The 71,656-nt window shown below is 36.3% G+C and overlaps 5 protein-coding genes across 5 annotated transcripts; 1 reads left to right on the top strand and 4 right to left on the bottom strand.

Moving 5' to 3' along the window:
- Window positions 1-16,445: 16,445 nt before the first annotated feature.
- LOC112056698 (alpha-tocopherol transfer protein-like) lies at window positions 16,446-23,033 on the top strand. The gene is made up of 6 exons (XM_024097167.2): window positions 16,446-16,643; window positions 19,279-19,435; window positions 20,212-20,323; window positions 20,717-20,851; window positions 21,933-22,146; window positions 22,822-23,033. The coding sequence occupies exons 1-6, from the start codon at window positions 16,481-16,483 to the stop codon at window positions 22,974-22,976; spliced, it is 936 nt and encodes a 311-aa protein (XP_023952935.2). The 5' UTR covers window positions 16,446-16,480; the 3' UTR covers window positions 22,977-23,033.
- A 1,825-nt stretch (window positions 23,034-24,858) lies between these two features.
- On the bottom strand, window positions 24,859-29,930 carry LOC112056699 (alpha-tocopherol transfer protein-like). The gene is made up of 6 exons (XM_024097169.2): window positions 29,768-29,930; window positions 28,892-29,054; window positions 28,118-28,229; window positions 27,733-27,867; window positions 26,732-26,945; window positions 24,859-25,049 (listed from the first exon to the last, which is right to left on the bottom strand). The coding sequence occupies exons 1-6, from the start codon at window positions 29,928-29,930 to the stop codon at window positions 24,895-24,897; spliced, it is 942 nt and encodes a 313-aa protein (XP_023952937.2). The 3' UTR covers window positions 24,859-24,894.
- A 4,231-nt stretch (window positions 29,931-34,161) lies between these two features.
- LOC112056696 (alpha-tocopherol transfer protein-like) lies at window positions 34,162-39,921 on the bottom strand. The gene is made up of 6 exons (XM_024097165.2): window positions 39,725-39,921; window positions 39,029-39,185; window positions 37,902-38,019; window positions 36,473-36,607; window positions 35,311-35,524; window positions 34,162-34,384 (listed from the first exon to the last, which is right to left on the bottom strand). The coding sequence occupies exons 1-6, from the start codon at window positions 39,885-39,887 to the stop codon at window positions 34,230-34,232; spliced, it is 942 nt and encodes a 313-aa protein (XP_023952933.1). The 5' UTR covers window positions 39,888-39,921; the 3' UTR covers window positions 34,162-34,229.
- Window positions 39,922-42,432: 2,511 nt separating this feature from the next.
- Window positions 42,433-51,002, bottom strand: LOC112045020 (alpha-tocopherol transfer protein-like). Its single transcript, XM_052882953.1, has 6 exons — window positions 50,786-51,002; window positions 48,518-48,674; window positions 46,889-47,006; window positions 45,796-45,930; window positions 43,871-44,084; window positions 42,433-43,130 (listed from the first exon to the last, which is right to left on the bottom strand). Exons 1-6 carry the CDS (start codon window positions 50,946-50,948, stop codon window positions 42,976-42,978), a joined length of 942 nt encoding a protein of 313 aa, XP_052738913.1. The 5' UTR covers window positions 50,949-51,002; the 3' UTR covers window positions 42,433-42,975.
- Window positions 51,003-65,924: 14,922 nt separating this feature from the next.
- On the bottom strand, window positions 65,925-69,059 carry LOC112045014 (alpha-tocopherol transfer protein-like). Its single transcript, XM_052883149.1, has 5 exons — window positions 68,906-69,059; window positions 68,005-68,122; window positions 67,784-67,918; window positions 67,074-67,287; window positions 65,925-66,236 (listed from the first exon to the last, which is right to left on the bottom strand). Exons 1-5 carry the CDS (start codon window positions 68,986-68,988, stop codon window positions 66,082-66,084), a joined length of 705 nt encoding a protein of 234 aa, XP_052739109.1. The 5' UTR covers window positions 68,989-69,059; the 3' UTR covers window positions 65,925-66,081.
- Window positions 69,060-71,656: the final 2,597 nt, after the last annotated feature.

Raw genomic sequence — 71,656 nt, 5'->3', positions numbered from 1 at the left:
AGCGGGCTAACTTTTTAGGACGAGTATGAAATCCACACCACTTTCGGTTTCTACACGACATCGTACCGGAACGCTAAATTGCTTGACGGTACACGCCACTGGGTATGAGGTATCATAAATTCACAGAATGAGTCATTCCTAGCTCTCGATGTACCTACAAGCATGAACCTACATAGTAAAAATGGCTAATAAACAATAAGAAAATCCAAAAAATGTAAGTTTTACGACAAAAATGTGAAAGAGAAGAGTAAGATTTTATAAGTAGTTCAAAGATAAAAATGGAAACCTTTCGTAAAATCAACACGTCGAGAACCGAGTCATATCATGACAGCTGCAAAACAAGAGCCTCTTGGTAACGTCGGCCGGAAAAATCATTTTTCTTATTTTTTTGTTATACCGCGATGGAGATGCTGCAATATTTCTTTTAAATGTATTTAATATTATATAATGGTAACGTTTGTGGTTTTGTGGGGGTTGAGATCTCAAATAATGCCGAGTTTCTTTTAAATTCATTTAGTAGTTTCAGCGCGATGCCCGGTTAGCATTAAATACAGACAGACAGTACAGATTGACTTGACTTCAGTATCGATTAATTAGTGCCCACCAACTAAATTTTCAAAATATCTTCCATGTACAAAATTTGACCTGTTACAGTTTTATTATAAATATCGATAGATAGCAGCGGCGAAAAGTTCACGCAAGCCGATTCCCGCAGGGTTTAGGGACCTTTAAAAATCCACACATATTCATTGTCGTGCTGTATCTAGATATAATTATGACAAAACCGGAGTTTACATCACGCTGTATGATGAATTTGCACGTTGGGATCCAAAAGTGCTGGAATGGCGACCCCGCACTAGAAAGCGCAGTGTTAGTCAACCCCCAACCAGGTAGACTGACTCAGTATCGTGATGTTTGGAAGTCCCTTCAAAAGGCCGTATATCCTGCAGTGGACGTCCATCGGCTGATATGATGATGATGATGATGATGTATAGATGTAGAGATCCGTGATAGCCCAGTGGATATGATCTCGGTCTCCCTCCATTCCGGAGGGTGTGGGTTCGAATCCGGTCCGAGGCATGCACCTCCAATTTTTCAGTTGTGTGCATTTTAAGAAATTAAATATCACGTATCTCAAGCGGTGAAGGAAAAACATCGTAAGGAAACCTTCATACCATTTTTTTAATTCTCTGCGTGAGTGAAGTCTACCAATCCGCATTGGGCCTGCTGGCCTTTTGGGCTAAGCTCTCTCGCTCTAGGAGGAGTCTCGAGCTCAGCAGTGAGCCGAATATGGGTTGATAATGATGATGATGATGTATAAATTTGCTTTTCTTTGGGATGGCTTACCTTCGTCTAAATTCCATCCTATGCCACTGATAGATAGATTTCGCTTTGATTTACTAGAGGCAATGAATCAACATAATGATATGTTATGTGCCAATAGGTTTATTATGTGAGGGTTGACACGACAGGTGTGTTTCATCGCTTAATTATCGACAAGATTATGTAACACGTTGATCAATCTCGTACAGAGATTATGATTTCAGCAGTCAGCTCATGTCAATATAAACCTACCTAATGAATTCGTTGTAAGGGCCCATTATTAATCTGTGGTTAACGGTGTAGGTTAACGATTTAGTTTTAATGTCAGTATTTTTTTTTTGAATTGTAATCTTATCGTTAACTGTTTGTTAACCCAAATAAATAAAAAAAAAAAATCATCGTAACCCTCAATTATTTGCACGTATAAAATATAAGTACACGCAGTCACAGAAACCCCAAATAGTAGGAATAATAATGTACTTGTATGGTTATGTCGCCGTAAAATTGTAAATAGCGTTAGATTGTAATCTATCTCGCGAGATTGTGAACTGTCGATAGATTGTGAACCGCACAAAATTTTTAATTATTTTTTTTATTTGTACGTTCATAATTAAAAAAATAAAAAGTGCCTAACCTAACCCTAACTTTGGTTTCTGAGCCACTCATGTTCCGATTCATAAGAGTATGTATAGTTTTTACAATCTATCGACAGTTCATAATCTCGCGAGATAGATTATAAACTAAAAGTACCTATTAAGAATTTTACGGTGACATACCTATGACATATAATTAATGTGGTAATTAAAACTATTTCCTTGCCAAAGCACTTTATTTTAAACTAGCTGACGCCGCGCGGTTTTACCCGCGTGGTTCCTGTTCCCGTAAGAATACGGGGACAAAATAGCCTATAGCCTTCCTCGATAAATGGGCTATCTAACACTGAAAGAATTTTTCAAATCGGACCATTAGTTCCTGAGATTAGCGCGTTCAATCAATCAAACAAACAAACAAACAAACAAACAAACAAACAAAACAAACTCTTCGCTTTATAATATTAGTATAGACTAGCTGACATCAGCGTCTCCGCCCGCGAAATTAAATGGGGTAATTCGAGACATTACACGTTATTATGGTCAATGCACACTCTTTTGTTGTTTGACTTCGTCCGCTCTTAGACCTCTTTAGGTAAATGTGGAGTAACTTCTCCCGTTTTCCCAACATTTCCCTTCACTGCTATGCTCCTACTGATTGTAGCGTAATGAAAAGTACACTATAACCTGCCCAGGAGTATGAAGAATAATGGTACCAAGTTTCGTTAAAATCCGTCGAGTTGTTTTTGTTTTTATAACGAACATACAGACAGCCAGAAAAAAAAAATACTGAATGCATTTTTGTTATCAGTATCGATCATTACCCACTGATAGTTATTTTAGAAATATATTTCATTTACAGAATTGACCTCTCTACACATTTATTATAAGTATAGACAGAGAACTTCACAATCAAACATTAACTTGGCGTCGTTTCATAAGTTGAAAGCGAAACTACCTACTCAATACATGTGTTTACTATGTCGTGATAGCGAATTATAATAATCCGTGTGTTATTCAGAGGATGTTGGTATTAGTGGGAGAGTGTGTTTACTTTGTTCCCGTGAGACTAGTGGGATAAAATATGGCCTATTACACTCACAATCGTGGCTTTTTGCTATATATACCTATATTTATTATTATTTCGTATGGAAAATAGAATGATGTTTCCCTATTCTCTGTCCTACATGATAAGCCCACAAAATCTTAGCATTCCATGGATTCACCGTGCAGGTGCCGGGTCCATCGCGTGGTAGTCAGAAAAACACCAAGCAAAGTCCAGGACTTGTGACTACTAGATGTAGGGTTAAGGAATTCCTTGACGATCGATCAACACTCCCCTTCTAATTCAAGGTTCTTCTAGTTATTAATTTACGTGATTTTTGACTTAATTCTCTCAAAAAATCACGTAAAATTAATAACATCGTTCTGGAAGTTGTTTGATTACTATTAAGAGTCAACTATACGCTGAAGTTACTCTTCTAATTTTATAAAGTAAATATTAATTAAAACTTCGAACTCATTTTCCAACTTCCTAACAGTTTTGCTGTAAAATAACTGCGGTAGTTGAACCAGTTTTAAGTATCTAATTAGCATCATATTTAACTATGCAATTCAATAAGGTTGTATGAATTTTAGATAATTTTCGATCTCGTACTCCTTTATCAATTTTACCGTCGTAAGTACTACTTAAAATCGTTGGTCCCAGTAAAACCCTTCTTTGACGGCCTCCGTAGCGCAGTAGTATGCGCGGTGGATTTAGAAAACGGAGGTCCTGGGTTTGATCCCCGGCTGGGCAGATTAAGATTTTCTTAATTTGTCCAGGTCTGGATGGTGGGAGGCTTCGGCCGTGGCTAGTTACCACCCTACCGGCAAAGACGTACCGCCAAGCGATTTAGCGTTCCGGTACGATGCCGTGTAGAAACCGAGAGGGGTGTGGATTTTCATCCTCCTCCAAACAAGTTAGCCCGCTAAAATCTTAGATTGCATCATCATTTACCATCAGGTGAGATTGTAATCAAGGGCTAACTTGTAAAGAATAAAAAAAAAGTTGCAGAAGTTGCAAAAAGAAGTTCTTTTGTTTTTTGTACTATTTAATTAGGCTAGGTAAGTAGTAGGGTGGTGTAGGTGAGCCGTGATAGCAGTGGATATGACCTCTGCCTCTGATTCCGGAGGGTGTGGGTTGAGATCCGGCCCTAAGCATGTACCTCCAATTTTTCAGTTGTGTGTATTTTAAGAAATTAAATATCACGTGTCTCAAACGATGAAGGAAAAACATCGTGAAGAAACCTGCACACCAAAAAATTTTCCTAATTCTCTGCGTGTGTGAAGTCTCTAATTTGAAAACTTAAACATTATGGGAACGATATGTTTTCTCTACGATTAGGTATATTTGTTTTCTTCTAACAATAATATATTATTTTCTTTATTTTATCGATAGGGCGTGTCTGTTTGTGAGTTACGGCTTTCGGGAAAGCCCCGTCGCGGCTTACCCATTGACCGCAGAAGTCCTTTTTTTTGTTGACGATTTAGTACTTTTATTTCCCCACAGTAAAAATATTCATCTAACGGCACAAGACCGATTACAAGGGAAGCAGAAAAGGGCATCTGCCTCCCTTGACATTAAATAACAATTGCTGTATACAAAGCGACACAAATCCTTAAGGCTCCCACACACGGGCCACCGGCCACAACCACAAAACGCCGTTACCGTCATATTACATACATTTCATATGGACTCGCCGCATACAGTTGACGCTGGTGACCGCCACACGCTATAATCGTCGCTGCTGGCTTCTTGTGGCCGGCTCCGGCCACTAAACGACGCCACACGCCACTTGCGCGATTCTGCATCCCTCTCCCTCCCTCTCTCTCAGTCTCAGTAAACCTGTTAGAATTGAAAAGTAGCAGCCACCGACCGCAAGTTTCGACCACCGGCCACAAGCTGTAGCGCGCTTATGCTACTTTTGTGGCCCCTTCTTGCTATTTGTGGCGGCGGTTGTGACTGTCGCGAGTGGCCCATGTGCGGCGACACGAATGTCTTTCAGTTGAGTTGCTTTACTAGAATTGCAGAGTTTCAAAAAACATATTTTCAATGCTCTCAGCCAAAATAGTATTTAAGCATTAAATTACTTTTGAATTAAAATTATTTTCATTACTTTAGAATTATTTTACTATTGGTATTATAGTTGTGGTGATTTTACTGTATGTCACTTTATTTTCAATCAAATCAACATGTTACATATATAATAATTAGAACATTTATAATGTATTACATGATTTAAAAAAATTCACGCCTAATTTGCGGCAAAACATGTTTGGGTCATTAATTGTGAATTGTATTTATTGTATCTGCTAAAACCCATGTTTTAGCAAATAAATTATAATTATTATTTTATTAATATAGAGGCGAAAGTTTATGTGTGCCGCGACTCGGCTTAATTTGGGATGGAAATAGAGTTTACGCTGGATTAATACATTACAGGGCTGTCATTCATGCACCTTGAGAGCACAATGTCCGTCGGCACTTTGAACTTATCTAGGTATATATGATAGTGATCTATAAGGTCTAAAATATTCAAAATCATCCTTAGCCCACTAATTCACATTTTCGCACAGTAGCCATTGTACAAAATGTAATCATTTTAGATTAGTAACATTGTAGAGCCGTGATAGCCGAGTGGTTATGACCTTCGCCTTCTATTCGGAGGGTATAGGTTCAAATCCTGAATGCCCTACATGCACCTTTAACTTTTCAGTTACGTGCATTTTAAGAAATTAATTATCACGTGTCTCAAAGAGTGAAGGAAAAACATCGCGAGGAAACCTGCATACCTGAGAATTTTCTTATTTCTTTATGTATGTGAAGTCTACTTACTAATCCGCATTGACCAGCGTGGTGGATTATTGGCCTAACTCCTCTCATTCTGAGAGGAGACTCGTGCTCAATAGTGAGCCCGAACATGGGCTGTCAATGATGATGATGATGAAACTTAATTTACACTAACATTGTAACAGTTTTCAAGAATTCTTGGCCACGCTTACTTCAATTACTAAACAAAGGAAAATGGCGAGATTGCATGTATTTTAGGACTAGCTGATAGAATTAGCCTGCATAATGAAAACCTGTTAATAGTTGTTTATCGTGATTAAACTAAGAAAAAAATTAATGGCAAGCAGTCTTAAAAAGCAGGGAATAAAGATATACATTAAATTAGTAGGTACCTCATTTATACATAAATGTGAAAACCACCACCGCTGACATACAACTGCGTGATTGCTTCATAATTACGACAAGGCGTTTTTGCAAACAACTTTTTTTGTTAATAAAATGCACTTTTTTTCTTTTGAATCCCGTTCTGTTAAATCTCAATATATTTTTTTCAAGCATCTTACAAAATAATAGTTTTAATCAATACAAATGTATGAATGTACGACAATTCAGTGTGACTCCCACTTTCGCCAACCTCCTTTTATAATATTTTGTTAAAATTCAATATTATATGGAGATATTGGACGATAATTTCTTTATGAAACCACTCCGTTGTATTTGTTTCGTGAACTACACATTCTACGGCGAATTCTAAACATGATATCCAATTACTTACGTTACTTCTAACGTCTTGTTTCAAAGAATAGAGCTCTCGTTTCAGCATGCAACGCAATACTGTCTCATGTTTTCTGTCATATCATTTTAAAATACAGAATTTCTGTTTGTTTTCTAAAAGCAAATATAATAAGCAAAGCTTCTCCTTGATGAAAAGTGAAGCAAGAATTTATTCAAATACTATCTTTTACTCTTCTTCTGACTTCTCGGTTTTCTCTTACATAAATACTGGACAGTGTTTCTTTATGGTAGACGTCCACTGATCGACCGTACGTATCGGATGCATCGCGTGACCCTGGTAGCTCAATTGGAAGTGACGCATAAATAACGGATAAATGCAAACTGAAATAAGTTCCTGGTTCAAATCCTTCGCCTTTTTTGTCCCCGATATCTGACGTCACCCAGACGTGGGCTTTTTAACTCACGATCTCGGGGGCTTCCGGACTGATACACTTAGGCCGAAACACCCTTCCCGAACGGTCCTAAGCCGAGGTCCGAGTCTCAGAGGAGACGCCCTCAGAAAGTCGTTCCGCCCATCTGCTCTACTTCTGCCTTCGGGCCCCATCAGACGAAGGTTCTGCGCTCGCCCAAACTCACAAACAGACACCCTGTGACGCCGCTGAAGCCTACACAATCAGAAAAAAGGATGCATCACACCAAACGGATATTTAAATATTACGGTAGGTGAAATCAGTTCGATGCGATTTGTGGACCCACTTGTACGATTTTCTATGCAAAGAATACTAAAATTCATTTGATGCGATACGTCCGATGCGTACGATGAGGATCTGAGGACACCTGCCGTTAAAGTTTGTTGACGAGCGTTGAGAAAATTTATCGTTATCAACCCATATTTGGCTCACTGCTCTGCCGTGTAAACCCAAAACACTGTATCTCAGAAAACCCAGTTTTGAGAAATCGGCGTTTAAAAGTTTTTTTGCATTTTGGTTGATTTAAGCTACATTATTCTTATAAAATGTGTAGTATTAGGTATCAATCGAAAGATATTTTTGTAACCTATATAGCCATGTAAGTTTTAGGGCAATCCTGTAAATACATTTGCAATAATCTTTATAAACTTGTATTGTCATAGCAAAGGCGTAACAAATTAAGCTTACTTGTCAAACCAAAACACTCTATTTATAGTTACAGTTTCTTGGCTTTATAAGTAGCTCTTCAATATGTTTAACTGAAATACTGTATTTTTTGTGTTATTGTTCATAGGCATATAGTGAACGGGCTAACATGGCAGCAGGGCTTTTCTGTTCTGAGTTTTTGAATGTGTTTGCTAACTTCCATGTTCAACCACAGGTTCATCACATAATATGTCTGGAGGGCTTCCTATTGAATCTTTGGTTCTAGAACAAGAGATTGTGTTTGATGTATTATTATTTAAGTGTATGTAGAAATCTGTAGCGAAGTTCATGATATCTTGTCTGGTTTTAGTTTCAGTTTCAAGTTTTGGATCCAGGTTTTGTGTGTGGTCACTTCTTTTTTTTTGAGGCTTTTTTCGTGCTTCTGTAGTCTTTTATGTTCTCTATTGTTTTGTTAGTGTTTGTAGTCATTATTGATTGATTTTCTTGAAGCTTCAAATAATTGTCTCAATTCTTCTGCCATTTCTTTAGATTTTTGTTTTGTTTTCATAAGTTCAGTTCGTCTTGTAAGAAGAATTCGCATAGTTTCACTGAGTATTTTGTCTATAGTATTTAGTTCTGTATTATTATATCTACGTGGTAGGCTGGTGATGATAGTGTCAGCTAGTTTGTTGTAAGAAAATTGGATATCTTCTTCTACATGTTGCATTTCCGGTTGGTATATTTTAAAACCCAGTACTCTAGGTTGGTAGGGCCATAGCACCTCTACGTTTCTTACCTTCGATCGGTGATTAGACAAAATAAAATCGATTTCGTTTCTTACTTTGCCGTATGGCGAGAGTCAGATCCATTTTCGATTTGCTCGAGCTTTAAAGAGTTCATAATTGACATTCTATGTTCCAATGAGTATATCTCCTCCTTCGTTTCTCTTTCCATATCCGAATATTCCCATTACAAGGTTTTCTATTTTGGACTGGCCAACTTTTGCGTCAAAATCACCGATAACGACGATGTTTTCTTCTGCCTGGCTTTGAGCAACCCGAAGCATTTCGTAGAATGAGTTGATTTCTTCATTTGCAGAGTTTTCAGTTTGTGCGTATATTTGTATTTCAATTTTAGTAGCGCAACTCGATTTGAATGTGCTAAAAAGCTTGTAATTTAACATTTAAGTTCTTTTTTTATTAAAAAACCAACTCCATTCTGGCCGATTGTTTCACCTTTGTAGCATAATATGTATTTTTGATTGTGCAGCCCTTCATAAATATATTGCATGTTAGTTCTAAAATTTTTTCTGTATTTTTACAGATTTTACGTTAAATGTTCCAATTTTGATAGTCTGTTGGGGCTGTTTAATTTTTTTGGTTGTTTTTTCATCGCTTGCTTGATTTTTCTGGGGTATGGCTTGGGGGAGGGCTTAGTGATATTAAAGGACTTATATCATAGCGACATTCGAAAATAAACTCTGAATTCTTATAGTAGTTGTCAACCTCTGGTCTGTTTGACCGTATCTCCTTATCGTATGGCCTGTTAGGTTCAGAACATTCTTTGTTATTAATATTTTCCTATTCAATCAAAACATGGTTTAATGTTGACGCCATCGTGGAGTAATTATAATGTTGTATATTTCTTTGTAATCATTTTTGCAAAAGTAAATTACCCGATGCACTAATATCTTTTATAACCTAACTGTAGCGTTCACTTACACGCATTGCCAAACGGCCACTGAATGTAGGAACCTCCCGCAGGCTAAAATGCTCTACTTGATGGCTCAAAAACTATTGGCTAGGGAGAACACTGTAACTTTTGTTTCGCGAAAAAAGTAAAGCCAAAATACTGTAACTCAAATTACAGTTTTATGCTTTTATAAACTATGACTTTTTTCGAATTACAGTCTTGTTGGTATACTCATATCTCCATAAATATTTAAAAAAAATCATTTTTTTTTTATTGGGGTATAAAGCTCATCAAAATTAGTCAAATGAGCGCTATAAACCCAAACACTGTAACTCAAGTTACAGTGTTTTGGGTTTACACGGCAGAGCAGCTGCTGAGCTAAATGATGATAATAAAATGAAACCGCATAAGTAAGCAACCAATAATGGTTAAGATATTTTGCTGGCAGATTTCAACGCTTAGACACTAACAATTATCAAGGATTTCATTCTAACCTTTACCGACATAATTATATAACTCAATTAAAAAAATAATAATAGAAGCAAGCGAAATCAACCTATAATGGCTTAAGATATATTGCACGTAGTTTACTAAAAATTAGCGTGGTAGATACATTGTTACATAAAAAGGTGGTGAAACTGCAACGAACATGAATAAATAATTACCTTCCTTTTGTGAACACAGAAAGACCGCCGACGTTGGTTAAAATCCAAATTGATAGCCTCGCATTGCATCGTTTCAGCGGGTAATCGGAATATTGAAATGAATTTTCACTTTAAACCTGTAAGTTGCATTTTCATCTGCGCTGCGAATGTCGTTTTATTTGTAGACTCGACGTACAAATTACATTTGCTTTTCAATTTAACCTTTACCACATTACGTGAATGTTTTCCGTTGCCTATATTTTGGGATGTTATAATACAGATTATTACTATGGTAGATATTTTTTAGGGGCAGGCAAGTAAATGAAGACAGGAATCTTCGAACAGTGCGTGTTGCTGCGTGACCGAATCAGAAATGAAGAGTTCCGCAGAAGAACCAACGTCACAGACATAGCTCAAGCGCGAAGTTGAAAATGCAAAGGACGAGGCACATAGTTAGAAGAGCCGATGGACGTTGGAGTTCCAAAGTGCTGGAATAGCGAACCCGCACTAGTAAGCGCAGTGTTGGTCGACCCCCCACCAGGTGGACTGACGATATCAAGCGAGTCGAAGGTATTCGCTGGATGCAGGCGGCTCAGTATCGTGATGTTTGGAAGTCCCTACAAAATGCCTACGTAAGGCTGGTCAAAGTATAACACCAACTAAATAATTAATCTTTATAACTCCGGGCTACTAACAATTTCTTTTATGGAAGAATAGTCCAATATTGTATAACCTTCAATATTAGGCCTTAAAACATAGAAGGTTGTCATGGATATATCATGTTTGGAAATACATTTTTTTACTTCCATTTTATTACTATTTTAAAAAAATAATAAATGACTGTTAGCTAAAAAAATATTCTGAAGTCGCTGATTCTTTGGCTATAGCAATTAAGAATATAATTACATATTAAGAGATTTTTAAACAAGGCGTTCGCTGAAAGAATTGGGTTGCGGTTAATGATGAATATTACCGATGGATATTAATATTTATTATTTTTTATTCATTATTCTTTATAATATCATTATCAGCCTATATATTTTTATCGGCCTACTACAAGGTCAAGGCTTGCTCCTTTTAAGAGAGATATGGAGCATAGGCCATGCTACTCCAATGCAGGTTAATATATCAGATGTAGATGAATATATCACTCAATATAATATAATCGTGCACAAGGTTTTAACCAGAGTAGGCACTAAACTTTCAAATTGTAAGAAAGGGAAAATTCCTTCGTCATTACAGGTCAAGACTAAATCCTCAGTGTAGTGTGTTTGTGTGCAGTGCGTTTAAGTACGTATTGTCAAAAAAATTGATATTTTTTATCTATCTAGTAGAAAGACAAAAAATATGATATTTTTTGTCTATCTAGTAGAAAGATAATAAGCAATCTAAGACATTTTAAAAAGTATCAAGTAGTTACTACTACTAAAAATGTTTTGAAGAGAGTTGTATTAACTTTCGTTTTCAATTTGAGAGGAAAATATAATACGGAAACCTCAACACTAATAAACTGCCAATATATTTTCGAAGGAGGAGAAAAAAGGAGGTTGGCATCCATCAAGATGGTGATAAGAACGGTTTTCAGGAATCCAGGGCAAAACAAGTCATAAAAGAAATTTTCGGCGTTTTTCAACCTTTCATACCAAAAGTGACGTACAATCTAGGGTTACTGTGCAAACAGAAAAGCCGTCCTTGTAAAATATTTACACGTCTTTAGCCCTTTCTGTCTCCCCATAATATATTCAAAGCGGGTACGCGTCGAAAATTGTTTGTATAAAAAATGTTTACAAAATTTGTGTCCTCTTTTTTGGCGCGCTTTATTTTCAGGTATTCCTGGAGTAATACTTGTTTGTTTGCTACGCGGTGCCGGAATTATATTGCTTGTATAATTTTATGCCAGAATTAACTTGAAGCCAATTTAGGATGATGATTCCTTCATTTAGTTACGCTGAATTATCATTATTAGAACGAAATTCCTTCGCGCGTTGCTAAAGGGGGCTAGACGGAAAAAATTAAGACCAAAAGTTGTAACGACACTTTTTGCTATAGTTGTAAGCCATGCGGAGTGCGGGTGTTTCTTTGTTTGTCTCTCTCTCTCCCATAGAAAGCAAGCTAGTTATTATCGTTTCGTCTTTCTATTTCGCTTTGAACAGTGTGGTGTCGCGATGATATTTTTGGAATGGGATGGGATGGGATGCTATAGCGATAGCGATATCGATAGCGGCAGATATACGTGCTTTTCGAGGCATTTCTAACAAACACAGTACAAATATTATATTATATATAATCATTGGTACAAACATCATTCGAGCCAGGTGTCAAGTTATAAGCACGAGCTGTATAACCAACTTCTTAATCACTAGTTAGTTTAACTGAGGATTTCTAGGATAAAAGAAATCTCTATATTTCAAGACACATTCAGGACTCAAACCCGAGACATCATTATCCAAAGCCACACAAGCTAACCATCGGATCAATGAAGCAGAAGCAGCTTTTATTCGTACTGCAAAATAAACTACTTAGCCAGTTCGGATGCTTCTGTGAAAAATGTAAACCCAGTTAAAAAGTACTATGATGTCGACGGAGGGTAATTTAACTTTGTAATAAAATACTCCCCTTGTTCCCGGAACATTTTATAGTTGTTTTAACTGACGTTAATGGAAGGCGTATAATGTTCAAGCTTGATTCGAATTAAACACTAACTCCGTTTTAATTAGTTCAGCTAATCAAAACCAAATAAGCAGCCGAGTAATGTAATGGGTATTGAAATGAAATGAAAATTTATTATTTATAGTTTTACAATCACTGATGTGGCTGAGAGATTCTTTTAAGTAAAAACCTGTGTCAGACGGTCTCGCTCTTCCTTAATAACAAATTTAAACTTAACTTACGTTATTAATGATGACACTGCCGTGAATTACCACAATTGGAAATCATTTGGCCACCACAAGCCTATTGCCTGTGACGTCTAAGACACCACTGGAAGGACTGCAACTGACTTGACTTGATCGATGCAAGTGCAAGCACTTGACCTGACTTGCACCTGATTGATGCAAGACATACTTTATCTAGTTTCACTTCCTACGCTTAATTTGGTTACGAATAAGGAGTTCCTTGTTAAGGGTCCAGTGGTGTAATTGGAGAATGTGGTAGAGCAAAAGATGCCGAAGGTATTTCGCAGGGACAACACTCACAGTTTATTGACGAGGTAGGCAGTGTATTATACCATAGCCGTAGTCGCTAGTAGCCGTGATAGTACAGTGGATATCCACTGGGCTATCACACCTCCTCTGCCTTCGATTCGTAGGGTGTAGGTTTGAATCCGGTCTGGGGCATGCACCTCCAACTTTTCAGTTATGTGCATTTTAAGAATCTAAATATCACGTGTCTCAAACGGTGAAGGAAAAACGTTGTGAGGATACCTGAGAAATAAATTTGTTGCGAATAAGGTTCTAAGGAAAGTTAATTTCCTTAGCACAGGTCCAGGACTTATGATTGGTGAATGTGGTAGGTCAAAAGATGACGAAGATATTTCGCAGGAACAACATTTGCAGCTTATTGATGTGGTAGTCAGTGTACTATTAGTGATAGCCCAGTGGATATGACCTCCTGTGAAAAGTTCCTTTCCTAACCAAAGGTCCAGGACTTATGATTGGTGAATGTGGTAGGTCAATTAGATGACGATGATATTTCGCAAAAACAACATTTGCAGCATATTATTGATGAGGTAGGTAGCTACCATGCTTAAAGCTGTTACACGTATGTAACGAAGTACCTACGTATATAGGATGTTTCAACTTACTACTGAAGTTGACCCGCTGATTGGCCCAGAATTTGTAGTAGGTACTCGTATATTTGTTTGAATCGGCAATTTCATTAAATCCAGTCTATAGGGAATTAAGTTTGTTTAGGCTTGTTCAGGAGTCCAATACGTGACATCTGACATGTGTGAACATAATCGTAACAAGATCCCAGGGGAAACGCTTTAAAGGGGTCGCGAATTAAATAGCTTGATGGCTTGGTTGGTTAAAAACTGAACATAAACTAACTTATCTTTATAATTACCTATACAAATCACGCATGCATCAGAATACTGGCTGCATTTCCGCGTTAGCCACAGCCAGGCTGATCGTTGCGCAGAAAATAAGTCAGCATTCTGTTACCTTGTCACCACAAAATTGCTTCTGTCACCAGTCGAGGCAACTAGTCGCGGTGAAATAATTCGGAGACTTTTTTTGGCAATGGGACTCCAAGGCCCAAGGGCCTCCACGGCAAAATGAACAAATATCTCTCGGTTAGAGAGGCATATTTGTACCTCTTACCGTTTTCAGCTCTTTCTGCTGCGGTCTTGACTCGATATCCCTGATCAACGCATGTAGCGAAGCGAAAAAGGAGGAGGTTCTACGTTCGGCTGTATGTATGTTTTAATGTATGTCCAACGATATTCCTATCATTATTTTTTGGTGGCAAGAAAAATATTCTAAGAATAATGTATAATTTTGGTTTATGCTTACCATGATACGTTAGTTTATGCACTTATAAACATACATACATATTAGGATTGTAAATTATTCAAAATCGGTTTATTTTAAGTACAGACACTTAAAACTTTGTTTTGGGTATCTTGTTATATACTCGTAAGAAGACAGCCCTACGAAATGGTTTTGTACTTTTTTCGATTAATAAATTCCACCCATACCTCTAAGAACTACAAACACGCACTACATAAATATTTTCCCATATGAGCATATGAATAAACACTAAAAACCACTACCGCTAAAAACCACTAGGTACTACTAATTTCTCGAAAATGTAACACCTTCCTTTAAGTCAGCCATTGACAGTCAATTATTCTCACGTTTCTGCAGCGAAGACGTTTCATAAGTTGAGCCGTCATGTACGCAGCGACCAAAACACGATCAGTTATAGTCGTGGGTGCTGCAGAAACGTGAGAATAATTGATCGTCAATGGCGTGCATTATTTTTCCATAGCAATATATCGTGTTTAATGTAACGATGTCAGTTATAACGCCTTGAGATGCCATAAAGTGGGGAGAAGATGGTAGAGACGGAGTTAAAAGAGATAAAATGTACGTGATAAGAAACTATATTGTTAGTATAATAATGTCTGGGTCATGTACTAAGTTATCTCGCCTTCAAATAGGAGGGAGTTGATTCCAACGTTTTTATGTGCAGCGATAAGTTTGAAGATAATTTTATATATTTTAAATACAACCGACTTCAATGACACGAACGTACTCGTATAACTACTAAAAAGAGTAAAATAACATTATTTTATTTACTACCTACTGATCAGTTTGATGTCGGTGCCAAGCAGGTGATATTTAGGTTTCTCAAGCATTCTATTCTTTCACGTATTAGTTCAGTCAATCTGTAATGAAATAAATGCTATTCTCAGGATAATATCAAGAAAAAGTTTGACTTATGTAAAGATGTTAACTGTAGATTTTTGGGGTCCCCCTTCCTGCTGTTTTTGACAAAATCCAAAAAAAAATTGAAACGCGTTTTTCTCCGAATCTATGGGTTTTAGAGAAATTTTTATTGAACAAAAAATGTAGAGAACTGTGTGAACTACATTTTATGTCATTGGAGCAACATCATACGACTAAAAATACAAACAGTAGGTGGCGCTAAATTATCAAAAAAAAAGGGTTTTTCGTTAATTTTGTTAATAAAAAATGATTTTTCAGCTGTACTGTGAATGAGAAAGTTGTCATAAAAAAAGCTACAACTTTTATTTAAACAATTTTTTCATATAACTATGAAATATATATCTTGACCCTTAATTACAGATTGACTGAACTATATTTTTACACGGCTTGGTATCGACTTCAAACGCGGGTAGTGAATATTATAATGTTTTTTTTTACCATAATATATTATACCTAATTGACGGACCGAGCAGATACTCACCTGATGGTTTTTCAACTTACGAAAAACAACAAGAAGGTTAACAATTCGACGTGTATATTATATTTTTTATGTGAACATAACTAAACTTGTAATTTTTTACTGAGTAGTCCGATATTGATGTTTTTTTTTAAATTAGGAATATTTCGAATTTGGTCCCATATACATTTGGAAAACATTCAACCCTAAGGGTAGGAAATCAGGGTATTGAGGAAGACATGCCAAGCCTGTGTGGTCTTGATTTTAGTCGTAACTGAAAAAACCATATGAAAAAATGTATTAGAAACAAAAATCTTTTTTATAGGTACGCCTTGAATTAATTATACTATAATAGTTGGTTTAATTATACTGGCTTAGCACCTCCTTCAATGGGATCAATATGTAGAAAAAAATATAAAGTTATTGTTTCATTTTTAGTTTCATGGGTATGTTTTGGAGTCGTTGTATTTTTTTTTCTAAATAATTTTAAAATGGTAGGTTAATTACAAACATCCTGTAGATGATATCTTGATGGACAATCTTGTAGGTATAATAACTAAAATTATAGTAGACGAATGTAACAAATAAATTAGCGAGTATAATTTAAGCGTTCAAGTCAAACGGTTTTGTTTTATAAAAATGGATTTTATTCCAAAAGATAAGTTTTACGAGTTAAGACCTGATACATTGCAGTATGTTCGTAAACTCTTTGATCTGGATAAACCAGGAACCATGAAGGAGTCAGTTAAAATATTGAATGAGTGGGTCCAAAAACAGCAACATTTTAATAAGAAGGATTTCAGTAAGTCTTTTTTCAATCTTAAAAGTAGCCACAACACAGTCTACTTTGAGGTCATACTCTTTGGCTCCGTGGCACACTGGTATGTGCAGTGGATTTATAAGACAGAGGTCCTGGGTTTGATTCCCGGATGGGGTCGATTGAGGTTTTCTGAATTGGTATAGGTCTGACTGGTGGAACGTCCGTGGCTATAGTTTAGTTACCTGCCGGCAAAGACGTACCGCCAAGTTATCGGTACTATGCCGTGTAGAAATCGAAATGGTGTGGATTTTCATTCTACTCTTAATATTGTTAGTCTGATTCCATCTTAAATTGCACCATCACTTACCATCAGGTAAGATTGTACCCAAGGGCTAATTTGAAAAGTATAAAAAAATACTACAACCCTACTTGATGTGTACTGTTTACCAACAAACAAATTAGAAATGAAGGTATGTTCATTCATAACTTTTAATGTATGTATTGTTTGTTAATAAAATGTTATTCAAAATATATTAACTACTAGCGGACGCCCGCGACATCGTCTGCGTGAAACCTACTACTACAACTCTACAACTACTCTACCATACAGGGGATTAGTAGGGACTCAACTCTATCCCTACCCTACCCTACCCTACCCCTAACCTACCCTATCCTACCCTACCCTACTCGTACCCTACCCCTATCTACTCCTACCCTACCCCTACCCTATCCCTAACTTACCCCTACCCTACCCCCACTCTACAACTACTCTACCATACAGCGGATTAGTAGGGACTCAACCCTATCCCTACCCTACCCTACCCTACCCTACCCTACCCCTAACCTACCCTATCCTACCCTACCCTACTCGTACCCGACCCCTATCTACTCCTACCCTACCCCTACCCTATCCCTACCTTACCCCTACCCTACTCCTACCCTACTCCTACCCTACTCCTACCCTACTCCCACCCTACCCCTACCCTACCCCTACCTCTAGCCGTTAATAGAAACAGCTTAAATTAACACGGGAACGGGAACTACGCGGGTGAAACCTCGGAGCATCGGCTACTAATATAAATGTTTTTGTCGCTTGAGTTTTTACAAGTTACCTACTTACCTACATTTTTATTTAATGCTTGAAATATATTTAAATTAATGTTAATATATTAGTTTAACTATATAATTTGTGTTTATTCAAATTGCAAAGACGCACAAAAAGTAAGAATAATATAATTTATTGTATTGTTATGTGACGCAGTCTTGGTTTAGAGATAAAAACACTAATGTTGAACGTCCACCACGTATTATACGTGTATTATTACGTTTCAATTGATTCACCACGTATGGGTTGGGGGTCCATTGTGTGGGAGAGAGAAAAACTCCGAGGAGAGCACGGAACTCGTGACCAATGGGTGTAGGGTTTAGGATCTCCCTGCCGAGCTGTGATAGCCCATTGGTTAATACCCCTGTCTCCGATTACGAAGGGAATCCTTAATGCCAACTATTAAGTTTTTTTTTTTTTTTTTATTCTTTACAATTAGCCCTTGACTACAATCTCACCTGATGGTAAGTGATGATGCAGTCTAAGATGGAAACAGGCTAACTTGTTAGGAGGAGGATGAAAATCCATACCCCTTTTCGGTTTCTACACGACATTGTACCGGAACGCTAAATCGCTTGGCGGTACGTCTTTGTCGGTAGGGTGGTAACTAGCCACGGCCGAAGCCTCCCACCAGCTAGACCTGGACCAATTAAGAAAATCACAATCGACCCAGCCGGGGATCGAACGCAGGACCTCCGTTATGTAAATCCACCGCGCATACCACTGCGCCACGGAGGCCGTTATTTGCATTTTAAGAAATTAAATATCACGTGTCTCAGACGGTGAAGGAAAAACATCGAGAGGAAACAAAAAAGAATTTTCTTAATCTGTCAGTTTAGAGAAGTCTGCCAATCCGCATTGGACCAGCGTAGTGGACTATTGGCCTAACCTCTCTGAGAGGAGAGCTCAACAGTCAGCCGAATATGGGTTGATAATGATGAATGAAAATTATTGAATTACATATCCAACTCTAAATCTTTTTTCAATCTTAAAAGTAGCCACAACACAACTACGTCTACTTTGAGGTCATACTCTTTGCCTTCGTGGCTCAGTGATATGCGCAGTGAATTTATAAGACAGAGGTCTTGGGTTTGATTCCCGGCTGGGGTCGATTGAAAATGATTGAATTACATATCCAACTCTAAGTTTTGACCTGTCTACCACCAACCACTGTTTTTAATAGTGATAAGGCAACAAAACTTGTGCTGGTAATAATTGATTGGAATGTATTTGGAATAATTAGTTTGGTTCAGCTAATCTATATATATATATATATATATATATAAATGAATTGCTGTTCGTTAGTCTCGCTAAAACTCGAGAACGGCTTAACGGATTTATCTTATCTTCGTCTTGAAATGTTCGAGGAGTTATTGGGAAGGTTTAAAAGGTGAGAAAAAATCAAATAATTTCCGGGAAAACCCTAAAAACTGCCCTTTTCTATTTCCCATACAAATGTTTTAGAGTCAAGCGGAAGGGTAGGGTGAGAGTAGAGAGAGGGAAGAAGTGCACATAAGTCAAAGCGATGCTTGACCGGGTCCACTAGTAATTTAATAAAACTTTACATTACAGCTGACCATTATTTGGAGATGACAATCATACTTTCCAAGGGATCAATAGAGCGTGCTAAAAGACAATTGGATCAACTTTGCACCATGAGGACGTTGTGGCCGGAATTTTTCGGTGCATTCAAATTGAGAAACGAATTTGACCGTTTCTTTGCAGTTTGGTACGTAGCTTTATTTTTTAAATAAAGATCTTTTTTATATACATGACCAACATTCTCATTCCCCTCCAAGTAATCGGAAAGACTGCGTGTAGTGTGTAAAGTCTATCGGGCGGGGATCGAACCAACGACCTCTCGGTTATGAGTCCTATTATATATTTATCACGATTACTCAGGTAATATGATTATGGGTGAAAAATTGTATGACATAGGTGCGCTTTGATAATTATAGCATCTGCTTCCTTGCTCTCGCCTACGGCTCGGGCTAGCAATATCGCCTCGGCTGTAATTTTGAACTAACCGCACTCTTATCATAATGCACTAATGTAGTAGTAAAGTAATTCTTCGAAGTAAGAAGGGCCAGAGGTTCATACGCGAGCGAAGTCGCGGCCGTCTGCTAGTTCTTCGTATCGTTTATCGAAATTCAATTTTTTTTATACAGGATGCTCGGGAGTTTTTTCCATAACTCTGGGGTTACTGGGTTCTGGAGTTCCCATAACTCTCCTTATCGAAAATGAATTAAAAATTTTTAAGGAACATGTGTTCTAAAATTAATGTTTTCAGAGTAAATAATATTTTTTTTTGTAAATAGATCCTTTAAAATGAGTCCCTTATACGCATCCTTAAAATATGCCGTAGACAAGTTTAACGTAGGATAAAAAAAAATTAGTTATGCAGTTCGGCTACTATGAGTGGACTTGTCAACTCCTTGACGTTAGGGGAAATACTTCCGAGCACCCTATATAATAGCGTATTGCATTGGGATTAATTATTTTCAGCCAAACTATGATGTTGCCTAAATTAACAGAAGACCACTGCAGGACATTCGTTACAAAATTTTATAAGACTGATGAGGACTTACAGATGTATTTTTATCGGCACAACGTTGTTGTAAGTTCTGTGTTCATAATCATCATCATCATCATCATCATCATCATCATCATCATCATCATCATCATCATCATCATCATCATCATCATCATCATCATCATCATCATCATCATCATCATCATCATCATCATCATCATCATCATCATCATATCAGCCGAACGTCCACTGGACATAGGACTTTTATAGAGACCAACATTACGATCCTGAGCAGCCTGCATCCAGCGAATCCTTGCGACTGCGCTTTCTAGCGTGGGGTCGCCATTCCAGCCTTGAGACCCCATCGGCTCTCCGAACTATATGCCCATTGCCACTACATCATTGACCGTTGTACAAATGCTTTATGATAATCACCTCTTTGATTATTTTTAAATTATGAAATCTTATACTTTTTAGTTAGGAGAATATTTGAAAGCTCACGATTATTTTTCTGGATTAATTGTGGTCATCGATTTTGTGGAAGCCGACCTACTGACTTATTTGAAAACAGCTAATTTAGTTCAGTTCAAGCAAGCCATGGCCATATGTTTTGTAAGTATGTAGTATCTAACCATAGCAATTTTCATTACTTTGGTGTCCTTAACTGTAGGCGGACTAATTATAAGCATTAATAATTAATAATAGTTAAATATTAAACTCGATGTAAATTTTGAACCACCATTTTAACCTCTTCTCTTTATATTTTCGCATGCTTCATATAATGTTTTAATTGTCCATTAATTCAACATTAATATTATAAAAATATCTCAGACAGTGAATGCAACCCCTTTGAAACCTATAAATATATATTTTTTATTTTTGTCTGTCCGTGTTTTTTGTTGACCGATCATCGCGCTGAAACTACTGAATGAATTTAAATAAAACTTGACACGATTTGAGACTTTAATACAAATAAGGTTAAAGGATACTTTTTGTCGCGAAAATCAATTCAGAAGGGGTGAAATAGGGGTTGATACATTACATTTGTAAAAATTAAAGGTAGGTTAAAGAAAGAAAAATAATATAATTCAAGATTTTTCAAAATGCTACTTCTAAACGGTTAAAAGCGGGTCATTTTTTTTAACTCGTTAGTTATTTGAGTTATATTTTTGTAAAATTATAAGTGGTGATGTTTTATTATGTCTAAAACATGCGAAAATATTAATAGAAGGGGATGAAATAGGCGTTGAAAGTTTACATCCAATTTCACGGGGACGAAGTCGCGGGAGTCCACTAATAAAATAATATAATTGTTTATATTGTTAGATTTCAATAATGATTAAATGATAATAAATAAATATTGAAGTATGTTTTCCTTGCGAGCTGGCTATCTAATATGTAAAATTTGTAATTGGCTATAATCTGTTTTCTATGTTGTTACTTTTATTATCTATACTAATATTATAAAGCTGAAGAGTTTGTTTGATTGAACGCGATAATCTCAGGAACTACTGGTCCGATTTGAAAAATTCTTTCAGTGTTAGATAGCCTATTTATCGAGGCTATATTATCTCCGTATTCCTACGGGAACGGGAACCACGCGGGTGATACCGCGCGGCGTCAGCTAGTCTTTGTATATAGCTGTAAGTTTTCCTTTCTAAATAAATAAATTAATAAATTAATTAAATTAAAGGATGGCTACAAACCAAGCGTCAAAGGAATTCACATAATATCGCAATCGAAGTTCATAGATGGTTTGGTGACGTTGGTAAAACAAGTGGTTAGCGCTAAGGTAGCTGCGCGCATCAAAATACATAAAAATCATGAAAGCCTTCACGATTTCATTCCGAAAGCCATACTTCCGAAAGACTACGGTGGTGAGGAACGTTCGCTGAAAATTCTTCAAGGTACGAGTATACACCTTATCTATACTTTTTTTTAATCTCTACAAGTTAGCCCTTGACTACAATCTCACCTGATGGTAAGTGATGATGATCTATGCAATCTAAGGCGGGCTAACTTGTTAGGAGCAAGATGAAATCCACACTCTTTTCGTCTATATTGCGTAGAGATTGTGATCAATATACTTTTGACAAAGGTGTAACATCATCCTAATAATATTATAAACGCGAAAGTTTGTATGGATGTTTGGATGTATGTTTGGATTTTTATTACTCTTTAATGCCGCTACTATTAAAGCGATTTGGCTGAAATTTGGAATGGATATTACTCTGGATACACACATAGGCTACTTTTTATCCCGAAAAATTCCATGGCTTCCCGAGCTTTGCCAAAACTGATGATTTCAATGATATGAATGTTTGTTACTCTTTCACACCTTAACTACTGAACCGAATTAGCTGAAATTTGGTATTGAGATATGCTAGCCTGGATTAACACATACTTTTTATCAAAAAAAATCCATGATTCCCGAGGGATTTGGGAAAAACTAAATACCATGCGAACGAAGTCGCAGGCGTCCGCTATTCCGCTAGTCCGCTATTATTCATATATCATAGCTAGCGACCAAGTCTCGGAATAGGTCGTCACAGCATTTAAAATATTTTTTTCTTAATTTATAGACGAATTGATCGACTTGCTTTCGTCGAAGGAGCACTTGGATTACTTAGAAGGAATGAACGCAGCGACAACCAAGGAATCCTGTCGACGAAAAGATGAGTTTTCGGAACATTATGCTGGAATGCCCGGCTCTTTTCGTTACTTGAGTGTTGACTAGAAAATGAAATAAAAAAAAAAAAAAAAAATGAATTCTCAGAACGTGGTATTATTAAACCGTCACTTTCATAATTAAGACGAATAGAGTGCTTTGCTGTCAAAGATTTTATAAAATGTCGTGGATTGCTCTACGGACGACACGAATTGGAATTACGAATAGAATTGTAAAGAATAAAAAAAAAAGCTAAAGAATAAAAATATTTTTATTATTTAGCTTTATATAAAATAATAAATTTATATATAATATATATATTTACACGAAGTCACGCCATTTACGTGGCGTGCAAATTATGTTTCAGTATGTTTGTTCTCTGCCTTCGATTTGGAGGGCGTAGGTTCGAATACGGTCCGGGGCATGCACGCCAAGTTTTCAGTTGTGTGCATTCTCATCGTTCTTTAGGCCCAATGCATGCGTGATAAGTGTTAACATGAACCCTGGGGTATCAAAAACAGCTTCTGCAGTAGAATTCTACCATAAATAACCGGAGGTGCTAGAATGGCGACCCCTCACCGCGCCACCCATGATATTTCCTTGACCGACCGATGGCAAAGTGTTTTCTGAGACACGGAGGTGATACACCACCAACCACCCAACTCAGGACTCTAACCCTCATGATTCTAATTCAAGTAGGCTAATCAACGAGCCGCTTTTTCTTTTTTGTATTGCTACAAAAAAAAAATCTCGGCCGTACTATACTTTTCTCGAAGCAATTTAAGCCATTTTCGAACCCTATAACTTCGTTGTGGATGAAACCAGAAGCCTGAATTCTAAGTACTCAAGCAAGCATTGTATAGACACGGCTTATGTCAAATTTCATTGAATTTGAACTAGTAGTTTTAGATCTTATTCCCTAAGAATTTCCTAATTTTGTCACCCACTGACTGAATATAGCAACCAATAATAAAAATATTTTATATTTTAAATTAAATAGATTGACTTTTCAAGCGCTTTAAGCAATATTATTGAATATAATATGCATTAATTGTGAGTGTATTTATGCGATGGTCAAGTCAATCTATGTTATTTAAAATATAAAGTTTTGTATTATTGATTATGGTCACTATAAAATCATGTTAGGTTAGCTAATTATGTAATAACTGGAGACAGAAGATCTCTTAATTACGGACTGAATAAAGTAATTCACTTTGTATTATTTACATGGATCTCACAACTTTTTACGGTAAAACAACTGAGTTGCGAGAATTGCTATATTGTTGTTAAAGTGTGTTGTCTTTGATGGCATTAAATTATACCGATATAATAAATTTTAATAAAAAAAATACAACCGACTTCAAAATTATGGAAATGTTTTTATTAAACTAAAAAGCGAAAAATAACATCGTATATGCTACCTTCTCAGTTTGCTCAGTTTCTAGGCGGTACCAAGGTAGAATTATGTGTTAATTAAAGCCGTTTCTGAAAGAACTGTCTGAAAATCCAGAATCTTTATGATTCTTGAATTAATAAATCACTAACTTGGTACCGCCTTCAAACTGATCGCACAGAGCAAACTTAGAAGGTAGCACTTAAGATGTTATTAACTTTCAATAGATGTATTATATATACTAGTGTGTTCATACATTTTTTCGTAAGGGTTTTTAAAGCACATTTTCATGAAGGTCTAGAATCGATCTGATGACGTAGCCAAAATACAGACGAGGAACTCCTCTCAACGATTTACAGCAAATAACTTGTGTTTGGACTGGATTAATTTGCATTGATGAGGATTTTTCACCTAGCCCATCTAGGTGGAAAATCCCTTAATCTGGCCCTCTTGCAAAATGAATCTGCGTTACTAATCTTGCGTTCTAATGGTAATCTTGCGTTTATAAACGTTGTACATCAATTGGTTTTCGAAATTTAGTGATGAATACACTTTGGCTATTAGACATATTATTTAGATTTGGTTTATTTGTCTTTATTCTACACTCAAAAATCTAAATGTTCCTGGCATCCCAGCGTATTGTTCCGCGAACTGGCTTTTCTGTCTGCAGCTCTCGTTAGTGGTCGCTCCGTTCATTACTTTTAAGTAGCTCAAGTGTTCTTCCGATGAAAGCTCTTCAATCCATTCTTCTGGAATAGGGATGATGACAGTTTTTTAAATCACACAAATATTATAAAGGCGAAAGTTTGTGTGTAAGTGTGAAATTGTGTGTGTGTATGTGTCGCTGACTATGCCTTATTGGAAGGCTCAAAGTCACTCAGCGAGTGATGGAGCGAGCTATGCTTGGAGTTTCTCTGCGTGATCGAATAAGGAATGAGGAGATCCGCAGACAAACCAAAATCACTGACATAGTTCAGCAAGTCGTGAAGCTGAAGTGGCAATGGGTGGGCCACATAGTTCAAAGTCTCGATGGAAGTTGGGTTCTCAAGATGCTAGAATGGCAACCTCACACCGGAAAGCGCAGTGTTGGTCGACCCACCACTAGGTGGTCCGAGGATATCAAGCGGGTTTCAGGGAGCCGCTGGCTGCTGGCGGCTCGAGACCGTTGTGCTTGGAGGTCCATGCAAGAGGTCTATGTCCAGCAGTCGACGTCTATCAGCTGATAAGGCAAGGTAAGGTTAGGTTAGGGTAAGGTAAGGGTAAGGTGTATGTTTGTTACTCTTTTGTGCTGCGGATACTGAAGCGATTTGGCTGAAATTCGGAATGAAAATAGATTTTACGCTGGATTAACACATTGTCTACTTTTCATTCCGACAAAATCTATGATTCTCGCGGAATTTGTGTTAAAAATAAATTCAAAGTCACGGTAAGGGTACACTGGTCATTTTTAAAAATGCCGTAAAGACTCATTATCTGGTGCAGTAAAGACGATCTGTATATATTATTTCTTTTCAATATAAGGTATTTATTAGTATATTTTGATATGTATTTTATTCATTATTGTAGGTATTTGTGTAATATTGTTTATGTATTAGGATGTAAATTATTTGTATGTATGTGTATTACTAATACTATGGTTATTTTTGTTTTACGCCACCTGCTGATGTCCTTAAGTTTTCCTAAACCGAAGGTTGCCTGGAAGAAATCGCTACTTAGCGATAAGGCCGCCTTTTGTATGCTGATCTCTTCTTAATTTGTTTTTTATTTCACTTGTTTTTGTCTTTGTGGTGTGCAAATAAAGTATATTTATCTTTATCTTTATCTTAAGGGTATGCTAATAAAGCAATATTGTAAAAGTAAGGTATTTGCGATCATTACTTTCGGAGCTACAAGTATTTGCGGCTCTGCCACGGATCACTAGAAACGGTCCATACTAAATGTCAAGAAAGAATGACATCGCCCGCGTTTATGTTTATACTTCATGTAATTAGTATATACCTACATTTGGAAATGCTAATTAACCGAGACAGCTGAATTTTAGATATGACAGAAAACGTAGCGTAAAAAAAGTTGAATTCAGTGTGCCTAGTGGGAGTTTTCAATATTTTCATACTGTCACTATCGCGTTAACATAAACGCGAATTTATATGGAATTGAAACAGTTGTGCAGTAGTGCCACTAGATGGCACTGTTTCAATTCCTTAGAAATTCGCGTTTACGTTGACGCGATACCGATAGTAAACGTATCAAACTGCTACTAGGCCCTCAGTTGTTATTTTAATAACATTTATTCGGTTCTCTGTTCAGATCATAAAATTTTGACTCAATACTTTTTTGCTGCTCTTTGAACGCTCTAAAATTAGGGATCCCTTACGTTTTTACGTACGTTGTTACAGAATATTACACTATCAACAAAATAAATTGCACACACCTTGAAGGGTTTTGATCGAGCGTTCTTCACCACCGTAGTCCTTCGGAAGTATCTCTTTCGGGATGATCTTGTGAAGCTCCTCATAACTGTTGTGCACATGAATTCGGCTGGCTATCTTTGCGCTCAGCATTGGTTTAACTATTGCCAATGCGTTGTCCAAGAATTTAGAATCCGATATTACGTGAATCGCTTTGATCCTTATTCCATAACCGTCCTGTAGGCAATTGTAAAACAATAATAAAAAACCCAAAAATGATTTTTCACTACTCTTGCTCAAAAACACCGTCATATTACCACTCCACAGCGTGGCTAAACAAGAATTTCAGCCTCTAGGGGCTAAAGTAAATTTTTTTTTATTTCTTGTCTGTTACGAGTACTAACCAAGTACTGGCCTACTATAAAACGGAGGAGGTTTTATTCGAAAATAGAATCATTATAGGTAAGTCCCTGATTGATTTGAAAAATAAATAAAAAACTTTAAGTTCGAATGAAATACAGCGTTCTTGTCTGTGGAATGCGTTCATTTTTTTATTTAATTTTTATTGAGTTGCGAATAAAGCGAGATTTGAAGACATGGGACAACCTGTACGGTGTAATACCTTTGCCTTTTTCTCATGTAAAAGAAAAATGAAATTAAAAAGCGAGAATTTAAAAAACAATTGGCCATATATCATACCATATCCATAAAAAACGGCATATCACGTTTGTTGTATGGGAGCTCCTTTAAATATTTATTTATTTATTGGCCGGTTATTTAATACTCTTAAGTATTATTTTTTTATTATTCTTTAAAAGTTAGCCTTTGACTACAATCTCACCTGATGGTAAGTGATAATGCAATTTAAGATGGAAGCGGGCTAACTTGTTAGAAGGAAGATGAAAATTCACACCCCACTCGGATTCTACACGGGATCGTACCGGAATAGCTTGGCGGTACGTCTTTGCCGGTAGGATGGCAACATTCGATGGTTAGATAAAACTAAATAAATATAAGTACTCACTATACTTATATTTATGGCTTTTTTCATCATGATTATATCCGTCTTCTTTATGTAACTTAAAAAGTTACTTATCGATACGTCTACAATCATAACAACTCCACAAAAATAATCGTGAGATTTCAAATATTCTGCCACCTGGAAATCAGATAAACCTAAATATCCCTCGAGAGTATACTATACATATTCATTCATTTAAATTTAATTCCATTAGGTAGTAAAAAATTAATTAAACCCGACTGCTTAAAGTATAAAAAAACTGAAAAGAAATAAAAACAAGCTCAGTCCAGAAGTGTAGAAAGCATTTAGAAAACAGACGTTAATCGGTTAAAAGATTATTTTGTTTAAATATGTAGGGTAGAAAGATAATTAATGAATTCAAACTTACGGTTATGTGGTACTTGTAATAAAGTGGTTGTAAATAATCTTCACTATTAAGAAACTTAGTGACGTATACCCTGTAGTGGTCTTTCGTTAGTTTGGGTAAAATAACTGTGTGACTGAAAAGATAGTAGGAAAAATTAATTTAAAAAAAACATTTATTGTAATACGGGTCTAATATTATGTACCACCATATTTAATATTATCACAATCATAATTATAAGAAATTTAATACAAAATCACATTATTCTGGATATATTTAAACAATTTTAACATCACTAACGAAAATAACGACGTGTACAGTATTTTGATATTAGTTACATCTAATGATGTTTTTTTATGCTTTTAGCTCTACAATTTTATTGAGGTTATTTTTGTGTCTTAGCAGATGGGCCCATCCATACCAAAGAACGCACAATTTTATATCTTTACCCAAAGACGTGCACGCACATCTTATCTTAGCACGTAACAAGCGTATGCTGTGAGTGGACGTGGACTAAAAAAAATATTTACTTGTTTTTTTTATTTTAATTCCTTAATTATGCCTTCGTGTTCATTTTGGAAGTGTAAAAACACAAGCCACAACATGAATAAAGAGAAATGTGTTACGAGTGATGACGAAGACGTACCCAATGTGCGAATCCAATGACAATTCTGCGACGCTTTGAGGCTCATCTAACGATCTATGATCGATGTTAGCAATTCTTAGATAACATTCAACCTTTTTGAGCTGATTAATTACTATAAAAAGACTAAAGTCTACTCTTAAAAGGCTACGTACCACATATCAAATAGGCCTGGACAATCAGTTTTTGGGTTGAATATTCCGAAAAACTCCGGATACAATGTTCTCATTGTGCACATTTTGTCCAATTGAGTTTTGGCGCGTTCTACCGATCCCTTGCTTAGGACGATTGCGACCTCCAAACAACGAGTAGCTGTAAAATATATTTATTGACATATGGAAGCCATACATAGTTAGGGGTAGCAAAAGTTATTCGAATTTTTAAAATCACCCGGTCTAACAGACACATGCGTGTCCGTTGGCGGGTTAATAAAACCCGTGAACGGAGAAGTATGGAATTAGGGTATTATTATGGGTATTTTGTATACGACAGCCGCGTTCTGCTGTGAGTGTTGTTCCTGCTTTCTGCATTAACAGTCGTTGGTTCTATTTGTATATTTGAAAAATATTTATGACCAAGGATTGGAAAAGCATGTACAGATTATCAAAATTACGAGAACAAACAAATTATTCTATGCAAATTATAGTATTATTCTATACAAATTATAGTATGTGAAATGCTTAACCATGCATATTGCATATTGATTGATGACCCAACATAGAGCCGTGATAGATAGTGGATATGATCTTGCCCTCCGATTCCGGAGGATATGGGTTTGAATCTGGTCCGGGACCTCCAACTTTTCAGTTGTGTGCATTTTAAGAAATTAAATATCGCGTGTCTCAAACGGTGAAGGAATAACATCGTGAGGAAACCTGGATACCAGAGAATTTTCTTAATTCTCTGCGTGGGTGAAGTCTGCCACGGACGTAAGGACAGCGAAGTATTTCTAATACTTCGCTGTCCCCTATATATGTAATGGGCCCCGTTTACCCTTTGGGTATGGTACCCTAAAAAGAAAACTATCTTACTGAAATCCTTCTTATTGAAATGTGGCTGCTTTTGGACCCATTCGTTTAATATGTTAACTGCCTCCTTCATGCTGCCTGGTTTGTCTAGGTTATACAGTTTGCGGACATACTCCAACGTATCCGGTTTTATTTTCACGAGCTTGTTGGGTGGAACAAAATCCATGTTAATCACAAAACCTCGTATTTCGGAAGCCAAAAACTATCTGCGTACGTTCAATTCTCTTTAAATACGCGGTTACTTTGCACTATATAATTTATATAGTTGTAGAATTATTGTAGCACTTGTTAGAATTTTTTCTAACAAGTGCTACAATATTATTGTATTTATATATTTTTTTAAATTCATATCTTCATACAATGTAAAAACTTACTTAAAATTCAAGCACAATAGCTCAAGATCCTACCAGGGCTGACAGTAGTATTTAATTATTTCCTGATGAGCGAAATGTAATGTAAATAAGTACCTAGAGTTATAGATAAAATTTTGGGGCAGACGATTTGTGTGTGTGCTTTGTATAACTATATAAACAATTGTACCTAACAAAGGACAACACCTATTCAATAATAACTGCAATAAAATATTATGAAAAACGGAAAATCGTTCGAAAACAATAAAAACAATCCAAATTTGAAGAAGACGAAGAAGAAAAAATGCTTTACTTTAAATGGCAGGTACTCGCACGGACAAAAGACGGTAAATTATTCCACAGCTTGACAGCTTCAGAAGCAAAATAATTGCTGTAAAACTTTGTCTTAAACAAGGTAGGACCAAACGGTTATCACTTCGAGAACGTAGATTGAGAAGATCAATATCTGAGGTAAAGTGAAAACGATCTATCAATTGGGAAGGAGATAGAGAATTATAAAGGATAGCAAACAAGAAGCAAAGAAGATGCATCTGACGGCGAAATCTAATTGGTAACCATTTAAGACGAGCACGAAACTCTAAAATATGATAAAATGTACACAAATTATATTATATTATAGCGTATGCAAAAAATCTGAAGGCGCTGGAATTTGTCAAGTTGTGCTACAGTTAGGTCAGGATAACAATACTCAGCATAATCCAATATAGGGAGAGGATGAGACTAAGGATATTTTCTTTAAATTAGAAGGAAAATTTAAAACGATTTAAGACCCAATCAAAATTTTACTACTTACCTCTAAGAACCCAACTAAGAAGACCAAGACAGTGTATCAACAATAAATAAACCTACATTTTTGACACAAGTGCTAAATTTAAAATCTGTATTATTAATGCAAACAGGTGGCCAGGAGTTTAAGCATATTATAGCAAACTGTGGCTGCCAATTAATATCACTTTTGACTTTAATTAAATTTGATTAACACATAATCCATAAGAATTACTCTATTTAAATTCATTGCAAGTCTAAATTCGCTTTAGAAATGGCATCAGAAAAAGTTACTGCTAGGGCAGCAACATATAGTTGTACTTGTAAGATATCTGCATATAGATGAAAGGAATAAGAAAGGTATGAAGAGACTGTGTTGATGAAAATTGCAAAGAGAAGAGGAGAGATAATGCCACCTTGAGGGACCCCAGCAATGAGCGATGCGATGGGAATAGCGATGGACAGTTACTTTGACTTGTACATTCAAATCTGTGCATGTAGTTAAAAGTTAAAATGTTCTATGAGATTTAAGTTATGGTGGAATAAACACCCATAATTATATTATAAGTATATTCACGTAATATATTATTTTTCTTGAGGCGCAATGGAGTAATAGATAAAAAAATATATAAGTTAGCAAAATAAAAATCAAGAAAAAATTAATAAACTTATAATATCTATATATATAAATCTTAATAAGCTAATTACATATCTTACATAGAATCAGGTTGGATTTTAATTGCTTATACTATGCTAAAATATATTAATAATTTATGCTTTTTTGCGCATCGTTCCTTCGTCCACGGGAAATTCGGTATTTTGAGTAGAGATGATCCAACAAGCTACTTCAATAATTACTTCAAATACTAAATAAAAAATATACTAAATAAATAATATAAAGGAACAATCAAAATCGGCCAGATCTTTTTGATTTACTTAGTTACCACCCTACTACCACACGTCGACCTAGCGATCTAGCGTTCCGATATGATACCGCGTAGAAACCGCAAGAGGTGCCGGTGGTATAAACTTTTGCTTCTTCCAAATAAGCCCGCTTCAATCTTAGTGTCGCCGCACACGAGCTACACGCAACAGCCACAAACGCCGCTACAAAAAGCAAGGGGCCACAAAAGCTAAAGCGCGTAACAGCCACTTGTCATTGTAGGTATTAGTTTAGATTATAAGGTTGTGTTGGCTGTGTTCGTGGCGTTACCCAATCTGTGGTTCCAACTGAAAATCAGCGCTACGTGTCCACATTCAAATGGTCACATAGCATGCTGAGCTGGGGCCATTTTCTGGGTTATGCCACACATCACAGGGTATTGTCCTAGATGTCATGGTGTACTGGAGATATTGTGATGTGTGGCATAATTTTAAAATAAACGCATTTTTCTTTCTTTCTTTCTTTCACTTGTGGTGACTACTTCTTTCTTGGTGGCTGCTACTTTTTAAACCCATATACGCAGTATCACAATCGCGCAAGTGGCGTGTTGCGTTTTGTGTCGGCGTTTAGTGGCCGGTGCGGGCCACATGAAGCGAGCAGTGACGATTGTGGCGTGTGGCGGTCACCGGCGTCAACCGTATGCGGCGAGCGATGTATGAAAACTACAGGAAATATGCCGGTAGTGGCGTTTTTTGGTTGTGGCCAGTGGCTCGTGTGTAGGAGCCCTTACACTGCATTCTACATTAGGTGAAATCGCAATCAAAGACTTAGATACTTGTCATTGAATAAAACAACATGTCTAAAATCAACGTATTGAATAATTCGCACCCTTAAAAATAACAATGAAAATACGATTGTAAGTTTGTTTTTACGACTTTATTATTTAATCCACATGAACTACCATTCCAAGGTACCTACACCTATATAGCTACCAACTCAGCACTCTTCGCGCTAAAATTTGCTTTGGTCATGTTTTTAGACAATAATTTTATTATTCTATAAGTTTCGTGATAAACCGAAATCCGAAACCTTTCTTCTATCTATTGGTGAAACTGGTAAGAAAATCCATTCAGTAGTTTCAAGTTAATCGCGAACAGACAGTCAGAGAGATAGTCTCAGCTAAGGACTTTGTTTTACGTAATGTATCTGTATCTGGATCATGTAGAGTAAGGTTATATAAGTATATTTTATGAAAATAACTCAAAACTCTTGATGTTAAAATTAATTAAAATTTTATAATTTCTGTACTGTGTCTGTGCAAAATGGGGAGTGAAAAAGATTGTACCTAGTCATGTATGATGATGATATTGATAGTCCTCTTACTTACATTTTGAACGTACGACAATTTTGACGGCCTCCGTGGCGCAGTGGTATGCGCGGTGGATTTACAAAACGGAGGTCCTGGGTTCGATCCCCGGCTGGCCGATTGAGGTTTTCTTAATTGGTCCAGGTCTGGCTGGTGGGAGGCATCGGCCGTGGCTAGTTATCACCCTACCGACAAAGACGTACCGCCAAGCGATTTAGCGTTCCGGTACGATGTCGTGTAGAAACCGTAGAGAGTGTGGATTTTCATCCTCCTCCTAACAAGTTAGCCCGCTTCCATCTCAGACTGCATCATCACTTACCATCAGGTGAGCTTGTAGTCAAGGGCTAACTTGTAAAGAATAAAAAAAAAATCTCAATAGTATTTGCTGCAAAAATAATAAAAGGCACTCGGTTACATATTTGGTTTTTTTTTATTACCAATACTGAGGTATTTGTGGTATTGTAGAGGGTCTCTGGATCTACTGTTCCGATTTGAAATTTCTTTTACTATATTTTATCTTCAAATTCTAACGCGAATTACGCGGGTGAAACCGCGGGCAGTCAGCTAGTTATTAATAAATTTATGTTTGTGTCACTTTGTTTATTTAAAAAATGGGTCAACTACTGCTCATGAGTAACGGCAGTGTGCTGGGAAAGTATGTTGAAATAGTAAAAAAAAAAACAAAAACAATAATCGAAGTGTATTTTTTATTCCTAAGGTTTAATTAAATATCAAATGTTAACAACAAAGCAGTACATTTAAAACTCCTTTTATATATATATATATATATATATTTAAATAAAAACTATTCGTAATCGATTTAGGACTAGTATAAATCTACCCTATTCAAGTAAAAATTGTTTTTTTTTTTAACTTATATTAAATTCGTTAACAACTATAGCTTGGCAAATTCTTTCGTAACACTCCCGATGGTCCGCGCGGGCCGGGAGGGGTAGCGATGCTCCGCGCGCACGACTTCATACCCGCGCAGTCCTTCCCCCCGTCGCCCGCATATCATGGGAGTATCATCAACGAACTTGCCAAACTATAACGCATTGGTTTGATAGTTTTTTGGTCTATTTAATCAACAGTCAAATATCTGAAAGTGCCCGACATTCCAGCGTAATTTTCGGAAAATTTGTCTCTTGGTCGACAGGACTCATTTGTTGTGGCTGCGTTCATTTCTTGCAAGTATTTCAAGTATTCATCCGTTGTAAACGCATCAATCCATTCCGCTGAAACGTTATAATAATAAATACGTGGAATATTCTAATTATGAAAGTATACCTATAAAAGTGAATAAATATTATGACCTAACAAACGAACTAACTGAAAATGGCTATGTAGTTAGTCTGTACGCCGTAGAAGTAGGTGCGAGAGGAGTACCAGCTAAATCTCTCTAAAACTTGCTTAAAGACCTTGGCCTCTTTAGAAGTGCAGCTAGTTCTATATTAGAACGAGTATCCAAAGCTGCTCTAAAAGGATCTTGCCAAATTTGGATAGGCAGGGAGAAAAACACTAGCAGAGAAGGGGAGTGTTGATCAATCGTCAAGGAATTAATTAACCCTACACCCAGTAGTCACAAGTCCTGGACTTTGCTCGGTGTTTTTCTCTCTACTACGCGATGGACCCGGCACCTGCACGGTGAATCCATGGAATGCAAAGATATTCGTCTCTGCTTTACTATTTTATTATTACATTTACACTAATTAAAGTCACTCAGTGGGCGATGGAGCAAGCTTGGAGTTTCTCTGCGTGATGAAATGACTCAGAACTCAGTCACTGCCATAGCTCAGCGTGTCGCGAAGCGGAAGTGGCAATAGGTTCGAAGAGCCGATGGACATTAGGGTTCCATGGTGCTGGAATGGCGACCCTGCACCAGAAAGCTCTCCGTTCAGAAAAAAACTTACATGTACCTACGTCATTTAATGTATTTTATATTGCTTCCATGCATTCAGATTTCCGAACACGGAAAACGGATTCGGAAATTGAATACGGAAATCTTATACGGCCGACCTAAAAAGCACAATTATTACTGTACTGCACTAGCTAAGTCCATCTATGCTACAAATTAATTTGTAATGAGGTGCAAATCAAATAAAAACAATACAGCGTTGTTTCGCTTTGTCGTGAGCACTATTGAGCCCTTAGTTAGCAATACCTTGAAGTGTCTCCAGCGAACGTTCTTCACCACCATAGTCTTTGGGAAGTATGGCTTTCGGAATGTACTTAAATAGATCCTGTATACTTTTGTGCACTTTGATTCGGTCGCCTATTTTGGGGCTGACCAATTGCTTTAATAACAACACAAAACCGTCCACAAGTTTAGATTTTGATATTACGTGCATTTGTTTGACTCTCATGCCGTATCCTTCCTGTAATTGAATTAGGTACATTAACAATCATCAATAGCGGACGCCTGCGCGTGAAGCGACTTTGAAATTTAGGTTTTCACAAATTCGTCGGGAACCATGGATTTTTCCGAGATGAAAAGTAAACCCAGAGTAAAATCTATTTCTATTCCAAATTTCAGCCAAATCCGTTCTGTAGTTGCGGCGTTAAAGAGTAACAAACCTCCAAATAAACATCCATTCAAACTTTCGCGTTTATAATATTATCATCATATCAGCCGATAGACGTAAACTGCAGGACATTGGCCTTTTGTAGGGACTTCCAAACATCACGATACTGAGCCGCCTGCATCCAGCAAATCCCTGCGATTCGCTTGATGTCGTCAGTTCACCTGGTCGACCGACATTGCGGGTCGCCATTCCAGCACCTGGTTTCCCTGGGCCAACGTTGTATGGGCCGGTGAGCATTCCTCTTTGGAATAGAGATAGATTATAACCTGGATTATTCTGGATTGCTAATTTATGCTTATATATCCATAGATCTCGCGAAATTTGTCTAAACTGTGATTTTCATGCTGTAGATCAAATAAGCTTGTAACAGATCATACAAAAGGGAGAAGTGTTTTAATCAGAAATATCATACGGAAGAAGTCGCAAGCGCAAGCTAGTCATTAATCTATACTAATATTTTAAAGCTGTAGAGTTTGTTTGTTTGAACGCGCTAATCTCAGGAACTACTTGTCCGATTTGAAAAATTCTTTCAGTGTTTGCTCATTTATCGAGGAAGGCTATAGGGTATATATTATCACCGTATTCTTACGGGAACGGGAACCACGTGGGTGAAACCGCGCGGCGTCAGATAGTATCTAATACTTCAGAGTGTTTTAACAGAATAATGAGCATTAAGATGTATTTATCTTGTTTATGATTATTCTGAGGAATTGTGTTAAAATATGTAAAATAAGTTCTCACCATTAATATAGTCATAGTTTGTTTAGCTTGGAAAACATTAATTTTAGGCAAAAAGTTCATTATGTTGGCATCAGATAAATCAATAACCAAGACGAAACCACTCAAATAATCATGTGCCTTAATGTATTCAGCTAACTGCAAATGGGAAATATAAATAAAATTTTTAAGAATTCTCATGGATAATGTAGATATGCATATGCATATACCTGTAAAAAATCCATTGTGTAATTATTATCGGTCGTAACAGCCCATATTGGGCTCAATTCTCAGCACGAGTCTCCTCTCAGAATGAGAGGTTAAGCCAAATAGTCCACCACGCTGCACTGATCCAATGCGGATTGGCAGACTTCACACACATAGAGAATTAAGAAAATTCACAGGTATGCAGGTTTCCTCACAATGGTTTTCCTTCACCGTTTGAAACACGTGATATTTCTTAAAATGCACCATCTGAAAAGTTGGAGGTGCATGCCCCGGACCGGATTCGAACCTACGCCCGCCTATCGTAGGCAAAGGCGTGCCGCGTGGCGCAGTGGGTAGTGACCCTGCTTTCTGTATCCACGGCCGTGGGTTCGATTCCCACAACTGGGAAATATTTGTGTGATGAACATGGGTGTTTTCCAGTGTCTATGTGTATTTATACATTATATAAGTATTTATATATGTAGTATATAATATAATTGTATATTAATATTAGTATATCAACTATCTTAGCACCCATAACACAAGCTACTCTGTATGCTTACTTTGGGGCTAGATAGTGATATGTATTGTTTAAGTATATTTATATTTATTTATTTATTTAAAGGTCATTTCCACTGGGCTATCTCGAATGTAATTATTATACTCAAAGCCAATAAAAAATAACTAATATTCGATAGACAAAATTTTGGGGAAAGCTGTTTTACTACGAGTACCTAAGTACCAGTACGAAAACGAGGTTTTCTCTTGGTCGGCTTTGGGGCTTCAAAAACCTTCCGCTAACTGTCATACCTATAGCTAACACAAGCTTTTATATAAGCATTTTACCTATTTGCGAACAGACATTATATTAATATTATTAGGTCAACATCATCATCATCATCATTATCTGCCGATGGACGTCCACAGCTGGACACAGCCCTCTTGCATGGACTTCCAAGTCCATCCAGCGGCTCCCTGCAACCCGCTTAATGTCATAGGTCCACTAATGTGGGCGGTCGTCTCTAGCACCTTGGAACCACAACGTCTATCGGCTCTTCGAACTATGTGGCCTGCCCACTGCCACTTCAGCTTTGACTTTGGTTTGTCTGCGGATCTCCTCATTTCTGATTCGATAACGCAGAGAAACCCCAATTCATCACAAATAATATAATTATTTTCAGTAACTTTTAATTTGCTAGCAACTGAAAATAACCGTGTTTTCGTGCAAGTATTATAAACAACTCACGTAAACGTTTTGTCTAAAGAAGTGAATGGCTTGTGAAGCTTCCCATTCGACGTTGTGATATTTGGCAAGGTGCACTCTGTAGTGGTCGGGTGTTAACTTGGGCAACACGATCGATTGACTGCAACAACAACTCACATAAATACACAATGTGCATGACATCATGCCGATCGCGACCAACACACCATCAGTTTTATCGGTTGTCAAGCCGTTAGCGCTGCAGCTAGCTTAATCTCTCAGAATGGATAATCGTCTTCCATTTGTTAAATAGTGATAGTGCAATAATGATAAAGAGAAGTTTAGTGGGTGAGTTATCCATCTAGGCGGGCCTTTGCTTTGTTAATTACTTAGCCAATACCAAAATAAGCGGAGAAGCGAAGAAGAAGGGAGCGTTTACATGTTGTAAAAGTTTACTTTACTCGTTGAACCCTGCTACTAGCGGTTGCCAGCCCGTGATTGCGCTCGTGCTTGACTCTCTGCTATACGATAGTTAATCTTGGTTTACATCTGATAGTATTAGCGCTATACTTGATCAATAGTGTAGTTAGATTAGAGGGTAGAACTGTATTAGCAAGTTGAGCGGTCGATCCGGTAATCATCGATAGTGTTACTTTGTGTATCTGCCATCCTTGACACGTATATCGTAGAACATAGTCGATGCATACTACGATAGCATAACAGTCCACAGTATTCAATATCAGTCCATGGGATACGAGATCCTAATATTCAGCCCGTGTGATTTAGTAATTTCTCCGTTATATAATTATATTTATTTTTTGTCCGTCTGTCTGTCCGTCTTTTTGTTGACCAGGCATCACGCTGAAACTACTGAATGAATTCAAATAAAACTTGGCACGATTTGAGACGCTTAAACGTGACCATGTTGTTTGGCAGAACCATATTAGGGGGTGTAATAGGGATTGAAAGTTTACATGGATTTTCACGCGCACTAAGTCGAGGGCATCCCCTAGTATTATTATAGGTATAATAAATAAATAATGTTGCATCATCGTCTAGAACTGCAGTCAAATTAGTTAAGATAATTGTATTATATTCACTAGAGATATCTCTGTATAAATAAAATGAATTTTATAGCCTCGATAAGTAGTTCCCTGCTCTGTGATACGTACACAATTTTGTGATATTCTTCATATTCCTTTTTTACCACACGTGTTGAGAAAAAATCGGGCATTAAAGTTCTGAATGTGCACATTTTGTCCAATTGTGTTTTGGCGCGCTCTACCGACCCCTTGCAGATTATTATTGTCACCTCTAAGTACTGATCACCTGAAATAATACACTTATTCATTCACAGCCTCCATTATTCTTAATCTTCTAAGTAAGGTTACGCTAAATCGCTCGGTGATACGTCTTTGCTGGTAGGCTGGTAACTAGCTACGGCCGAAGCCTGCCACAAAACCAGAGCTGAGCCAGTTTATCACATCACAGTAATATTATAAAGGCGAAAGTTTGTGTGTAATTGTGAAAGTGTGTAAGTATGTTTGTTCCTCTTTTACGCTGCGGCTACTGAAGCGATTTGGCTGAATTTTGGAATGGAAATAGATTTTACTCTGGATTAACACATAGAGTTTTCATCCCAGAAAAATCCATGGTTTCTGCGGGATTTGTGAAAAACTTAATTCCACGCGGACGAAGTTGCGGGCATTCACTAGTAAATTATAAAATCCTAAACTGATCCTAAAATAACTTGTACCTCTTCAAAATTAGCCCGATTACATCGTCAATGGCTTGACATCAGGTGATATCATTGTCAAGGATTCTTGTCAATGCAAATAATAGCTAATAAGTAGTCATAAATATCTTACTGAAATCTTTCTTGTTAAAATGCGACTGTTTTTGAACCCATTCCCTCAGCAGAGCTACTGCGTCTTCTATTCTTCCGGGTTTGTCCAGGTTGTACTGTTTACGAACATACTGTACTGTGTCCGGGTCCAATTCGAGAATCTTGCTTTTTAACAAAAAATCCATTTTAAATTCAAGATTGCGATCCGAACGCTAGCACTGTTCGGAGTAGGTAAAACACTTGTGATTGTACAAAATATAAACAACCAAAGTGTTGATAACATAGTAATATATACAATTTTGTTTACTTACTTTATTTGTGGAAATCCGTATGTATATGTCTTATATTTTTCAATTGTTCATCCATATTTCCTTATCTAATATCAATCTTTTTGTCTATGTTTTAGTGAATTACCTACCCATGAAATAATTATATTCTAACAAAAAGTTGGATTTCTGCAAATAAATTCCCACACCTAACTTGTTACGTTTTATACAACGTTCGTAATAACCATTTGCTTGTAGATACATAATAAAAAAGTTAATAACAAGGAGGATTTGTTGAAATACATAAATCAAGTAAAAACAGCAAATAATAAATGAAATGGTCCATGTAAGGTTTGGTCAAATTTGAAAATAACCGACCAAGTTTGAATCAGTCTCGCGTACGAAGGGTTCCATCATCTACAAAAACGCCAAAAAAACATGTTTTCTGTGTGGTAGCGGAATCCTTTAATATTTATTTTATTCTGTTCTGTTGTTTCTATGTAATATTCGTTGTTTTAGCAGACAAATACATCATCTGTAACAGTCTACCTAACATGGTTCAATAGATATAGCCCGATGATAGACGGACGGGAGAGCTAAGTTACTCGGTTTACGGGTTTACTCTTTCGGTACAGAACCCTAAAAATATACATCATGTTTTTAAATGTTCACAAAAATAATATTCACAGAACCCTCTCGGAAGACGATTGATAATCGCACACATACGGCTATTTTTCAAGTATTATTGTGTCGACATTATCTTTCACAATAATAACTTGTAGATACCTACAAAACAAATGATAATTTCTTATGTCATCGTTTATTCGATTTATTAGCTTAAGCACTCTAAGTGGCCCGACACAATATAACATAATAATATTAATTATTGTACAGGGTGTAACATTTATTCATCATCATCATTGAAGATGAACATCTACAGATGGACATAGTACTTTTGCATGAACCTTCAACTCCCTTTAGTGCCGTGATAGCCCAGTGGATATGACCTCTGCCTCCGATTCCGGAGAGTGAGGATTCGAATCCGGTCCGGGGCATGCACCTTCAACTTTTCAGTTGTGTGCATTTTAAGAAATTAAATATCACGTGTCTCAAACGGTGAAGTAAAACATCGTGAGGAAACCTGCACACCAAAGAATTTCTTAATTCTCTGCATGTGTGAAGTCTGCCAATCCACATTGGATCAGCGTGGTGGACTATTGACCTAATTCTTCTCATTCTGAGAGGAGACTCGAGCTCAGCAGTGAGCCGTGTATGAGTTGATAACGACGGTGAACTTTCAAACAATACGGTCTCGAGCCGCCAGCATCCAGCGGCTTCCTGCTATTCCCTGGATGTTGTCGGTCCACCTAGTGAGGGGTCGACTAACACTGCACTTTCCGGCGCGGGATCGCCATTTCAGCACCTGTCCATCGCCTTGCCACTTCAGCTTCGCGACTCGCTGAGCTATATCAGTCACTTTAGTTCATCTGCAGATCTCCTCATTTCTGATTCGATCACGCAGATAAACTCCAAGCGTTGCTTGCTGCAACACTTTGAGCCTTTTTATGAAGGCCACAGTTAGCGACCAGACAAATCTTTACCTAATTACCAATGATCCTCTCATGGACTTGTGTTGTTGTAATATGGACAGCTACTAATTTGATATACTAATACCATGTACCAGTAGTAGACCACATAAAAGTCTGTTGGTGTTTCATCTACACTATACATTATAAAAAAGAAAGATTTGTATTTTGGTAAGTATGTATGTTTAATTACGGTTCAGAAAAATGTAGTATTACAAAAAGTAGTAATGTAGAAAGAGGAAGGCCGAAACAATAATAGGCAGGTGGAACAGGGAAATTGGACAAAAACTTCAAGGGATAGAGAATTGTGGAAAAATCTTTTTAACAAAAAAATTAAACCGACTTTAAAATCACTTTAAAGGCGGTGCCAACACGCATGACGTATTATTTAAAGCCATTTCTGAAAGAACCACGAGAAAACTGTCTTTAAATTAAATGCTAAAAGTTTATGATTTAATCGGCTTTAGTTAATGCATCACTGTGTTGGCACCACCTTCAAAGTGATCAGAAGGTAGCACATACGATGTTATTTCTCGCTTTTTAGTTTATTTTTGTGATTTTGAAGTCGGTTAATTTTTTTTGTTAAAAAGTTTTTATTTTTCTGTTTTTAGTGTGTCCAAGCATTTAATTTTTATAAAATTTCGGTTCAGTAATTTGTTGTAATTTTTTTATGAAAATTAAACGATAAATTCTGAATAAAGGCTCTTATTATTATTATTATTATTAATATGTAACCAATAAACTTGAAAATTACTGGACCGATTTGAAAAAATATTTCCATATTGGAAAGCTGCATTATCAAGGAGTAACATAGTCTTTATTTTTCCTCGTAATCGCGGAGTTCTGCTCGTGCGAAATAATAATAAAACCAATAGGAAAACGTGTTTTGATTGAAACTTTTATTTAGATAACAAATAATACAAAAAACAAAAAACTTAATCTAGAAAACTTTTTTTATATTTTACATTTTTGAATGAAAAACTATATTGGGAATGATAAATCCATCAGACTCAAATAAAGATTTGTCTTTGAAAAGTCATTTGGTGACCTCCGTGGCTCAGTGGTATGCGCGGTGGATTTACAAAACGGAGGTCCTGGGTTCAATCCCCGGCTGGGCCGATTAAGATTTTCATATGCAGGCCTGGTGGGAGGATTTGGCCATGGCTATTTACCACCCAACCGGCAAAGTACCTACCGCCAAGCCATTTAGCGTTCCGGTACGATGTCGTGTAGAAACTGAAAAAAGGTGTGGATTTTCATCCTTCGCCTAACTAGTTAGCCCGTTTTTTAGACTGCATCGTCACTTACCATCAGGTGAGATTGTAACCAAGAGCTAACTTGTAAAGAATAAAAAAGAAGATTGTTTAGAATTAAATTGACTCCTTTAAAACTATTGGTTTGGCTTGATTGCTGATTGGATTCTAATCAACAGTCAAATATCTGAAAGTACCCGGCATTCCAGCATAATGTTCGGAAAACTGGTCTCTTGGTCGACAAGACTCATTGGTTGTGGCTTCATTCATTTCTTGTAAGTATTTCAGGTATTCATCCGATGAAAAAGCATCAATCCATTCAGCTGAAAAGTAATAATTTTATATTTATATATGTACCCAAATAAAATACGTGTGTATTATAATTATAAAACCGACTAGTAAGTCTTTTTTTTTCTCTGATTCTTTTTTTTTCAATTTTAACAATGTTAATATAATACAAAATAACTACTATTAAAAATATATATAACTAGACCCCTAATGCAGTCACAACCCCTATTGGTGGAAAGTTCTCATCAGTACAAATTAATCAAGCCCAAACAAAAGGTAACTGCTCTAAATATTCTGTGTTTCGGCTTCATCATCAAACCGACTCTAGACCTTCATGATCTACCTTAAAGTACCTAATGAAAAAATTAACAAATGCAGTAGTTGTACCTACGATTTTCGAAAGTTCCCCTCAATTTCTCCAAGATCCCATCATCAGATCCTGACATGAAAATAATGGAACCACCCTTAAAGTATATTCTTTCAAACAAAATAAGAATTTTTCAAATCGGTCCACAAATAACGGAAATATCGCTGGTAATACATAAATAAAAAAAAACATACAGCCGAATGTAGAACCTCCTCCTTTTTGGAAGCCGGTTAAAAATCGTTGCGTTTACCGCCGCCCACTCCAAGTGCCTCCGTTGCAAAAATAGAGGGACATTACATTATGTATGTTTGGTTTGTCTGTCTGTGGCATTGTAGCTTCCAAATGGACCAATTGCAATGCGATTTTTTGTTTCAAAAACTCACTTGATGGGCTAATGCATTTACAGACCTTGAAGAGTATCAAGCGAACGTTCATCACCACCGAAGTCTTTGGGAAGTATGGCTTTCGGAATGTATTCATATAGGTCCTCTATATTTTTGTGCACCTTTATTCGGTCGCCTATTTTAGCGCTGACCATCTTTTTCATAAACGTCACCAAACCGTCCACGAGTTTCGACTTTGATATTACATGCATTTGTTTGACTCTCATACCGTAGCCTTCCTGTGATTAAAAAGGTAGTATTTAAAAAAAATATGACAAATCACTATAAAGTATAAAACAAAGTCACTTTCTCTGTCCCTATATCCCTATGTCTATATGCTTAAATCTTTAAAACTACGCAATGGATTTTGTTTCTTTTAATTGAAGGTGATTGAAGAGGAAGGTACATATGTATAACAACATCCATTATAATACTGTTATTTTTGAGGTTTCTAATGTGATGTCGTAAATAATTACATTTTTTTCCCTTACATTACAAACGCAGGCTGAACTCTACAAGATTTGTCAAAATAATGAACTAAGTTGTACACACTGAAAAGGTATACAAAAAACTCCGCAATGGCACAGTCTGGCAATGGTATATATCTCTTAAGGATATCCTAAAATAACATCCTGCGACTCGCTTGATGTCATTCCACCTGGTGAGGGTTGACCAACACTGCGCTTACTAGTGCGGGGTCGTCTTTCCAGCACTTAGGGACCCCGACGTCCATCGGCTCTTCGAACTATATCCATTCACTGCCCGCGAGTATTTCATCGGTGAGCCCGTCTGCGTTGTAGAAGCCGACAGTCAGGGTATGCGGTTTTAATCTACCGTTGTGAGCCATTTAAAAAATCTTTATATTCCTCTATCGCGCGGAGCATGATACTGTGCTCGCTCGTTATATTTTTTTACATGTCAAGTACGATGGGCGACCGGTCGTCCATTTAGGAGTCAGATGCGCCCGCCCATTGCCACTTCAGCTTCGCAACTCGTTGAACTATGTCGGTGACTTTGGTTCTTCTGAGGATCTCCTCATTTCTGATTCGATCACTCAGAGATACTACTAGCTCGTTCCATCGCCCGCTGTGTAACTGTGTGACGAATAATAACGCCCGCGCATTCTTCTGCGAATTGTTTTAGCTTTCACCTCTTTTTATCCCCTTTAAGTTTAAATCATTCTAAATACCATGAACATAACTTTAATGCTGATAAACTTTAACACTATCACCACAGAATACATGATTATGCTATCACTTGCCCGTGACCCCTCTGTGGAGACGCGTACCACCTAATGCTACGTAATATCTCGTCTTATATTAGGGACAAGGCCCTGAAGCGGTTAAAATGGACATAACAATTTTTTTTTTATATAGAATAAGAATATTTTATTAATTAAGTCTCTTAACTAAATTTGCCTCAAGGCAAAAACCTTCTCCAGCACCCAGTGCTCGCTACCCAGAGCTAGTCTTATTGACTAAAATATTATTGTATAGGTTTTTTTTTTCTTTACAAGTTAGCCCTTGACAACAATCTCACCTGATGGTAAGTGATGATGCAATCTAAGATGGAATCGGGCTAACTTGTTAGGAGGAGGATGAACCACACCCCTTTTGGTTTCTACACGACCTTACCGGAACGCTAAATACGTACGTACGTCTGTGTCGGTAGGGTGGTAACTAGCCACGGCCAAAGCCTCCCACCAGCCAGATCTGGACCAATTAAGAAATCGAAGGATCGAACCCAGGACCTCCGTTTTGTAAGTCCACTGCGCGTACCACTGCGCCATGGAGGCCGTCACAAATTATCATTGACGCAAGATCGGGCATTAGAATAATATACCCTCATCCGTTATTTCTTAATAATATGAAATAAATGATAGATATCACAGAGCAAATAGGTTGCCTAGTTTAATTGCAGTAATAGAAAAATTGTACTTTAAATACTTACCATTAAAATAGTCATAATTTGTCTACACTCTAAAATACTCAGTTTTGGCAAATAGTCCAATAAGTTTGCTTCAGTGAAATCAGCCACTAGGACGAAACCACTCAAATAATCATGAGCCTTAATGTATTCGGCTAGCTGAAAAAAAAGGTTCATTAATTTTTTTTACATTATTTATCCACAGAATGGAAAGTGATACAGAATGAGTATTTACAATCCGCGCAGTGAAACCCATAAAAAAAAACGTCACGTCTGTTTCCTTGACATCCGCATAATGTTGCTCTCGTACCTACCATAGACAATTTTTTTTCATAATTTGTATTTCACTAACAATAATTACGTAAATCAATATCATAATAGACTGATATTCAATAACTACTTAAAAAAATACTCTATCTTAGTTTTTAATTTTTGTGAACAGTTTTTAAAATATTTATAAACCATTTTTCTTGAATAATATTGAAAGTTGATGTGACGCTTTGAGTGGTACTGACTCAAGAATATATTAGTTATTGATTTGTATTTGGAATGGTTGGAACTGTCGTGTTCCGTATGCTCTATCTGCCTATTATTCTATAATCTGTGTATTTATCTGTCTTTATCTACACTAATATTACAAAGAGGTAAAGTTTGTGGCATTTAAGGGGTTAATCTCTGGATCTGCTAAACTAATTTTGATAATTCTTTTACTAATATAAAGCCACGTTATTTGTGAGTGTCATAGGCTATATTTTATCCCTGTATTCTCACGAAAACGGGAACTGGGCTACCACAGCTCTCCAGATAAGTATGTATTAGTATATAAATCAGCGATCTTACACATGTTTATCCTTACTCTACCTTTAATTATACACTTACTTTGAGGCTAAGTAGTTATGTTTAAGAATATATAAGTAGGTATATATTATGTGCTTATTTATTTGTATCGAAAGTCCTGTCAGGCCCATTAGGTTGTAATTAGGTAGGTTCTATGAAGAAAATCCGTATCTTTGATTTTAATTTCCATCCTAAATAAAATAATAAAGCAGGACCTGGTTCAATAATTAAATTGAACAGAAGAAAAATTAGTACTAATTAGTAACTAAAAATAACTTACGTAAATAGATTGCCTGTATAAGAAAATGGCATCGGATGCTTTCCAATCGCCATCGTTATATTTGGCAAGATAAACTCTGTAGTGGTCGGGTGTTAACTTGGGCAACACAACCGCTTTACTGAAACAACAACAATCATTATCATCATTATTATCAGCAGATGGACGTCCACTGCTGGACACAAGCCTCTTGTATAGACTTCCAAACGGTCTCGAGCCGCCAGCATCCAGCGGCTCCCTGCAACTCGTTTGATGCTTTTTGATGTTGGTCCATCTAGTGGGGTGTCGACCAACACTGCGCTTTCCGGCGCGGGTTCGCCATTCCAGCACCTCGGCACCCCAACGTCCATCGGCTCGTCGAACTGTGCCCAGCCCATTACCAGTTCAACTTCGCAACTCGCTGAGCTATGTCGGTGTCTTTGGTTCTTTTGCGGATATCCTTATTTCTGATTCTATCACGCAGGGAAACTCCAAGCATAGATCGCTTTATCGCCCGCTGAGTAATTCTGAGCCTTCTTATGAGGACCATAGTTAGCGATCAAGTCTCAGATCCGTTGGTCATCAATGGTATTTTAAGAAATTAAATATCACGTGTCTCAAACGGTGAAGGAAAAAACGTGAGGAAACCTGTATACCTGACAATTTTCTTAATTCTCTGTGTGTCAGTCTGCCAATACGCATTGGGGCAGCGTGGTGGACTATTTGGCCTAACCTAACCTAACCCTTCTCATTCTGAGAGGAGACTCGAGCTCAACAGTGAGTCGAATATGGGTTGATAATGATGACTGAGGTGACATTACTTACATCCATAAATAAGATGGACAGATAACATGATGGCTTTGCAAAAAGTTGTGGTAAGTACCCTGTTCGGTAGGCTCATAAATTATCTTTGAATGCTAGTTGACATACCTATACAAAATTGAGATTCTATGTAAAAATGTCATCCAGTGGTTACAGCCCCCCTAGCCAAGTGGCACGTCGATTCTCTTTCTACGATCGCTAACGCTTCGAAAACTAGAAAGATGTATGGGAATGACATTTGCTATCGACAGGTCACGTGATCAAGGTTTATCATTCCCATACATTTTTTTAGTTTTCGAAGCGTTAGCGATTGTAGAAAGAAAATCGACGTGCCACTTGGCTAGGGGGGCTGGTGGATATCACTCAGTAGGTAAATTACTTTGATATTTATTTGAATCCTACTAATATTATAAACGCGAAAGTTTGTATGGATGTTTGGATGTTTGAATGTTTGTTACTCTATAACGCCGCTACTACTGAAGCGATTTAGCTGAAATTTAGAATGGAAATAGATTTCACTCTGGATTAACACATATGCTACTTTTTATCCCGAAAAAATCCATGGTTTCCCAAAATTTGCGAAAGCTGATGATTTTGATGATATGAATGTTTGTTTCTCTTTCACGCCTCAACTACTGAACCGAATTAGCTGAAGTTTGTTATTAAGATATATTATAGCCTGGATTACACATATACTACTTTTTATTCCAGAAAAATCCATGGTTCTCGAGGGATTTGTGAAAAACTAAATTGCACGCGGACGAAGTCGCGGGCGCTAGTAGGTTGATAATCAAGACCATAAATAGTGAAAAGGCCAACTGTTAAACGTACGCAATTTTGTGGTATCGTTCATAATCCTCTTTCATTATACGATTTCCGAAAAATTCAGGCATCAAAGTTCTGAATGTGCACATTTTGTCCAATTGTGTTTTGGCGCGCTCTACCGACCCCTTGCAGATTATTATTGTCACCTCTAAGTACTGATCACCTGAAACAATACAGTACGTTAAATATTTTTTCATGTTTCAGGGAAAACTGACTAGAACGAGATAATGACTAAGTAAAAGAGCCTTCATAGTTTGCATAGGGATTACATTTTTTCTTCTGAGATTACACTACTGTATTTTATTTTTTAGTGATATAATTATTTTTGTTTGACTAATTGTATGTGTTTCTGTTCTTCCCTCTTATGGATCTGACAGAATACCAGCGTTGTGGGTACTGATGTACTTACAACAAATTTTAGCTGAGTCAGGTCCATTTTATTGGCACAGCACATTTTCTGGTATTACTAAGATATAAATGTATTCATCATCATCATGTCAGCCGATGGACGTCCACTGCAGGACATAGGCCTTTTGTAGGGACTTCCAAACATCACAATACTGAGCCACCTGCATCCAGCGAATTCCTGCGACTCGCTTGATGTCGTCTGTCCATCTGGTGAGGGGTCGACCAACACTGCGCTTACTGGTGCGGGGTATAAATGTATTAGTTTTAAGTTATTATGTAGTTATGTGTTATGCTTACAAAAAAATGATTTCTATCTATCATTCTAGGCACTTTGTCAGCGCTCAAAAAGTAAGGTAAGGTAACGTAAGTAACGATAGCCAATCGTGGAGTATGGACGATGATAGCTGAGGAAGGTGGCAGGTTTAAAGAGTCCGAAACTTCAATTGTTCATTTACAAAACGTATTGTTTTATATTTTCTACGGGAAATAGGTTTTTTTTTAATTTTTAACAAGTTAGCCCTTGACTGCAATCTCACGTGATGGTAAGTGATGATGCAATCTAAGATGGAAGCGAGCTAACTTGTCAGGAGGATAGAAAACTACACTCCTTTCGGTTTCTACACGGCATCGTACCGGAACGCTAAATCGCTTGGCGGTTCGTCTTTGCCGGTAGGGTGGTAACTAGCCACGGCCGAAGCTTCAAACCAGCCAGGTTATTTTATCGATCTGTATTAAACGTATATTAATTCGATAATGTGCTTATGTTTATATGGTCATGATTTTCTCAAAAGAAGAAGACACTTATCTCTATGGCAACTTTCACTAGAGACACTTAAAGTTTCATGTATAACCATGCGAATCGTGCTATTAACTGGCGACTATCAGATTCATCATTAACAACCCATATTCGGCTCACTGTTAAGCACGAGTCTCCTCTCAGAATGAGAAAGGTTAGGCTAAGTACACCACGCTGACCCAATGCGGATTGGCAGATTTCAGAAACCAGGTACGCAGGTTTACGATGTTTTTCTTTCACCGTTAGAGACATGTGATATTAAATTTCTTAAAATGCACATAACTGAAAAGTTGAAGGTGCATGCCCCAGCTTCGTACGCACTTCTTATCAAAGGCACAGGTCATGTCTACTCTATAACAGACCTATATCGCAGGGCTATAACAGATTCATCATCATCATCATGTCAGCCGATGGACGTCCACTGCAGGACATAGGTCTTTTGTAGGGACTTCCAAACATCACGATACTGAGCCACCTGCATCCAGCGAATACCTGCGACTCGCTTGATGTCGGCAGTCCACTTGGTGGAGGGTCGATCAACACTGCGCTTTCTAGTGCGGGGTGCCTTTGGGACGTCCATCGGCTCTTCGAACTATGTGCCCATTGCCACTTCAGCTTTGCAACTCGTTGAGCTATGTCGGTGACTTTGGTTCTTCTGCGGATCTCCTCATTCCTGATTCGATCACGCAGAGATACTCCTAACATAGCTCGTTCCATCGCCCGCTGTGTGACTCTGAGCCTTCTTATGCCCATAGTTAGCGACCAAGTCTCGGAATCAAATGTCATCACTGGCAACATGCACTGTTCGAAGACTTTTGTCTTCAGGAGGAATATCGGACGAAAAGATGTCGCGAAGTTTCCCGAATGCAGCCCAGCCGAGTTTGATTTTTAGGGATCCGCGGCAGCGCCGCAAATCTGACTCTTTAAATCCCTGTAGCTCCGAAAGTAATGATCACAGATACCCTGTTCCTTTTACAAAATTGCTTTACTATTAGTATACCTACTCTTAATTTATATACAATTTTAAAAACTGTTATCATCCCTATTATTTATTTATATTAAAAACTTACTGAAATCTTTCTTGTTAAAATGCGACTGCTTTTGGACCCATTCCCTCAGCAGAGCAACCGCGTCTTCCATTCTTCCGGGTTTGTCCAGGTTGTACTGTTTACGAACATACTGTACTGTGTCCGGTTCCAATTCCAGAATCTTGCTTTTATACAAAAAAATCATTATGACAACAAAACCATACGTTTCGAATGTTCGTAATGATCTGCACAAGACACTTGTGATTGTACGAAATACAATAATAAACAAAATGTTAAGACTCGAGTAATTAAAATGTTGTTTGTAGTTTTTAGGATTCCGTATCCAAAGTGTAATTTTAATTTTTTTTCTTCTGGGCTTATCTGCGATCAGTAACATAACTATAAGCAGATGACTGTGTTCTGTGATAACTTTGCTTTTCGAGTGTATTATAGGTTAATTAGGTTTAAATAATGTGCTTTCTTTTAAGCCTGCTCTGATATGTTCTGTGAATCAATTTTGAAGCTAGAACATTTGGATGACTCCTTAGTCGTGTTTTGTATTTTTGCGTGACGCTGTCAATCTCTTCATTGACAGTTATCACCGTTAGTTGCTCGTGAATCTCGTCATTCTTAATGAACCACGGAACACCACAGATCCTTCTCAAAATTAAGTTTTGGGTCCTTTGCAGGATGGGTATGTTAGAGTTGCTGGAACTTCCTCATAGCTCGATGCCATACTTCCAGACCGGCTTCAATAATACCTTATATAGCAAGAGTTTATGACCTTGAAGCAACTGCAGGGTCTTTGTCGGTAGCTAGAACCGCAGTATTGTCGGCAAATGCAGCATAAAATTGTAAAATAGGGCCTTGTTATTAAATATCACGTGACTTCAAGAAATTAAATATCACGTGTATCAAACGGTGTAACAAAAGGAAAAAATCGTGAAGAAACCTACATACTCGAACCTGAGAATTATCTTAATTCTCTAGGTGTGTGAAGTCTGCCAAGCCGTACTGGGCCAGCGTGGTTGACTATTGGCCAAACCCCTCTCATAACCCATTCTGAAAGGAGACTCGTGCTCGGCAGTGAGTCGAATATGGGTTGCTAATGACTAAGAGTTGTCCGTCCGTTCATACATCTGTCACCAGGCTGTATACGTTATGTAACCGTTATAGTTAGACAGTTGAAAATTTCACAGTTGATGTATTTCTGAAAAAAAATAATGAAATGTTTAAGGCGACTCTTTTACAACAAACGTGATTTTATTGCTGTTTTTATAGATAATGGAATAATACGGAACCATTCGTGCGCGAGTGTTACTTGGACTTGGCCGGTTTTATTTAGAAATCCGTGTTCTATTACTCGTATTTTTTTATCTCAGAATAATCTTTTCGGATAATATGTTAATGAACCTTCTCATAAAATAATTTAGGTTGAAGCAAAAAGCAGTAAATTAAAATACTTTATTTTAAACGCAAAAAAATTAAAATACTTTATTTTAAAATTATAACATATTTAATATTATAATACCAGAATTATAATATTCATTTATTTTTTTATAGATTTTTTATAGTGTTTTGTATTATATTTTGTATGAACACTGTTAAAAATTTAAAAAAAGGACAAATTACTTACGTACATTTTACTTACACAAAAAATAGTCAAAAAAGTAAAAAAATAATGTTTACTGTTGTATTTCTTACTTTTTTAACATTTAAAACTACGTGGCCTAGTTATACTTATTACGGACTTCAAAAACGGACGGACATGGCGAAACTATAAGTTCCTTGTGAACTACGGAACCTTAAAAATAACGTAGACTCAAATTGCAAATCTCCTCCTTTTTTAAAGTTGGTAAAAACTATGACAAGGTCACGTTTTTTTAAATGTTAAAAAAAAGTAAGAAATACAACAGTAAACATTCTTTTTTTTACTTTTGTTGACTTTTTATTTATATACGTGAAAATTTTATCAAAAGTAGGATATATACTTTGAAAAAAATTCACTCATCCTTAAATAACCGTTTTGCCAGCAGAGGATGGGACACTTGACTCCAACAAGAATTAGCTTTTAAAAGCGTAATGATGATGATGAAATTACAAGGAAAACTACAAATAATTAGTAATTGCTATTTAAAGAGTAATAGCCGACCAACTTCAAAAACGTAGTTGGAAACGTTATTAATTAAAAAGATAAAGTTGTCAGTAAGATAAGTCAGAGTTTGTTTTAACTTGAAACGTGTACTGTGAATTAAAGTGCTATCTTACGTCTACGGGACCCTACTCTGCGCGTGGCTCGACACGCACTTAGCCCGATTTTTTTATAGATAATGAATCGGACCCAAAACCCATCGTGCGCGAGGCCGACTTGGGCTTGACCGGTTTTATTTATAAATCTGTGGATTTTAAATGCTCTTCAACTGTTTTTCTATATTCGTAATTTCTTATCTCAGAAAAATCGTTCCGTATGTAATGAACTACCGACTCATAATTAAATTTAAGTTGAAACAAAAAGCAGTAGGTAGATATTAGCGCATTGCTTTGCGCTAATATTGCCTACTGTTGTTACCATAGTTGTTAAATTATAATCATTTCATCATTATTATCATTATCAACCCTTATTATATATTTATATTGGCTCATTGGGGAGTTCTAGTCTCCTCTCAGAATGAGAGAGGTCCACCACGCTGGCCCAATGCGGATTGGCAGATTTCACACACGCAGATAATTATTTTTTTTATAATTAAAAAACTACGTGACCTAGTTATATATATGTAATCGACTTCAAAAAAAGGAGGAGGTTCGCAATTCGAGTCCATGTTTATTTTGTGTATATGTTACGCTATTACTCGAAGACGCCTAAACAGATTTAAATAACTCTTTTTTTGCTTGAAATGGTATATTCCTGAAATGGTCCCATTGTCATCCAGTCAGGATCTGATGATAGGATACTGGAGAAATCAAGGGGAACTTTTAAAAATTGTAACGGCAACTATAGCGTTTAATTTATTTATTCCATTAAGCACTATATAGCAGTAAGTACATGTTTATAAAGATCTGGAGTCGATCTGATGATGGAATCTAAACACAGACTTGAGAACTCTTCAACGGTGTACAACAGTTACCTTGTGTTTGGGATTATTTAATTTGTATTGATGAGGACTTTCTACCCAGATAGGTGGTGTTGGGACAAATAAAACTTCTACTAAAACCATTATTGAAACCATATCTGCATGCGGCACGATAAAGTATTTGGTTAGAATTTCTAAAGATACTTGTTTTTCTCTTCAGTTTATTACGCTTCAGCAGTCGCATTTTTTGTTTTTATAAATATATATTTTTTTTCATTAAAATATCTTACATCAATGGAAAGTTGCATTATCAAGGAGTAACAGTCTATATTGATTAGTATTCGTATTCCCACGGGAATGGGAACTACGTGGATGGAACCGCAAAGCAAAAAAACCAAAATGAAAATGTGTTTAAATTAAAGCTTTTATTTAGATAACAAATGCAAAAAAAAAATCAAAACAGTACTAGATTTAAAAACTTTGTCATATTTTCATTTCAAATAACATTTTTGAATGATAAACTATATATTTTTTTTTTTATTTGGGACCAATAAATCCACCATATTCCATGCATATTCAAGTAAAGTTTGCCTATAATTAAGTTGTTTAAAAGACGTAATGGTTGGGTTTGACAGTTGATTGGTATCTTTAATCAACTGTCAAATATCTGAAGGTGCCCGGCATTCCAGCGTAATGTTCGGAAAATTGATCTTTAGGTCGACAAGACTCATTGGTTGTGGCTGCGTTCATTTCTTGTAAATATTTCGAGTACTCGTCCGACGAAAGAACATCAATCCATTCCGCTGAAAAGTTAATATTTTACATAAATGTGAATAAAACACGTTTTGACAAAATAAAATAATAAAACCTTAATTTCTACAATTAATACACTCAGGTGTAATAGTAATTTTAAGCCTTTTTCCACTATTGGGCAAAACCTCCCTTCAATATAGAGGGGATTTGTTCGATCCCCGGCTGGGCTGGTATTGAGGTTTTCTTAATTGATCCAGGTCTGGCTGGTGGGAGACTTCTGCCGTGGCTAGATACCGTCAAACCGGTTAGAGACCGAAAGAGTTGTGGATTTTTATATCAAGTTAGCACGCATCCATCTTAGATTACATCATCACTTACCATCAGGTGAGATTGAAGTCCATTAACTTGTAAAGAATAAAAAACATTGTATTTTTAAAATAATACCGGTGACTTTATATTGTTCTTGTTATCTAATTTTTGTTAAATATTACGGATTAAATTATATAATAATATTTTAACAAATAATGTTTTATTTTTTTTATTGATAAAGTTTGAGTGCAAGAATTATTTTTCTTTTATTAAGATGAAATAAGATAAGATTTCGTAATGTTATCATAATATGATATGTATATGATGTATATTTCAATACCAAACTTCAGCTAATTCGGTTCAGTAGTCGAGGCGTGAAAGAGTAACAAACATTCATATCATCAAAATCATCAGTTTTCTCGGGAGACCATGGATTTTTTCGGGGTAAAAAGTAGCCTATGTATTAATTCAGAATAAAATCTATTTCCATTCCGATCTTATATCAGCCAAATTGCTTTAGTAGAAGCGGCGTTAAAGAGTAACAAACATCCAAACATCCATACAAACTTTCGCGTTTATAATATTAGTAGGATTAGTACAATTACGGAACATCCTGTATATTATAGTGATTTTATTTTGACGTGTGTTTCTGTGTATAAATGTGTCCGTCTGTGGCATTTTAGCTTCGAATTATATTTTAGCTTAGAATCGAATCAATATCATGATGCGGATTTAGTTTAAAATCTGACTTAATGAGCTACTGCACTACAAACCTTGAAGAGTATCCAGCGAACGTTCATCACCACCATAGTCTTTGGGAAGTATGGCTTTGGGAAAGTATTCATGTAGATCCTCAATACTTTTGTGCACTTTGATTCGGTCGAATATTTTAGCGCTGAGCATCTTTTTTAAAAACGTCACCAAACCGTCCACGAGTTTCGATTTTGATATTATGTGAATTTCTTTGACTCTCATGCCGTAGCCTTCCTGTAATTAAATAATTAATATGAAAAAAATATATTATTACATATATGACTTAAGGATACAAGGATACGCCCGTGTAGTTCCTGTTACTGCGGGAATACGGTGATACTGTGACTACCTATGCCACTCACTAATAACGTGAGTTTCTGTTGGTCGAATTTTCAAAATAAAGTTTAAAAACTAAAACCCAACTACGTAAAGAGGGGTCTAAATCTATTTCAAAATCTGTTCTTAGCGGACACCTACTAATTATTAACTACCTCCCTGCCAAATATCATCTATGTACGTCAAACGATTTTAAGATTTCGCAATGAATGACCTTTTGCATTTATATGTTACTAGTGGACCCGGGCAAGCGCCGCTTTGACTTATGTGCACTTCTTCCCTACCCCTACCCTACCCTACTCTACCCCTACTCTGCCCCTACCCCTGCCATACCCCTACCCTACTTCTGAATTCATTTGTTACAAAAAATGTGATAAATGACAACCGATTTTATGCAAACTTCACATAAATCATCTACTAAATAGTCCAAACAAAGCCTTAACATTTGATTTGGATAGGTTTACACGAAATAAATTTATGAACGCATGCTTAAATATTAATCATTTGTCAGTATTTCTGAACGTACGTATAAACGTCAATCATTACATAGACAGTGTTTGACAGGATGGACAACAAATGTTTGACAGGTACTAAACAAAGTAACATTTATGTAACAAACCCGACTTTCTTTTATTTATATAGATGATAATAATTGATGAAAATTTAAAATAATATAATTGAGTACTCACCATTAAAATGGTAAATTTTTGTTTACACTGTAAAATGCTCATTTTTGGCAAATAGTTCATTAAGTTTGCATCAGAAAAATCTGCTACCAGAACGAATCCACTCATATAATCATGAGCCTTAATGTATTCGCCTAACTGCAAATAAGATTCATTTGTTAATAATACGATAATAAATATTATTGGATGAATATGGAAAATTATATATAACGTACACATATAGTTTGTCTAAATAGCAAAATGGCCTCTGAAGCTTCCCATTCGATATTGTGATATTTGGCAACATAAACTCTGTAGTGGTCGGGTGTTAACTTTGGCAACACAACCGATTGACTGAAACATAAACAAAAATATCAATAAAATTTTTGATATAATGTAATTATAAATGATATTTGTTTGTTTGGTTGAACGCACTAATCTCAGGAACTATAGACCAGGCGATGTGAAGTCGTGAGTGTGACCGCAATCTGTTTTGAACTCAGAAAAGCATGCTGATTACGATGCTGCATTTGCCAGGAGGGTCATCGGTCCATTATTTTGTTATACCTACCCTAGCACATTTAATTTCGAGTTTAATGGACTGAACAAATGTTTTATTGCTTGGTTTATTATGAACTAGTGGACATCCGCGACTTCGTCCGCGTGGAATTCAGTTTTTTACAAATCCCGCGGGAACCATGAATTTTTCCGGGATAAAAAGTAGCATTTATGTTAATCCAAAGTAAATTCTATTTCCATTCCAAATATCAGCCAAGTCACTTCAGTAGTAGCGTCGTTAAAGAGTAACATACATCCATATAAACATCCAAACATACATCGAAACAAACATCCAAACAAACATCCATACAAATTTTCGCGTTTATAATATTAGCAAGATGTTTTTTTTTTTTATCATGATATTATCACACTTATTGTTAATTTATTTCAAAAAAACACAAGAAAGTTCAAAACAAGCATTTTTTAAATGTGTCACCTCTCAGCGCCTGGTCTAATAAGCACACCGCATTACCAATAGCAGCGGAGCATCAGTGATAATATTTTTAACATAAAAATGGAACCGACTTCAAAGACGTATTTCAGACATATTTTTATATTTTGATTTTAACACAAAATCACTAAACCGATTTTCATAAAAATTAAATGGGACCAATCTCTTTTTCAAACAAATAAAGAATTTTCAAATTTGGCAAAAATATTGTGTGACGAAACTCCTCCTCCTCCTAAGTTTGTGTCATTGTCCTCCTTATGTTAATTAAGGGTTTGTACGCAGACGAAGTCGCAGATGTCAGTATTCCTGTTCTGGTATACGTACACAATTTTGTGATATCGGGAATAGTCTTCTTTTACTAGACAGTTTACGAAAAATTGAGGCAGTAAAGTTCTCAACGTGCACATTTTGTCCATTTGTATTTTAGCGCGCTCCACTGACCCCTTGCAGGCTATTATTGTCGCTTCTAAATACCGATCACCTGCAAAAACACAGTGCTTTAAGTATTTTTTAGTTACTGACTCTCTGACAGCCCATACCATTAATACGGATGATGACAGATTTCTTAATAGTAAAAAAATTAAAAGTATGTTAATAGTAAAGCAATTTTGTAAAAGTAACTGGGTATCTGCGATCATTACTTTCGGAACCACATGAATTTAAAGGGTCAGATTTGCGGCGCTGCCGCGGAATCCTGAAAAACGCCCCATACAAAATGGTACGAATTAATGACGTCATAGGTACATAATGATCGTTAGGTTTGTATGGGCGTTCAAACAAAATTTCTAATATCTTTGTTATTTATGCGTATATATTAATAGGTCACATATTAAAAAAATGTCAGATTTAATATAAGGAAGCTAAAACTGTATGAATTTCCATCTAATTACGGTAAAAGATTTTTAATAGATTTTGTAATTTTATAATCTTATTTATTTTGAAAGTATCCAGTCAATCTTTGCTTTTTATGCATAAATTGGTTAACATTGACTTTATTTATCCGAATGTATTATAAAAAAATAAATATATTCAAACCTAATCATCATCCCCATTATGAAGTATGAATTCACTAGCGGACACCTGCGACTTCGTTCGATTGAAATTTAGTTTTTCACAAATTTGTCGGGAACCATGGATTTATCCGGGGTAAAAAGTGGCCTATGTGTTAATCCAGGCTATAATATGTCTCCATACTAAATTTCAGCTAATTCGGTTCAACAGTGACATACCTACTTGATTTTGACATTTTAATTAATATTGTAAACTTTCTTGATTTTGACATTTTAATTGTTTTATTATTATTGTAAATTTTTGGTAAATTATTTTAGATTTTAGTGTAGGTTAATCTTTTACTTTAAGTTTTTATCCGGACTCTCATATCACAGCTATCACAGCACTGCTGTGAATGCCTGTAAAAGATCACTGCAGTAGTTCAAGAAACTGACTTATATATAATGTTTTCTGCTGTCTTTGTTGGCATTACAAATAAATAAATAAACACTCAAGGCGTGAAAGAGTAACAAACATTCATACCATCAAATTTATTTGTTTTCGCAAATCTCGGGAATCCATGGATTTTTTCGGGATAAAAAGTAGTTGAATGTTTGTTACTCTTTGCCGCCGCAACTTCTGAACCGATTTAACTGAAATTTGAAATAAAAATAGATTTTACTCTGGATTAACACATACTTTTCATCCTGGAAAAATCTATGGTTCCCAAGGGATTTGTGAAAAACTAATTTTCACGCGGGCAAATCGCGGGTGTCCTCTAGTATCTAATAGTATAAATTGGATTTAAATATAAATAACTACGTGTATTCACAATAAAATATCAAAATCTATACTAATATTATAAAGCTGAAGAGTTTATTTGTTTGTTTGTATGATTGAACACGCTAATCTCAGGAACTACTGGACCGATTCGAAAAATTCTTTCAGTCTTGGATAGCCCATTTATCGAGCCCATTAACCGCGCGGAGTCAACTAGTAAAATAATAAACTTCATTATAAATAAATATATTTTAATGAAATACGTGTCTATTAATAATGTGGTAATTTTTGCCCGTTTGCGACTGTTTATGTTCGTATTTGCCTAGCGACGAACGCCGGGTTAACTAGTATCTAATAAAAATCTTACTGAAATCTTTCTTATTAAAATGCGACTGCTTTAGGACCCACTGCCTCAGTAGAGCTACCGCGTCTTCCATTTTACCAGGCTGGTCCAAGTTGTACTGTTTGCGAACATACTGTACTGTATCCAACTCCAATTCGAGAATATTGCTTTTTAACACAAAATTCATTTTGATTGCAAAACTATACGTTTCGAATGGTTATTCGGTTATGAATAGATAAAGCAATTGTAACTGCCTAAAATACAATAACCAAACTGTTAGTAGGTAACTATATAAAAAGTTATGCCTAGGTAATAATTATAATTTAAAATACATAATTTTTTCTTCAACCGCTTTGCCAGAGTAAAAATATATAAACAGTATTCCAACTCGGCCGTATCTTTGAAATAAATACCTACAGCAAACCTGGCGCACTCCGTGTTTTAGCGCAAACGTACAGGTCATGGTCGCGGCACTATTAAGGGGGACTTAAACAGGCGAGTGTCGCCGCTTGGATCGGACGCTTATGCACACGCTGCGTGACATGCCACGCCCGTTCGTTATCGTTCGTCGTTTGTAATATTATTGACCAAAAAAAATATGGAATAAATAAATTAATTAAACAAATAAAAAATCCGACTACATAAAGTATAAAAAAACTGAAAAGAAAAATAACAAGCTCAGTCCAGAACTGTAGAAAGCAATTAAAAAACAGTCGGGACCTATTAAATAATGTAGAAAAAAATCATTCTATCCAATATCTCAGTTCCCGACTGTTTTGTAATTGCTTTCTACACTTCTGGACTGCGCTTGTTTTTTTCTTTTTAGTTTTTTATACTTTATGTAGTCGGGTTTGTTTTTTTTTTAATTAATTTATTTAATTCACACTTTTACGATAGATGGTTCATTTCGGATTTATTTATTACGTTAATTACAAAGTACGATAATTTATACGTACAACCGAGGTTATACGTATAAATTATCGTACTTTTACGCAAATATTCAAAAAATTCTACGGAACGCTCGATGGGTGAATCCGACTCGCACTTATCCGATTTTTATAATCAATATATTTAATTTAGTCTATTTTATAACTTCACTTTACAAATCTGCTCGCACCTATAGTCATCCGCCTAGCGTATTTTGTATATACAACTAATAAATAACGTTTTCCTAATTGTAGTTTTTTTAAACATGGCCATGATATACCATTTTAGAATCCTCACAAAAAAGTTCTTGAATTTGATACCCATATTGCAATATAAGAAAAAAAAAATTTTTCACCTCGAGTCTATAGCGTCTCACAGTCGTCTTGTTTTTTTTTTTAGTTTCACCTATCTAAGAACACTTGGGTTATTGAGACAAATCTGACGATATCCTAATTACGTAAATCTGTTCAGTGGTTTGGAAGATATGAGGTAATAAAGAATATAACATACATACATACATAGAAGATACGCGCGAAAAACATAACCCTTCTTGCAGTCGGGTAAAAAGAATATTGTTGTGCATTTGTCTGCCTAAATAATAATAAGGATTAAAGACTCGCGTTTTTCAAACTTCAAAGGATTTAGAAAAGTAATGGTAAAACAATTTTTTTAGTAGGTACTTAAATAATATCTACCGAATAATTACTTCGATTTTCTTGTTTATGTTAGGTAAATTATTAATGTTCAAGTACCTACGTACTTGAACATTAATAACTAACCTAACATAAACATATACAGGAAGAAAATTTTTTTAGTGCGGATATTTTTATATTTTGTACATAAACAAAATTTAATGATCACGTATTTTTTCTTTTTTTTTTAACTCAAAAATAAAAAAATTATCGTTAGCTAAAGTTATTTACTTTTGAACAGAATTTTAGGGTCACCCTATTGTGCGTTTATTTTATTTTCGTTTGATACCTAAAGGACGTCACCAGATCACTTTTAAGCTGAATATATCTTGTTTAGTAATAATATGTACATTATTTTGTTATTTAAGAGACATAAATTTAAAAAAAAAATACATAAAATGTATCGAACTGTTTGTAGATTTATATTCTATTAATGATACAGAACCACGAAAAAAAATATAAAGACCGAATCACCCTGTATAGACTATAAATTTTAATATTATTATGGTATAGTTGGGTACCTAGCAACCTCCCAACCTATTTTTGATTAAAAGGTTATTAATATACCTAATAATATAAGTTTGTTATTGTGTAGGTAGGTAGGTAGAAATGTTTTAATATTTTTGGTATAGTGATACCTTCTCATGTACTCGTAGTCTCGTACCAATCATTCTTAACGAAGTTTTGTTTACATATCTTTGTAGAGTACCTAGGGCAAACAGCGTAAAATATTTCAATTTATTTTGCATTGCATAATGTGGCTGAATGTTGAAATGAAATTGAATGAAACATGGACAAGGTAGAGAAAAGGGCATATCTTTAACCTGGCAAATTGTATACCCTACCATATTCTACAAAATGCGATAATGTTGAATTCATGCAACTAAAAACAGCACAGTATTTCCTAGTCGTCATAATAAAAAAATCCAATACACCGTGCGTTCGTCACTGTGGCACAGTCTGCACCGCAAGCGCGCCGCGAGTTCGAGGTGCGTAGGTATAGCTCGCGTTACATCCTCTAGTAAAGTAGTAGTTAAACTACTGGTACGTACTGTGACTTTGGTATATTTCATCAAGAAAAAATGTATTTGTATATCGTAATTTGTTACCTACCTTTGAAGTAATTATGAGGCACTTAATAGGTAGGTAAACTAGTTTGTGCTAAGTTACCATATCAAACTTTTTACGTAAGGATCCTAATCCTAATCCTTTTGCTAAAAACTCTGGCGGTCCTCTTCTCCTCCTTCTCTATTAGGATAGAGGAGGAGGAGAAGAGGACCGCCATCACCATCATCATTATCCTGACCATCATCATAATGGTCACCATCATCATCATCATCTTCAGCATTATTATCATCATCCTCACCATCATATTCTGTCATCATCGTCTCCATCATAATCATCATCACCATCATCATTATCATCATCGTCTACATCATCATTATAATCGTCACCATCATCATCAACAACTTCAACATCCTCAATCATTATCGTCACCATCATCATTACCATTATCATCTCTATCATCATCAACGTCGTCACCACCCCATTATCATCATCGTTTCCGTCATCATCATCATCATCATCATCATCATCATCATCATCATCATCATCATCATCGTCGGCATCATCATCATCATCGTCGCTATCATCATTATCGTCACCATCATAGTCATCGTCATCATCACAGGGATCGAATCCATGAGCACTTGGTATTAAGTGCTTTACCATGAAGATATTGAGGCTTACATTTTTGAATTATGTCTGCCTCACGAAACCGGATGTAAGAACAATATAATTGTTCAACAAACTAAATTTTAAATTACTACCATTTTTTTTGTTTAAAACAATAGGTGTTATCAATTGATGTCCGAGACTATTGTTACTGTCTATTTTAGTTACTGCCTGTTGTTCATAGGTATAAAAAAAACTAACTAACAGCTGCCTGCGACTTTGCCTGCGTAAAAACTCATTTTGAACTTTTAAAGGGGACCAATTCCATCATACTTGTACATGATTTTTGCGTAACTTTAACCGTTTACGTAGCGCTCGCAATGGAAGCTCGTAAAATTTATAATTTTCCCGTTTTTGCCATATTATTTTCCAAACTACAAATATACAGAAACTACGAAGAAGAAGAATTATTTTGATACTATTATGTACCATTTAAACTAGTTAGTGAGATACAAATATAAATATTTCTCCTTTCGAAAGACAGTTCTGCTTAATGGTAGTAGTTAGTAGTAGCGTAAACAAGGTTTTAGTCTGGGTAACCATTATTGTGGCCCTCCTAAGAATGCTCAAAGTCACTGATCGGGCTATGGCGATGGAGCGAGGGCTATGCTTGGGTTTTAATCTTAGTCATGTCAATTAGAAAACAGTCGGGACCAATTAAATAATGCAGACTAAAATCATTCTATCCAACATGTATTGGTCCCGACTGTTTTCTAATTGCTTTCTACAATTCTGGACTGGGCTTGTCTTTTTTCTTTTATATTTTATGCAGTTGGGTTTTTTACTTTTTAGGGTTCCGAACGTACGTAGTACATAAACGGAATCTCACTCGCGCACATTGTAAGGTCTGTCTGTTTTCTCCTAATTTACTGGACCAATCCAATTGAAATTTGTCACTTCTGGGGGGCAAGATGAAAATTTCAAAAAAAAACGTTTTTAACTGCATTGTGTGATACATCAAACAAACGAACTCGGTAAGAGGATCGTAAATATATATTTTTTGTAATTTTGTAATAAATAGTTTTCAAGATATTCAAGAAAATAGACCATTCCCCCCACCTATTCTCCGAAACTACCAAACCTAAAATTTTGAAAAAAATACATAAGTTAGCTTTCTACTTGCAGATTTCCGGGAAACCTCAGAAATATATATTTTTTTAATATAAAGGTCACTTCTGGGGGGCAAGATGAAAATTTCAAAAAATAACCTTTTTCTAAATGCATTGTAAATGCATTTTTCTAAATACATCAAACAAACGAGTTCGGCAAGAGGATCGTAAATATATTTTTTTTACAAGTTAGTCCGTTTCCGTCTTCGATTGCACTTCACTTACCATCAGGTGAGATTGTAGTAATTACATAAGGAATCAAAGTGCTATGTTACGTCTACGGAACCCTACTCTGCACGTGGCTCGGCACGCACTAGAGCGATTTTTTTTATAGGTAATGGATATTGACCCTTCGTACACGAGGCCGTCTTGGACTTGACCGGTTCTATTTATAAATCTGTAGATTTCAAATGCTATTGTTCTTCAACTGTTTTTCTAATAATTTTATTTTCTTATCTTAGAAAAATCGTTTTATATAATATCTTAATGAACTACAAACTCATACTAAATTAAATTGAAGTTGAAACAAAAAACAGTAGGTAGACTTTAGCGCAAAGCAAACCATAGTTGTTATATTATTATAATCATTTAATCATCATCATCTTTATCAACCTGGTGAGCTCGAGTCTCCTCTTAGAATGAGAGGGGTCAGACCAATAGTCCACCACGCTGGCTCAATGCGGATTAGTAAATTTGATATACATAAAGAATTAAAAAAAACTCTCAGGTATGAAGCTTTCCATCGATGTTTTTCCGATTGGCTGACTTCACACACGCAGATAATTAAGAAAATTCTCTGGTTTGCAGGTATGCAGGTTTCCTCACGATGTTTTTCCTTCACCATTTGAGACACGTGATATAAAATGCACTTAACTGGAAAGTTGAAGATGCATGCCCCGGATCGTATTCGAACCCACACCCTCCGTCCGCAATCGGAGGTACCACGGCTTCGATATCACGGTTCTTAATCAAGTCGGACTATGTTTTTTTGTGTATATGTTACACAATTACTCGAAGACGAATAATCAGATTTGAATAACTCTTTTTTGCTTGAAATGGTATATTCCTGAGGTAATCCCATTGTCATCAAGTCAGGATCTGATGATGGGACCCTGAAGAAATCAAGGGGAACTTTTAAAAACTGTAACGGCAACAATAGCGTTTAATTTATTTATTTAATTGAGCATTATTAAACAGTAGGTACATGTAAATAAAGATTTCGCGTCGATCTGATGATGGAAGCGAAACACAGGCTTGAGAACTCTTCAACGGTTTACAGCAGTTACCTTGTGTTTGAAATTGAATAATTTGTATTGATGAGGACTTTCTACCTATATAGGTTGTTGGGACAAGTAACACTTTTACTAAAACCGTTACTGAAACCATGTCTGTCATCGCATACGGCACGATAAAGTATTAAGTTAGAATTTTCTAAAGATACTTGTTTTTCTCTTCAGTTTATAACGCTTCAACAGTCGCGTTTTTTTTATAATAATACTACCGGACACCCGCGACTAAATAAATCTTACACCAATGGAAAGCTACATTATCAAGGAGTAACAGTCTATACTGATTAATCCTCGTATTCCCACGAGGGAGCACTACGTGAATGAAACTGCGAAGTTCTGCGTGTGTGAATGAAACTAAAATGAAAATGTGTTTAAATTGAAGCTTTTATTTAGATAACAAATAATACAAAACACAAAACCAGCAGTAAACTTAATAATTTTTTCAAAAAATAACATTTTTTGATAAAAACTATATTCTTAACTGATTTGGGATTATAAATCCACACTATTCAAGAAAAATTTGCTTATGTTTAATTCGTTTACAATTATTGGTTGGATTTGATAGGAGAATGGTATCTTTAATCAACAGTCAAATATCTGAAAGTGCCCGGCATTCCAGCGTAATGTTCGGAAAATTGATCTTTAGGTCTACAAGACTCATTGGTTGTGGCTGCGTTCATTTCTTGTAAATATTTCAGGTATTCGTCCGACGAAAGAACATCAATCCATTCCGCTGAAAGTTAAAATTGTACATAAGTGAATAATTGACGGCCTCCGTGGCTCAATGGTATCTGCGGTGGATTTACAAGACGGAGGTTCTAGGTGGTTTGATCCCCGGCTAGAACGATTGAGGTTTTCTTAATTGGTCCAGGCCTGGCTGGTGGGAGGCTTCGGCTATGGCTAGTTAGCACCCTACCGACAAAGACGTACCGCCAAGCGATTTCGCGTTTCGGTATATTATGTAGAAATCATAAGGGGTGTGGATTTTCACTTGCTCCTAATAAGTTAGCCCGCTTTCATCTTAGATTTCATCATCACTTGCCATCAGGTGAGATAGGCTAACTTGTAAAATAGTAACTTTGGACGTATTTTACAAGTGTATGCCTGTGGCAATTTAGCTTCGAATTATATTTCAGCTTATAATCGAATAGACCTATCACGAAGTGGATTTATAGTTTAAAATCTGACTTAATGGGCTATTGCAATACATACTTTACATTGCTTGGAGTTTCTCTGCGTGATCGAATCAGGAATGAGGAGATCCGCAGACGAACCAAATTCACTGACATAGCTCAGCGAGTCGCGAAGCTGAAGTGGCAATGGGCAGGCCACATAGTTCGAAGAGCCATGGACGTTGGGGTCCCAAGGTGCTGAAATGGCGTCCCCGCACCGGAAAGCGCAGTGTTGGTCGATCCCCCACTAGGTGGATCGAGAATATCAAGCGAGTTGCAGAGAGCCGCTGGATGCTGGCGGCTCGAGATCGTTGTGCTTGGAGGTTCATGCAAGAGGCCTATGTCCAGCAGTGGACGTCTATCGGTTGATAAGGTAAGGTAAGGTAGGCAATACATACCTTGAAGAGTATCCAGCGAACGTTCATCACCACCATAGTCTTTGGGAAGTATGGTTTTGGGAAAGTATTCATATAGATCTTCAATACTTTTGTGCATTTTTAATCGGTCAAATATTTTAGCGCTGAGCATCTTTTTTAAAAACATCACCAAACCGTCCACGAGTTTCGATTTTGATATTATGTGAATTTGTTTGACTCTCATGCCGAAGCCTTCCTGTAATTAAATAATTAATATGTAAAAAAATATTATGACATACAATCAAATAGTATAGTATCCAACGCCCCAAGGATACTACGTAGTTCCTGTTCCTGTAAAAATACGGTGATACTAATAGCCAAAGCGCGGTAGATTTACAAGACTGAGGTCCTGGGTTAGATCCCCCGCTGGACCGATTGAGGTTTTCTTAATTGGTCTAGGTCTGGCTGGTGGGAGGTTTCGGCCGTGGCTCGTTACAACCTTACCAATGATTGTTCTGTGTTAATGATAATTTAAAAAGTTGACCGTACGCCCGCGACTTCGTCCGCCATCTGACCTCCTTAATCCGGCTCTATTGCAATATCCGTTCTTAACGGACACTTCTAATTATTAGCTACCTCCCTGCCAAATTTCATCTTTTTACGTCAAAACGGTTTTAGAGATTTCGCAATGAATAACGTTTTGCAATTATATATTAAGATAATAATTGATAAAAATTTAATTAAGTACTTACCATTAAAATATTAAAGATCTGTTTACACTGTAAAATACTCAGTTTTGGCAAATAGTTCATTAAGTTTGCATCAGAAAAATCTCCGACCAGAACGAATCCACTCAAATAATCCTGAGCCTTAATGTATTCGGCTAACTGCAAATAAGATTCATTTGAATGTTTTATTAGTAATACAATTATAAATATTATTGTAAGAATATGGAAAATTATATATAACGTACACATATAGTTTGTCTAAATAGCAAAATGGCCTCTGAAGCTTCCCATTCGATATTGTGATATTTGGCAACATAAACTCTGTAGTGGTCGGGTGTTAACTTTGGCAACACAACCGATTGACTGAAACAAGAACAAATATCAATACAATTTTTGATATATATAATATTACATAGCATGCATTAATAACGAAAATTGTAAAGCATATTTGTTTGTTTGGTTAAACACGCTAATCTTTGGAACTACGGAACTAGGCTATATAGACCAGGCGATGTGAGGTCGTGAGTGTGCTAAAGTCTAGGATCGAAATCTGTTTACAGTTTTGAACTCAGAAAAGCATGCAGATTACGATTCTGCACGTTGCCAGGAGGGTCATCGGTCCATTATTTTGTTATAGCCTTTTTAATTTCGATTTTAATGGACTGAACAAATGCTTTATATAAGTTTTATTGCATCTTCTTTCAGTTATTCATTCATTTTATAATTCGTTATTCGTTCATTTTAACATAAAACTACTAAACTGATTTTCATGAAAATGGGGCCAATCTGGAAGTATACTCTTTCAAACAAAAAAAAAATTTCAAATTTGGTTAATAAATGACGAAGTTATGAGGAAACAAACATTAAAAAAACGCGTCGATTTGAGAATCTCCTTTTTTTGAAGTCGGTTAAAAAATGTAGAGCGATAACAAGAGAATAAAATCCTTTTGAGAGCTTTCGTTGCGTGGGTTGCGTAAACGGTTAAAGTTACGCAAACATATTGTATGACAAAACCTCCTCCATAGATGTTCTAAAAAAACCTCGACAGTACATTTATTTGTTAAGTTTGGCTCATCATCCTTAAGTTAATTAAGGTTTTCTACGCAGACGAAGTCGCAGACGCCAGTATCCCTCTGATATACGTACGCAATTTTGTGATATCGGCGATACTCCTCTTTTACTAGACACTTTCCGAAAAATTCAGGCAGTAAAGTTCTCAACGTGCACATTTTGTCTAATTGGGTTTTAGCACGCTCTACTGACCCCTTGCAGGCTATTATTGTCGCTTCTAAATACCGATCACCTGCAAAAACACAGTGCTTTAAGTATTTTTAGTTACTGACTCTCTGACAGCCCATACCATTAATAGGGATGATGACAGGTTTTTTAAAAGTATGTTAATAGTAAAGCAAATTTTGTAAAAGTAACTGGGTATCTGCGATCATTCCTTTCATTTAATTATGAGGTATGAATTTACTAGCGGACACCCGCGACTTCGTCCGCGTGGAATTTAGTTTTTCACAAAACCCTCGGGAAACATAGATTTTTCCAGGATAATGTAGGCTTTATGTTAATCCAGCCTTTAATATGTCTCAATACCAAATTTCAGCTAATTCAGTTTAGTAGTCGAGGCGTGAAAGAGTAACAAACATTTGTATCATCAAAATTATCAGTTTTCGCAATTCTCGGGAAACCATGGATTTTTTCAGTTAATCCAGAGTAAAATCTATTTCCATTACAAGTAGTAGCGGCGTTAAAGAGAAACAAACATCCAAACATACATCCAAACATCCATATCTACAAACTTTAGCGTCTATAATATTAGTAGGATAGGATGGTTGGATGAAAGAAGTTACGATTTTGGCTCTTTTCAATCTTTGCATTCAGTAAAGATTTTATACGTTGAAACTGAGGCGAATCAAGATGGCTAGTTAGATTTTGTAGACACGTAACATCCTACTAATAATAGAAACACGAAATTTTGTATGGATGTTTGTTTCAATGTTTGTTACTCTTTAACGCCGCAACTACTAAACCGATTTGGCTGAAATTTGAAATAAAAATAGATTTTACTCTGAAGCTAAAACACATAAGCTACTTTCCATCATGGAAAAATCTATGGTTCCCAAGGGATTTGTGAAAAACTAAATTTCATGCGGACAAAATCGCGGGTGTTCTCTAGTATCTAATAGTACAAAATAGTTGACTTTAAATATAAATAACTAGGTATGTGTATTCATAATCAAAATAAAACAATAAACTTCAATATAAATAAATATATGTGGTAGTTTTTGCCCGTTTACGACTATTTGTGTTCGTATTTGCCTAGCGACGAACGCTGGGTTAACCAGTAGGTATCTAATAAAAATCTTACTGAAATCTTTCTTATTAAAATGCGACTGCTTTAGGACCCACTCCCTCAGTAGAGCTACCGCGTCTTCTATTTTTCCAGGCTGGTCCAAGTTGTACTGTTTGCGAACATACTGTACTGTATCCAACTCCAATTCGAGAATATTGCTTTTTAACTCAAAATCCATTTTGATTGCAAAACTATACGTGCCGAATGCTCATTCGGATATGAATAGATAAAGCAATTGTTATTGTCTGAAATACAATTTAAAAAAAATTCACCATTTTTGCTATATGCTTCAACCGCTTTGCTGTATATTTCCATAACACGAAAAAATGTATTCGTATATCTTAATTTGTTACCTACCTTTGAAGTAATTAAGAGGCACTTAATAGGTAGGTAAAGTAATGTTTGTGCAAAGTTACCACATCAAACTTGTTACGTAATGAGTTTTTAGCTAAAGGAGGATTAGGATTAGGGTAAAGGAGGAGAAGAAGAGGACCGCCATCGCCATCATCATTATTGTTGCCAACATCATCATCTTCACCATCATCATCATCACCATCATCATTATCATCATCGTCTCCATCATCATCATCATTATTATCATCATCATCATCATCATCAACATCGTCACCATCATCATCATCGTCTCCATCATCATCATCATCATCATCATCATCATCATCATCATCATCATCATCATTCTCCATCATCATGATCATCATCATCATCATCAACATCGTCACTATCATCATTATCAACATCGTCTCCATCATCATCGTCGTCACCATCATCAACATCGTCACCATCATCGTCACCATCATCATCATCATCGTCATCATCTAACCCCTACTGTACACATCGATCGAATCCATGAGCACTTGGTGTTGAGTGCATACCATGAAGATATTGAGGCTTACATTATTGAATTATTTCTGCCTCACAAAACCGGATGTAAGAAGAACATAATTATTCAACAAGCGAAGTTTTAAATTAATACCAATTTTTTTGTTAAAACAATAGGTGTAATTATCAATTAATGTCTGAGACTATTGTGACTATTGTTACCTATGAAAAACAGACAGACAGACAGTTATTCATTGGTTTAAAAAAATCATAAACTAACGGATGCCTGCGTTTTCGTCCGCGTAAAAACTTAAAGGGGACCAATTCCTTCATACTCGAACATGACTTTTGAGTAACTTTAACAGTGTACGTAGCACTCGCAGAGGAAGTTCTTAAAATTTATAATTTTCCTGTTTTCGCCGTATTTTTCAAACTACAAAATATACAAAAACTACAAAGAAGAATTATTCTGATGTATCGTTTAAACTAGTTAGTGAGTTACAACTATAAATATTTCTACTTTCGGAAGAGAGTTTTACTTAGCAGTAGCGACAAAAAGGTATGCATTATTAACCCGCTGGACGGATTTTGTTGAGGCTGCTACACAATCATCTTTGGTGGAGTGTACTCAAAATGCAACCAATCGCCAAAAGTGGAGGAGCATTGCACAAAAGGCGTCGCTCATCGCTGCAACCACA

The sequence above is a fragment of the Bicyclus anynana genome, chromosome 8, assembly GCF_947172395.1.
Source record: "Bicyclus anynana chromosome 8, ilBicAnyn1.1, whole genome shotgun sequence".
NCBI lineage: Eukaryota > Metazoa > Arthropoda > Insecta > Lepidoptera > Nymphalidae > Bicyclus > Bicyclus anynana.
The sequence above is the reverse complement of the archived record's forward strand: the minus strand, read 5'-3'. Positions and strand labels throughout refer to the sequence as shown.

Bases quoted from the DNA above. Each gene is read 5' to 3' on its own strand.
- LOC112045020 (XM_052882953.1), bottom strand. From the start codon at position 50,948: ATGATTTTTTTGTATAAAAGCAAGATTCTGGAATTGGAACCGGACACA. The intron at 44,085-45,795 runs GTAAGTATTTAA...TTTTAATCACAG, and splicing joins AAATTATGACTATTTTAATG to GAAGGCTACGGTATGAGAGT. The intron at 43,131-43,870 runs GTCTGTAAATGC...ATTACTTTTCAG, and splicing joins TTCGCTTGATACTCTTCAAG to CTGAATGGATTGATGCTTTT.
- LOC112056696 (XM_024097165.2), bottom strand. From the start codon at position 39,887: ATGGATTTTTTGTTAAAAAGCAAGATTCTCGAATTGGACCCGGACACA. The intron at 38,020-39,028 runs GTACGTATCACA...TTGTTGTTGCAG, and splicing joins GAAGAATATCACAAAATTGT to TCAATCGATCGTGTTGCCCA. The intron at 34,385-35,310 runs GTATTGCTAACT...ATAACGTTTCAG, and splicing joins TTCGCTGGAGACACTTCAAG to CGGAATGGATTGATGCGTTT.
- LOC112056699 (XM_024097169.2), bottom strand. From the start codon at position 29,930: ATGGATTTTGTTCCACCCAACAAGCTCGTGAAAATAAAACCGGATACG. The intron at 29,055-29,767 runs GTAAGATAGTTT...AATAAATATATT, and splicing joins TTTCAATAAGAAGGATTTCA to TTACAGCTACTCGTTGTTTG. The intron at 27,868-28,117 runs GTAAGTTTGAAT...TCTGATTTCCAG, and splicing joins ATTACAAGTACCACATAACC to GTGGCAGAATATTTGAAATC.
- LOC112056698 (XM_024097167.2), top strand. From the start codon at position 16,481: ATGGATTTTATTCCAAAAGATAAGTTTTACGAGTTAAGACCTGATACA. The intron at 20,324-20,716 runs GTAAGTTCTGTG...TATACTTTTTAG, and splicing joins TTTATCGGCACAACGTTGTT to TTAGGAGAATATTTGAAAGC. The intron at 22,147-22,821 runs GTACGAGTATAC...CTTAATTTATAG, and splicing joins TTCGCTGAAAATTCTTCAAG to ACGAATTGATCGACTTGCTT.
- LOC112045014 (XM_052883149.1), bottom strand. From the start codon at position 68,988: ATGTGCACGTTGAGAACTTTACTGCCTGAATTTTTCGGAAAGTGTCTA. The intron at 67,919-68,004 runs GTACGTTATATA...TCTTATTTGCAG, and splicing joins TATTTAGACAAACTATATGT to TTAGCCGAATACATTAAGGC. The intron at 67,288-67,783 runs GTAAGTACTTAA...ATTTAATTACAG, and splicing joins AGATCTTTAATATTTTAATG to GAAGGCTTCGGCATGAGAGT.